Source organism: Globicephala melas, chromosome X (assembly GCF_963455315.2).
Source record: "Globicephala melas chromosome X, mGloMel1.2, whole genome shotgun sequence".
Taxonomy (NCBI): Eukaryota; Metazoa; Chordata; class Mammalia; order Artiodactyla; family Delphinidae; genus Globicephala; species Globicephala melas.
The window spans coordinates 15393263-15465351 of record NC_083335.1 but is presented as its reverse complement, the minus strand read 5'-3'; the positions used below and the strand labels follow the sequence as shown (position 1 = coordinate 15465351).

The 72089-nt window shown below is 41.8% G+C and overlaps 1 protein-coding gene and 1 pseudogene across 1 annotated transcript; one reads left to right on the top strand and one right to left on the bottom strand.

The window, feature by feature from the left end:
* Nucleotides 1–34661: 34661 nt before the first annotated feature.
* LOC115848391 (transcription factor A, mitochondrial pseudogene) lies at nt 34662–36623 on the bottom strand (annotated as a pseudogene).
* A 5661-nt stretch (nt 36624–42284) lies between these two features.
* MOSPD1 (motile sperm domain containing 1) lies at nt 42285–63893 on the top strand. Its single transcript, XM_030849088.2, has 6 exons — nt 42285–42424; nt 53603–53857; nt 53969–54044; nt 55523–55740; nt 60077–60238; nt 62327–63893. The coding sequence occupies exons 2-6, from the start codon at nt 53704–53706 to the stop codon at nt 62356–62358; spliced, it is 642 nt and encodes a 213-aa protein (XP_030704948.1). The 5' UTR covers nt 42285–42424; nt 53603–53703; the 3' UTR covers nt 62359–63893.
* Nucleotides 63894–72089: the final 8196 nt, after the last annotated feature.

The following is a 72089-nucleotide window of genomic DNA, read 5'->3' as shown; positions in this document are numbered from 1 at the left end:
CTGACCTGTGGAGAAAGAATTTTTCTGTTAGGAAGAGCCAGGTGGAAACCTGGAACTTATCCTCCTTTCCAATTTTGTAGCAGTAACACCCAACATGAATACAGCACTTGTTACATGCCAGATACTCTTCCAAGCACTTTACATACATTAACACATTATTCCTCAGAACAGCACTACAAGGTAGGTACTATCTTTTGTTTTGTTTTGTTTTTTACGTATTATTATTTTTTTATAATTTGTTTTTTTATTGAAGTATAGTTGATTTACAATATCGTGTTAGTGTCAAAGTAAGTACTATTATTGTACACATTTTACAGAAAAGGAAATCAAGGCATTGAAAGCTTAAGTAGCTTGCCCAAGGTCACCAGTTAATAACTGGTAAACTGGAACTTAAACCAGAAGCAGGCTCCAGAGTCCATGCTCTTAACCATTATATTGTCAAAAGAGTAAACCAAAACCAATATTGCAGGCATGGGGGACTCACAGAAATTAGGGCCACCATCAAGACTTTAAAATTCCATGGTAGTGAACCCTATCACATCCCTGTTTGATGTACCTGTTTGGCTAGTGAAGAATACAGAGGGCTCTTGAAATGGAAATGATATATGTGGATTGGCCTTGAACAGGTTCTGAAGGCGCAAGTAAGGTACATGAGCAGTGGCTCACACTTCCAGTGTGCCTATACCTGCCACACTGCCTTCCCTTTGCCAGTCCGCACTTACGGTTTCATGGGGACCATTATGGACTAAATTGTGCCCCTCCCAAATTCATGTGCTGAAGTCCTAACCCCCAGTATCACAGAATGTGACTGTATTTGGAGACAAGGCCTTTAAACAGGTAATTGAGGTTATACGAGGTCATTGAGGTGGGCCCTAATCCAACATGACTGGTGTTCTTATAAGAAGAGGAGATCGGGACACAAATAGGCCCAGAGGGAAGACCATGTGAAGACACATTGAGAAGATGGCAGAGGAGAGGCCTTCAGAAGAAACCAACTCTGCTGATACCCTGATCTCTGACTTCTAGCCTCCAGAACTGTAAGGAAATAAATTTCTGTTGTTAAGGCCACCCAGTCTGTGGTACTTTGTTATGACAGCCCTAGCAAACTAATATAGGGAACCTCTTTATATCCAGTTGTATTAGTCAGGGTTCTCCAGAGAAACAGAACCAATAGGATATATATAGATCTGTATAAGAGAAGACTTATTATAGGAATTTTCTCACACAGTTATGGAGGCTGAGAAGTTCCACAGTCTGCTGTCAGTTAGCTGGAGAACCAGGAAAGCCAGTGGCAGAATTCAGTCCAAATCCAAAGGCCTGAGAATCAGGGGCGCTGGTGTAAATCCTGGAGTCCAAAGGCTAGGAACCAGCAGCTTCATCGAATGTTTGAGGGCAGGAAAAGATGGATGTCCCAGCCCAAGAAGAGAGATAATTCTCCCTTTGCCTTTTTGTTCCTTTTGGGCCCTCAAGGGATTGGCTGAAGCCCACCCACATTGGTGAGGATGGATGTCTTTACTCAGTCAGGAATCTATTGAAGTACAGCTTTGACATAAGGGCATTAGCTGGAAGCATATTGCTGTGGCATCCCAGCCCCACACAGGAGTAGCCCAGAAAGACAGTGAAAAAGTAAAATCTTCCCTGAGAACATAATTTCAAGTGGTATATCTGGTTAGTCAGTTTGCTTGGAAAGAGAAATTGCCTATGGTATGGCTCTACACTGCCTGATGTTCAGGAACTTGGAAAGAAAAAAACTGTAGTACTGGTGACAAGAAGGCTTGGGAGAAGACATATATGGTCTAAGAATGGCCACAGAGTATGAATACATTTGTGTTCCATATAAATGCCCAACAGAGGGCATCAACTGTGATGAAGGCTCTCAATAATCATGTGAACAAGATGACTTACCTAAGAATGTCAGCCAGCCCCACTCTGAAGCTTGCTCAGGGGCCCATGTGCGAAGTGGCCATGGTTGCAGGGACAGAGGCTCTGCATAGGCTCAATTACATGGATGTCCCCTCACCAAGGCTGATGTAGCTATCAGAACTGTTGAATGTCCAACCCTGACCTGCCAATAGCAGAGGCCAATAACAAATTCCCAATACGCACCATTTCCTTGGGGTGGGAGGGGGCTCCAACAAGCCATCTGGTGGCAGGTTGATTGCATTGGACCCTTTCCATCATGGAAGGGATGGGAGTATGGACTTGCCTTTTCTTACTACAACACTGCAGCCAGAACCACTTTCATGGGCATACTCACAATTATGATAGCCCCCACACACTGCTAAGGAACTCATTTTACAGCAAAAGGCAAGAAAGGGCTAAACAGAATTCACACTGGTCATACCTTATCCTCCATCATCTAGAGTGGTGAATTGCCTATTCAGCATCCATTTGCAAGTATTTTCTTCATGTCCCCTTGATTTTGGCCTCTGCTGATTTAAAGGTCTGATTATTAGTCTACCGGAAGAAACAACAATGATTCCATCGAATAGATTGTTGAGACCACAACCTAGCCATTTGAGTTACATGCGTCACTGGTCCAACAGGCAAAATATGGGTTTGATTGGTGTGATTGATCCTGATAATCAAGGGGGTGTTTGGTTGCTCTTACACAATGCAGGCTGGGAGAATTAAGTCTGAGACTCTGGGGCTCCTCTTAACACTGCCATATTCAGTGGTCAAAGTTAATGAAAGATTACAGCAACATCACATAGGCAGGACCACTGAGGACTCAAACCTCTCAGTAATGAAGCTTTATCTCAGCCTGCCAAGCAAAGAGAACTTGATAGCTGGGAAACTGGTTGAGAGCAAGAGAAAATGGAATGAGTAATGGAAGAAAGAAGTTACAAATACCAACTATGGCTTTGTGACTAGTTTCAGAAACAAAGTGGAAGTAGCTGTTCATATTTTCTTTTTTCCTTATTTTTGGGTGTGTGTGTGTGTGCGTGTTGTGGGTATTACGTGATTATGGTGAACTTAAAGAGGAATGAACATGGGTCAACAATCCTAAATTTAGAGCTGGGTGTGGTAACTTGTAAGACTTTGGGCATCCTCTTTTGGGGAGAAGTTGAGTGTGATTTGTTTTGTACAAGGCGTATGGAAATGGAAAATCTTATTGTTGCTGTCGTTGTTATTTAGAACTTCAAGTGTGGAAAAAGATTGAATAGACACTCATCATTATTTAAATCTAATCTGTTACTGAAAATATGTTGGATACCGCAGTTTTGGATAGCAGAAGCCTATCTTTTATTAATTTAAGTGGGGAAAGTAATGTTTCTTAGCTCACCCAAACCAATTTTCCCAAATGTTACTAAAAGACTCTTTAAAAGTCTATATAATCCACCAAAGTTTTCTGCGTAATATGAAGCATTTATAACCCAACTATCTAGCTATTTACTATTTAAGGAACTCGCTAGTTTATATGTTTGTGTGCAGTATGTGATGGATAATGCCATAAAGTATAGGATATGAATTACACTCCATTCCACATTGCAGGAAACACATTCTGTAATATAAAGAGAATCAAGTCTTATGCTTGCATTTTATCTATTTTACTTTTTAAATTATTACACTATAATGTTACAGTAATCAAACAGTGTGGTATTGAAGAAGAGATAAATACACATATCAATGGAACAGAAGAGAGCCCAGAAATAGACCTACACACATACGGCTAACTGACTTTTACAAAGATGAAAAAGCAATTCAATGGAGAAAGGACAACCTTTCAACAAATATGTTGAAACAATTGAACATCAATAGGCAAAAAAAAGAAAAATTGAATCTTGACTTAAAAATAATACTTTATTAAAAAATTAATCCAAACTGGATGATAAGTCTAAATGTAAAACATAAAAGTATAAAAAATTTTAGAAGAAAGCACAGGAAAAAAATCTGTGTGACCTGGGATTAGGCAGAGTGATTAAGCATGACACAAAAGCACAATCCAAAAAAAAAAAGGATGAATTGGACTTTATCAAAATTTAAAATTTGTGTTCTTTAAAAGTCACTGTTAAGGAAATGAAAAGACAAGGTACTGTCAAGAATTTGATAGGATATGAGATTTTACCATACTTAGAAGATAAAAAGTTAACCTGTTGCAGTTTCGTGGATACTGGCAAAAGACTCCTGGGTTTGAGACAGATGGCCTTATTACTCCTGGAAAAAGTCATGCCCCCTAAGTCCCACGGAGGTGATGCCCATCAGAAAAATGTGCAAGGGCACTAGCGGCCCATGGTGGTCCTCTCTCCCAACATTCCACCCTGCAGCCCAACACATTCTTGGCCAAATTTGAATTTTTGCATGAGTATGCCACTCTAATCTGACCCAGAGAGTCTGGGATCAAATCTGTTGAATTTGTCTCATAAACTATTTTCAAAAGAACTCCAAGCTGCAGGATGAGACCACCTTGCAGCAGTGACCTCATCCACCCCTCCCAGAGTCCCGGTCTCATCCAACTCTGAATAAGTCCTAGCGGGGAACACTAGGTCTCCTTTTAGACAGTAAGAATAGAGTCTCAGTCCAGACGATTATCCATAACAGCCCACAAAAGGGAGTTTAGACATCGTGATGATCTTTGATATCATTGCCAATAATTATAAGGGGGAATAGATGGTCCATAAAGCAGTCTCTATTCCCAATGGAGAGGGTCCGTGGCTCATTTTCTCCCACATACAAACATATAAAACCCGAAGGGGAACAGTTCAGGATTTGTTGTCACCTTTATATTGGTTTGCTTACGCCACATGGGCAGTGTCACCAAGTATTTGCAGCCTCAATCTTCATACCTGGCATGACCCAAGGCCACTTGAATGTCAAGAGAAACATATGGATTGGAGCTAGATTGAAACAACATTGTACAGGATCATGTGTTTATACATGTTCACTTTCAGGCGCTGCCACTGATGGCATCAGGAATAACAAAATATTTCTAGACCTGTCATAACCACGTGAGTTTTTCTGAATTCATAGCACATGGAAGGGAATTACAAAATTCAGCAGCAGGTCAGACTGCCAGTGCAGCTGCTGCATGACTCAAGTGACAATGCTAGCTAGATCCAGGAGTCAAAGACAACATTAATTGCCCTCCCTCCATCCTTGTACCTCCCAACGTTTAAGGTGTTCTCTCCCAATGTGCTGGGGATTGGTAATTTCCCTCCTCTGCAACATGATCGGCGTGTCCCATCCCAATACTTATAATTTCACCTTTTCTCCAATCACCTCCTTGCTTGTTTCCAGACCTTTCATCCTGGTCATTGCACAGGAGGCAGTCAAGAGATCTCTTTCTGGGGATAGCTGCATTCAGTGACCAAACTGCCCCACTAAGGTGTGTGGACCAAGCGGAAGTAGAGTCAGAAGTCGTTCCAATGCTTAACAATAGCAGATACTAATGGATGGTAGGGTGTGTGGAATGTTCATCAAATACTTTGACTATTGGCCCATTACTTGGTAACATTTGAGAGAGAAAAAAAAAAGGCTGCACCATTTGTCATGCTGCAAATGGGCTGGAGAACTGAAAATATGACACAGGTAAGACTCACAAAGGCCGTATGGTGTGGTTGGAGTCAGCTGATCAGACTGAAACAGCAACACATCAACTTGAAAAGTATCAAAAGTGCTGAGACCATTGGTAGCACTGAGGCGGACAGTCAAAGGTCTGAGGTAGGCAATCTGTCAGGAGGGAGCAGGGTCAATGTCCCATGCCTTGGGGCCGCCATTGTTGCAAGACAGGCCACCTTTTGGCAAGAGTCACAAGTCTGGTACATAGTAGTGGTTTCTGCATCAGAAGCAGAGTCCTTTAGTTTGTGCCCAGTCCCCGATGCCAGATGTGTTGCCATGTCTGATGGCATTCCGGCAGTGTGGGCTTGATCAGCTGCTTGATTTTATTTAGTTGGTCTCTTCAAAGAACAGACTTTTACCGTGGGCGTCCCTGTGAGTGACCCAGGCAGTCCCATCAACACCCACAGTTTGTGTTTCCACAGTTTACGACCCCCAAAAGAGGGGGTAGTCTGCAGTCTTTCAACTGACAGATCCAATGGCCAGCCATTGGCAACAGCCCCAGAGTCAGTAAAAGTATAACAAGTTTCATCAAGGGAAGGGTTGACCAGATTTATGAGAACAGCCTTGAATTCTGCCCATTGAGCACAAGTGTGATAACACTGCAGTCAGGGCTGTTGATCTGGAGGAATTCTGAAGTCATCTATACCATAGAAACTTTGGACATCAGAGGATAAAGGTACTCACAGCAAATGCTGCACCCCTCCCCACCCCCACCCCCCGACACACACAGGTGGCAAACAGCAGGCGTTTGTCCCAGTAGCACCTTTCTACTTGTGTCAATGCCCTGAATGGAAGGACCTCCTTTGAGTCTTTTCTTTTTGGTTGCCCCACGCAGCATGTGGGATCTTAATTCCCCCACCAGGGATCAAACCCGCGCCCCCTGCAGTGGAAGCACGGAGTCTTAACCACTGGACCGCCAGGGAGATAGGTCCCTCCTCTGACTCTTTATGAGCATTTATTGTACAGTACAAGCATTTAACACATCAATTACCTTATACATTTTCTCATCAGTAGGTTGAATTGGCACAGTGGGCTCTAACTACAAGATCACTTGAACTGTCTTCCCTCATCTAGAGTTTTACTCAAGCTCTAACAGTTGAGTTTAGTTCTTTTTGTTCCCTCTGGGAACACAGACCAGGTTGTTTAGCATCTGCACGGGGCACTCCCAGGTGTGGGAGGAGGGAAGAGGGGCAGGGGACTGGAGGAGGCCAGTCTGAAGGGAATAGCTGGAGGCTTTTTCTCATTTGCTTCTAGTCCCAGGAGCTCCACCCTGGAGACCTCAAGGCCATTGGCCACCTGTGCGCCCAGTGCCCTCTCCAGCCAAAGGACTGGGTAGGATGGTGACTTGGACGCTTGTTGCCAAAGGTCATAAAAGTTTGAGTCCCTCCCCCTGCAAGTTCCCCTTTTTTGTTCTTTAAAGCAGCTGAAATCTGGGTAGAGGAGGAGGGAGGCGTCAGAGGGTGTGGAGGGAGAGAGCAGCTCTGCACCAGTGAACAAGGCTTTCCATTTCCTTTAATTTTGAGTGGCTGCCCACTTGGGCTCAACTATTGAACCTTTAATGTGTTTCATTGCCTAACGCTGTACATCCTCATTTCTGACACTGTGTATTTCAGCCTAGGAGACCCTTTGACTCAGCAGCCATATTCCCTTTAACTAGGGATCAGGGCTGTCCCATTGTCATGATAATGTTATTGTCATGATAACAACCCTTCCTCTGCCCTCCCAGAGGAGAGGGATCAAGAACTAAGGTACCAAACTAGTAGAAGAAGAGATTAGACTTGGGGTGGAGGGGTGCGGGGTGGGGGGCGGTTGAAGGAAGGTGGTTGAAACGTACAAACTTGCAGTTATAAGATAAATAAGTACTAGGGATGTAATGTACAACATGATAAATAGAATCGACACTGCTGTATGTTATATATGAAAGTTGTTAAGACAGTAAATGTTGAGTTCGCACTACAAGGAAAAATATATTTTTTCTATTTCTTTAATTCTTGTATCTATATGAGATGATGGATGTTCGCTAAACTTACTGTGGTAATCATTTCATGACCTATGTAAGTCAAATCATTATGCTGTACACTTTAAACTTATACAGTGCTGTATGTCGATTATATCGCAGTAAAACTGGGGGGAAAAAAGAACTAAGGTATCCAGCAGAGGAATTTTTGTGTCATAACTGAAAACGCCCTAGAGAATGGTGACTTCTGAAATGGATACTAAGTCACAAGAAAAGTAGGTGGTTGAGGGGAACATTGCCTAGAGGCTAATAACCTGCATGTATGGATACCTTTCCCTTGAGATGGTAGCTATGGGGCTCCGGGCGGGGTAGGCGGTGGGGGAGAAAGAACTAAGGTACCAGTCAGGTGGCTTGTTTCATTCCTGCCTCTCACCACTTAGTCTCTAACATCATTCATTAACTGGTAGGACAGTGAGGGATCCTTAACTCCTCACTTCCCCACTATTTGGGCGAAAGCATTCCCTACTGGATCCCAGGAAGTCTTCTCCTATTCTCTAGCCTGGCTTGCGTGGGCCCTTATCCTTTCTCTTCCGGAAATCCCTGTCTCTTTCAGCCTCCCCCTCTTATCTCCAAAGCTGTCAAGCACTGTGCAGGATCTGAGGTTTTACCCTACTTACAAACCAACAAGTTAGCCTGTTATTGTTTCATGGATGCTGGCAGAAGACACAAGGCTACAGAATCAGAGACAAGGCACATTATTATTCATGCAAAGGTAGTAGCCAGAGTGTTTGTGTGATGCTTGTACCAGCCCCGTACACCAAAGTCCTGCGGTGTGATGTAAAGGGCCCATCATGGGTGCCTGCACACACAGTAGACTGTGTAACTGGAGAAGATGCTGAGTTTGGTGGACTCACTGCTTTAATAACAAGCAGAAGCGAGCCTGCTCTTCATTGGGGTGAGACAGCACAACCCTCAGGGTGAGAGATGGCTAGGGTAAAGCGTCGTTAAGGCCTCACCCAGTAAAGAATGTGCTGGGACACACAGGGCCTGTGGTAAATTGCCTCTCACAACAGATACAGACCAGGAGAAAATATTACAAATCACATATCTGGCAAAGGACTCATCTAGAATATTTATAAAGAACTCTCAAAACAACAGTACAATAATGCAATTTAAACATGAGCAAAAGACTCAGATGCTTGACAAAAGGGAATATACAGATGGAAAATAAGCATGTGAAAAGATGTTCAACATCTTTCCATGAGATGTTCAACAATTTCCATGCAAATTTAGAGCACTATTAGACACCACTATGGAGAAGACGGTCATCTTCTCCTTGTAGCCTCACATGGCAGAGAGCAGAGAGGGAAAGCCAGTTCTCTCCTATCTTTTCTTATCATCCCATCAAGAGAGCTCCACTCACATGACTTAATTACCCCCCAAAGGCCCCACCTCTTAATACCATACACAGGGGATTAGGGTTTCAACATGTACATTTTGGGGGGACACACACAGAGAAAAGTCCATAGCAGTACCTATTAGAGTGGCTAAAATTAAAAATACTGACACTACCAAATGCTGGTGAGGGTGTAGAACAACCAGAACTCTCATATATTGCTGGTGGGAATGCAAAATGGTACAGCCACTCTGGAAAGCAGTTCGACAGTTTCTTATAGAGTTAACCATATACTTACCACATGACCCAGCAATCCCACTTCTAGGTATTTACCTAAGTGAATTGAAAACTTATGTTCCCACAAAAACTTGTACGTAACACATATAGCAGCTCAGTTCGTAATTGCCAGAAACAGGAAAAAACCCAAATATCATTCAACCAGTAAATGGATAAGCAAACATTGGCATATTCATACACTGAAATACTAGTTAGCAATAAAAAGAAATGAACTATTGACATACTTAACAAGTTGGATGAACCTCAAAGGTGTGCTGAGTGAAAGAAACTAGTCCCAAAGGTTGCATACTATATGATTCCATTTATATGACCTTCTTGAAAAGACAGAACTAGAGTTATGGAGAGATCAGTGGTTGCCAGAGTATAGTGGTGGGGGGAGGGTATCACTATAAAGGGATTGCGGAAGGGAGTTTGTTGTTTTTTTTTAAATTAATTAATTTATTTATTTATGGCTGTGTTGGGTCTTCGTTTCTGTGCGAGGGCTTTCTCTAGGTGTGGCAAGCGGGGGCCACTCTTCATCGCGGTGCGCGGGCCTCTCACTATCGCGGCCTCTCTTGTTGCAGAGCACAGGCTCCAGACGCGCAGGCTCAGTAATTGTGGCTCACGGGCCTAGTTGCTCCGCGGCATGTAGGATCTTCCCAGACTACGGCGCAAACCCGCGTCCCCTGCATTGGCAGGCAGACTCCCAACCACTGCACCACCGGGAAAGCCCCAGAAGGGAGTTTTTTGGGGAGTAATGGAACAACTGTGTAACAAGACTATTAAAATCCATAGAACTTTATGCCCTCCTCCCCTTCTAAAGCCCCTACCTTTCCTAGCTTCCCTTGCTGCTAAGGCGTAGACATACAACTTAGCTTCTGCCAATCTGATGCCATTGTGTTCAGCTTTGATTGCTAAGTTGTCCCTTGCCTCTCCACCAGAGTTGGTCCAAGAAGACCAGCCTAGAGTCTGTTCCACTACCTTTTCCACAGATCTTCTAACATACCTAATACACCTATAATAAATTGTTGCTAATTTAAACTGGTTGAGTGGATTCTGTTGTGTAAAAGCAAGAATGCTAATTAACGTATCTGTGTGTGACTGATGGTGCTATTCAATTCCAGACCAAGGTCTGCTTCTCGAACATACCATGTAACCATGATAATCAGTTACTAACCATGGCGAGCAACCATTTTCAGAGAGGAACAGTTGGATGTCCTTTTAACATGGCCAAAGGAGGAGCTGTGAGTCCTTACATGGCCAAGTATTCAATAATAATTCCTTGGCACTTGAAGTGGTAAAATACTGATTCTAAGTAGATTAGTCAACTGATTGCAAAAAAGGTCCCAACAATTCCTCCCATCACTAGATGTGCAGCCCTTTGCACTGGGACTTTGCCAGTCTTTCCATCAAGAGGCGGAGTCTGTTTCTCCACCCTCTTGAGTCTGGGCTGGCCTGTGACTTGCTCTGACCTACAGAATGTGGTGGAGGGGATACTGTGGGATTTCTGAGCCTAGTCAAGGAGGCTCTTGGAACCTCGAGGCCTCTGTATCTGAAGGTCTGGTAGCCTAAATCTCCTGGGGAGCTCTGAAATATATAGACTCCTGAGCCACACTGCAACCAGAGCTACTGAGCACGAAGTGAGGACAAGCATGTCCACCCCTACCCTTACCCCAAAAGTTAACCTGGAAAATATTGACTTGCTATCTGGATCTGACGCAAAGGACCAGTGGCCCTTGGCCCTGTGCTCTCCAGGGCCTCACGTTGCTGGCTGCGGGGCAGTGACTCAGAGTCTGCCCAGGAGGGAAGAGCAAAGTCCCTGAGTGCCATATCGGCATGTATTAGCAGTCCACAAGCCGTCCTCTGGACAGCAGGGTGCAGAGGTGGGTCTGGGCTCTCTCCAACACACATCTCACAGGCTGCCCACTGCCATTTTCTGAATTCTTGCTCCCTGTCAAAGCTGTCTTGCAGGTTCATTCTCACCAGAACTCTGTTTTGTATGTGTGAGTAGACAGAGCTGAGCGGAAAGAAAGAGTACACACGGTGAGCGGCCCGGGCCCTGCCCTCCCATCCCACAAGAGGCAGCCCCTCCCATCTTGGTACACAAGATTCCCTCTGCTCTATCCTGTGGGCTTGTGATCGGCGTCACATCCCACTGAAGCCTCATGGTCTACTGACAAAGGTTCTCTTCTTGACCATACTCTAGCCAGCCTCCTCTCAGGCTTCAACCTTGGTCATGGTTGGAGTTTCTGATAGCTCAAAGTCTCCTCCCAAGGATGACCTTAGTCCCCTTTAAAGTGTCTGTCTGAGAAAAGTCAAGGCTGCCAAAAGAATTTACTGTTTCTTCCAGGCAGCAACTGAGCATAGGGTCCGTGTCTCCCAGTCTCTGTGGGAGGGTAGGACCTAACGTTGACAGGCACCAGTTAATAAACCCAGATGGGTTTCACACAGACCGACTATCCTCCCCCAACTTCCCACGTTTTATAATTTTTTCTCTTCCCTGACTCTACTGAGCCTTCACTTACTCCCTTCCCTACGCCCTCATTTCCCTTTTAAAGCACCCAGTCACCTCCATACAAATCAAAGTTCATGCTGGACTATCTTCTCTGTTGCAATAGTATGTTACGGATTAAAATCTGTGCTAACCACTTTAGTGTCTGGCTTTGTTTATCTTTGACACTACCACCAACAACTACATGTACACAAATCTTCTAGATGGTACTGTGTCATTCAGATGGCATGTCCCAAAGGAAAAGGCGGAAAAATGACTGCACTTGCTGTATGAGTGGGGTGGGATTGTGGCCTCGTTTTCACTCCTCACCTCATACAACTATTTCCCTTGATGCCGCTTTGAAGCTGCTTTGCAGCAAATTAAAAAAATATATAGGTGTGAAAAAGCATGTCCTTCTCCACCAATGCTTCCAGACCCAATACCCGTCTAGGATGACAGAGCCTGTCTTAAACATGGTGAATGTTGAAGGCGCTGTCTAGAAGATGGAGTTAACACTACAGAGCTCACCTTGTCTCCTGGCTACTCAGGAAGTCAGAGAAAGAGCAGTGACAGGAAAGGTTGTGGGCGAGGGATTTTGGAGGCCAAAGGCTTTCTCATTTCAAGTTTTCCAAAATGAGACTGTGCACTGTCATTATAATTATAGGTTTTCAGGCTTGAAGCCTCCTCCCTGTGACTCTGTGTAAGGGTGGTGGGAAGGTCCAGGACTTCTGCTCAGGGACTTGGGATGATTGCTTCTGCCCTTATCATAAGCAATGGCTTACCTTGCTATACGCGCGCGCGCGTGTGTGTGTGTGTGTGTGTGTGTGAGAGAGAGAGCATGAGGGGGAGAGCATGTGCCCATACTAGGCCTGCTGCATTGGTATCTGCTTTTGTGGTGAGACAGGGAACAGACAGGCCTCCTCCTAGTGCAAGGCTTCCTCAGCTTTTCACAGTTGCCAGTCCAGAGAGAACGGCGGACGCGTAGAGTCTGCTCTTTACAAGATGTAGGACGTCGTCATATGGCAGCAAGGGAAGGCAAGGGTTTTATCATGCAGATGGCCTCTTCTTCCTCTGGGGGATAGAGCGAGCCTATGGGACAGATTACCTTATTGGTGCTTGACCAGAAAATTACAGACAGGTTGATTAAGATTATATTTCTGGGAGAGGTTAAAACTATGATTCGATCAGGTATTAAATGTAGGTTTGGTACCATGAGCTTTTTGCATGAGTGATGCCGTTTGGGGTCTGTGGTTTTCTTTTTATCATCAGCTATCCTTTACCCCCAATCCCCCACCCCACCCCAGTTCACAAAAGAAGAAACAGCAGCTGATGAGCATTTAGGGGGGGAAATGTTTAATTTCATCAGTAGCCAAAGAACACGCCCCTTACTAGCTATTACACACTGCCCTGTTTCTTTCCTCTCTGTAACACGTCATCCAACGCAGAACTGCTAGCTTATATCGTATAGCTTATATGCTAGCTTATATGGTATGGAATGGTATCTGTCTTACTCCCTCCTGGGCTCCTAATGTACGGAATATGACAATGAATCAACGCTCAATAAATATTTCTTTTACATTGGATTTTTGAAGAGGTACAATATAAAACAACTCTGAAGTAATATGTTGCCTGTCAAGTTGGCAAAGACTTCAAAAGATAGGAACGGTGTTGCAGATGACAAGTCCAAAGCAGCATTCTCTCACACTTCCAGAGAGAGCGGAGTTGTCTTTCTGGAAAACAACTTGGCAATACGTGTCCAAAACCTAAAAGGATTACATTGCCTTTGAGCCAGCAATTCCTCTTCTGGTCACTGAGCCCCTAAACTAAAGGGCTTATCAATGGTATTGAAGGGGAGCAGAGCTTGCCACCCCAAAATACGCCTCTTTGGCTTACTGAGCATTTGGGGCTGATTATTTCTGAGAAGGTGCACAGAGGAGAAGCTCTGAAAACCAAGTAGAAGTTATTCTTTTATAAGATACATTTACACTTCTAAGGGAAATCTCCATTTGTAAGGGTGTCTCCATCTCTGTACCAGGAAGGGGGTGTGGTGAGGGGGGCGGGGATGACCTTATCCCCAGGAACTCTTATCAATGGAGAAAGCAGATTTAAATCTGCATCACAACCTTACCCTTGTTTACTGTGCTTTTCCTGGTCACTTCCCATAACTACCCCCGACCCCCTAACATCTCCTTTTGTCTTTAGCTGGAGATGGTATTTAACGTGATAGCTTGGGCCGTTTGGGGGAGTTACTCAGTTTTCCTGGGTCTCTCCCCTCTATACAGGAGGTATCCATGTTGTTGAACGTGTTTTACTCCTGTGTATTTGTCTTTTATTATGGGGTTGGGCGGGGGAGGTCTCAGCTAAGAACCTAGACGGGTAGAGGGAAAATTATTGTTCCTCCCCTACTGTATGCACAGAAATTAAACCACAATGAAGTATACTATCCATGTGTTTTGCAATATTTAAACATTAGAAAATAATGCCATAGAAGAATAAATAACACCTTGGAAAGATCTTTACAAGATTTTGTTACAAAGTAGAAAAAAGATAGTATGTAGAGAAATACTACATTTAAAATTTATTTACATTTAGGTAGAGGGAAAAAATAATGCAAACAAAATGCCATGATGTTCTGAGGGATTATCTGATGTACAGGATATCAGATGATTTTTATTTTCTACTACTGGTTTATCTGTATTTTCCAAATGTTCCCCATTTTTGTAATGAGGCAATTAGAATTTACTAGAGCATCTTTGCCCCCTGCTGGTTTATTCAGTAATGGCCCTCAGTCTGAGGGAGGAATGTCGTCCACTCAGATAGAAGAGCAGATACTACTGCAGGCTTTAATCCAAAGGCAGAGCTTTCAATATTCCCAAGTCCTTTGCTAGGACAAATGGCTGTGTCCTAGGGGAGCAATCTTGCGGAACTCTGCTACCTTTGACCATATGAGGACAATATGCTCTCTGCTGCCGTAAGACAGAGAAACAGCAACAGCAGGAAGAGGAACATAGTTTCTGAGATCAGCAGAACCCTCGAGGTAGGGCCTCTGCCATCAGAGGGCTGAAGACGGGCAGGCGATTGGAGTTGGGGCGGCGGCCTTGGGGTTGGAGGAAAGAGGACCCACTGAAGTGGGAGTCCGGGGCCAAATGGATTTGGTGACTGTCTGCAGGGGATCAGTAAGAGGGTGGGCACGAAGAGTACACGGGGTGAGCGGGGGACGGTGGTGCAACCCCCAAGGGGACGAAAAGGAGCAGAATACAGGGAAGGTAAGGAGCTCCGGTCCAGGCCAGTGGCCGCTGAATCCAGCCAGGCAGCAAAGCCTCCTCCTAGACATGTCTTACCTCATCATGTTGTCAAGGGCCACCCACCCCCGCTCCAAGTTCTTAGGGGCCCATGGTTTCCTCTCTGAGGATCTCTGAGAGGCCCTAGAATTTTCCATAAATAGTGGTTTCCCAGTTGACCTCTCCTTATTCACTGAGTGTAGCAGAGAATGGGCAGCATTGGGCCTGTGCTGGGCCTGGGGTTGAGACCGGGGCTGCCCTTGCCTTAGGATGCTTGGATAGTTAGGGCTGTCAAGGGATAAATATAAGGGCGGAAGGGGAGAACCCACTGACATAGGACCACTTTCCCATGACTCAGGGTTTAATGTGGTTGTCTTCTGTAGACCAGGATTGACAATAGGAGATGCTGTGGTGGAACTGGGTGCCCCGGTATCAATGGAGATGATAGGATTTTGCGATGGCAGAAGCCAATGATGACATTTAACTGACCTAGGCAAGATTGAAGTAATTACGATAATAGGCTGTGTTATCGTCTGAATTGTGTCCCCCACCCTCAAATTCATATGTTGAAGCCTTAACCCTCAGTGTGATAGTATTTGGAGGTGGGGCCTTTGGGAGGTAATTAGGGTTAGATTAGGTCATCAGGGTAATGCCCTTATTAAAAGAGGAAGAGACAGGAGATTCCCCAGCTCCCTCAACCAGGACCAAGAAAAGGCCATGGGAGGATATAAGGAGGGGGACAGCCCTCACCAAGAACTTGGTCATGCCAGCACTCTGGCCTTGAGCCTCCAGAACCATGAGAAATAAATGTTTGTTGCTTAAGTCACCCAGTCTTTGAGTTTGTTACGGCATCCTGGACTGACTAAGACATATGTCAAAGACAGAAAGGTCACCAAAAGTGAGTATCCAGAAGCCAGACGTCCAGGTGAGGCAGTGTGTCAAAGTCAGTTAATCCCCAGGAGAGTAGAAGCAGACATAATTCTGGTCAATTTTGCTACCTAATAGTTGAAGCTCAACTTTTTAAAAATATTGGCATGAATTCCTGGGTGCTAGGTAGAGTACTAAAGGAATCTCAAGAAATCTGGGGAATCCCCATCTTTTGGAGGCTGGTACCAAAGAGGGACATATCCTTTTCTATCATCCATCTCTTGGTTCCCATCAATAGCAGAGTCCTGGACTGTACATACTTGAGTGTTGACCCCATTTGCGTTCCTTCTATTTTTACATGTTTTGGAATGAGGTCGTGTTCTAAGGTGACCCAACTAGCTAGAAATCAGCATCATTTAATAAAACCACCTTGTTAACTTAAAATGCAAGGAGCTGGAGAAAACAGAGCACTTCAGAGGATTTGGATTGGCCAATATTTTCATCAAAGAAAAAGAGATGATAAATAGCGGCTATACCATTTTTGCAAATTCATATCAACCTAACAAGGTTTCATTGCATTTCCTAACACCCACCTTTCAACACAGAAAACCCTCAGGCCTAGTGAATCCTGAGGAGGCAATCTTAGCATTGCTTTAGCAGCACCTGTGAAACTGGACTGGATTAGAGGATGGTGTTTCTCCTGGTTTAAAATCTTCATAAATGAATGCTGAATGTTTGCTGTTATTCATTACATGAATGCTCTTAAGAGAGGAATTTTAGTTTTGACATGAAGGCAATTCCTGTAGGTACCTTAGTAGGTCGCAACCCATGCAGCGAGTACTTAGCGAGAAGCTAGGGTGGAGATTTCTTTCCCTGCTAGGGCTACAGTAACCATCTGTTTGAAATGATTGTTTTCTATCATTAAAGAAGAGGTTTTGTCCTGTACATAAACTGAGTAGCATATGATTGCTTTTAGCTGACCAGCTTATACTGAGTTATGCCCTCATACTGAGGCAGAAGCTTACTGGGAAGCATCTATGTCAGATCTCAGGGCAAGGTCCAGTTTCCCGCAGTGGGACCACACCCACTGAGGGGCCGAGTAGTGGGGCTGGAGCCTTCCCACGAGGAGTAGGGCTAGGTCCGGAGGGATGGAGACAGCTGTGGATCCCTAGACGAGGAGGCAGCTTTGTGTTTGGGTGTGTGGTCAGAGTAGGTTGAAGGGTTCCAACGTGAAGTGACAAGAAGAATATCGATAGATTCTTAGAGGAAGAAATGAACCAGAACCTCTGAAGGGTCATTCTGAGGAACCAGGGCCCTGGTAGCTAAAGTGTGGAGGATGGAGGGAAGGTCACCAAGTGGGAAGAATACAGGGACCTAGCACTTATATTGGACACCCTGGAGTCTCCACTGGAATCTCACTACTACATGATGATGTCTCTCCTCCCTCCCTGACACACACGTAGAAGGAAGCCAGATGTAGAGCAAGGAACATAAGTTTTAGAGTCAAGCAGACCTGGGTTCAAATCATGTTTCTGTCATTTATTTACCTGCTGTGTGACCTCGGACACATCACTTGCTTCTCTAATCTTCAATTCCCTCATTTATAAAATAGGAATAATAAGAGTAGTTATCATATAGGGTGTTTTTAAGATTAATGGGGACAGTGAGGTGTCTCCACTCATTAGGGGTATATACCTAAAATGGTTTCATTTTATTTCTTTCATATTTCCCAGTAAATATCTCTCAACTGCACTGTGGTCCTGATGGAGGCATAAGACCACACTCCGCTGAGGTGTGAAACTCTTTTCCCCCATAAGATGGTAGTTTTTGGCAAGACCATGGGCCCCAATCTTATCTATCATTTTGGGACAATTCCTGGGTTTGCAGACAAATGCCATATATATCTTACTCCTCAAGGATCAGGAAATTGAGGCTTTGGCCCCTTTTCCACCTGGCAGTGCCCCAGGTCTCCATCTCTCCCGAAGTCCCTTCCTGTATGCCCCGGCAGCATGAGGCACAGTGCCAGCATGGGAGCTTTGCAGTTTTCAGAGGAAGGATAGACACCCGTCTCCATCTTAGTAAGATGGTGGGTGACTTCCATGACTCTTGTTTTTATGAGCGGACCTCTTAGACCTTCCCCTGTCTTGGCTTGGGGAAGGGAAATATTGCACAGTCCCTAACTAGACCTCTTCTATCAACTGGGCCCTGGGGCCTAAAGCTGGTTTTCCCACAGCCAGGTCTGGGGGCTGGTGGCTGACCCTATTCGTTGCTGTCCCTCTGAATTTAGAATGTGGGGTATTGAGTGTCTTTTGCTTTAAGTTTTAGGCCCTTAGCTATGATTCCAAGAGAACAGGCAAACTACAGAGACAGAAATCAGATTAGTGGTTGCCAGGAGCTCAGGGTAGGGGTTAGGGGATTGACTGTGAAGGGATTTGCAGAAACTTTGGGGGGTGATGGAAAGGTTCCACATCTTATTCTGGTGGTGACTGTGTGATAAAACCCATTGAACTGTGCACCTCAAAAGGGTGAATTTTACTGAATTTAAATTATACCTTAATAAAAGGGGGGAAAAAACAGGGAACAGGAAAAAAATCTCTTTGGGTAACTAAGAGTGTCATATCACAAGGTAAAGGGCCTGGCACACAGATTTCAATACCCCATAGCCACTGTTCCTGGCAAGGGCCAGAGCTCTGCGGGAGCTCCGTCACCACTGCTGCTAACCAAGCTACGAGTCCAGTCACCTCCCTGCTACCTCTCCTGGGCTGTCCTGTCACCTGTGGCTGCTACTTGGCACCAGTAATACCCACACTGGTGATATTCTTATTTCTGTGGGCCTTAGGCCTGCTTCAGCATTCCTGCTCTGGTTCTCTGAAGGGGTAGAGCTGGGGTGGAGGTGGAGAATCCTTCCAGATGGGACCGAGTTCCTGACCACCGAGAAAACCTGCCCAGGACCTCCCAGGAGACTGGCTGGACTGGTTCTTTGGGCTCTGCTCTCAGCACGGCCTTTCCTGATGGCCCTGCAGAGAGGGACCTCACCCTGAGCCAGACTCACTTATTCTCCTTCCCAGGAGCCCTGGTGTGAGCACAGAGGAGACAGTGAGAGAAAGCAAGAGAAAGAGGCTTGTGTCTTGCTGGCTCCCGACCCAGGAGAGAAGCTGATAAGGCCTTACTTATGGAGGATGCCTCCTTTTTTCCATCAGCAACTTTAAAATATTTTTATTCAAATATCTCAAGCTCTTGAGGCTTGACACTTTGGAAAAGGAGGCCTTGCCCCAGGCAGTCGAATAGCAGTTACGGAGTAAACGAGTGACCATCTGGGGTGGGCAGGGGGTGTCTGTGAAATCAGATGTCAACTGGGGTCACCCTGTCATTTGAGATTCCCATAGAATTAGCTTAGAACCCTGTCCGGCACCCATAGGAGCCACTGCGTGTGTCTGCGCATTCTGAGGAGAACCTGCTTTTTTCCTAATCACACACCTCTGGCTCCGAGTTCTTGCTTGGGCTGAATCAGCTTAGTAAACAGAGGTTCTCACCATCTCACCCTCACTGACACTGTTCCCCACACCGGAGACTGGAGACCGGGAATGTTGAACTGAATAGCCCAGCCCTGGCTGCAATTTGCATCACCTGGGGAGCTTTTAAAACTCCCAATGCTGGGACTTCCCTGGTGGCGCAGTGGTTAAGAATTCGCCTGCCAATGCAGGGGACATGGGTTTGAGCCCTGGTCTGGGAAGATCCCACACGCCACGGAGCAATTAAGCCCATGTGCCACAACTACTGAGCCTGCGCTCTAGAGCCCGCGAGCCACAACTACTGAAGCCCGTGCACCTAGAGCCCGTGCTCCGCAACAAGAGAAGCCACCGCAATGAGAAGCCCGCTCACTGCAGCGAAGAGTAGCCCCCGCTAGCCGTAACTAGAGAAAGCCTGCACGCAGCAATAGAGACCCAATGCAGCCAAAACTAACTAACTAAATAAATTTGTTTTAAAAAAAACCAAAACAAAGCTCCCAATGCCAAGGCCGCAACCCATGCTGATTACATCAGAATCTCTGGGGGTGTGGAACCCAGGCATCAGTATTTTTAAAGCCTGTGTTGTGCAGCCAAAGTTGAGAAACAGTGTTTTCGAAGTTCAGACAGACCTGGCCCTGCCACTTATGGGCTCATGGACCTTGAATAAATTACCTAAGCTTTATGAGTCTCAAGTTTCTTCATCTCTAAAAGAGTTTGTATGAAGAGGCCATGAGTTAATCCTGATAAAGCCTGGTGCCTTGTAGAGACTAAGCACCTAATAAATGGAAGCTGTTAGTATATTTTTTATAAGACAGTCTACTGCTGTTATTAATGGTGGATAAGAGCAATTTAACACCCTTAAAACCGCTAGCTTGGGAAACCGGTGCTCTGAATGGAGGAATAAGAGAAGATAAATTCTAGCCACAAATATTCATTGTGATTCTAACTCATGCTAAGCTTCGAGGGGACCCAGTGATGGTTTGATCTACGCTTTCCAGGGACTCACAAATCTAGTTGTGGGGAGAATAGATGTGTAGACAAAGAAGGAGGAAGTGAACTTTAACTTACGTTAGACAATGAATAGATTCAAACTCCGTGCTGGAATGGCCAGGAGAGTTTTCACTGAGAAGGATGTGGCTTTGAAATATGGGTAGGATGAGGGAGAGTGTGTCAGGGAGAGGAAATGGCTGAGTAGAGATTCAGTGGCTGGAATAAAGATGGGTGGACTGGTCTGAGTGAAGCAGAGGGTTTGTTACGGAAAGCCCTGGGGGATAAATGTAGAAAAGCAGGTTTGGGAAGAACATGAATCCCAGATGAAAGGATGTGGACTTGATCCTATAGGTTCTTAAGGAGTGTGTGTGTGTGTGTGTGTGTGTGTGTGTGTGTGTGGTGTGATGGAATCCTCTGAGCATTCAACGAAAAGCTACGTGTATGGTGGGGGAGATCAAGGATGGTAATGAATCACATCCCTCCCTTATGGGATCTGAACCAACAGAGAAACATACAAGTGAATCAGAATCAAAGTAGGAGCTCTGTTAATAATAAAGCCGTGTTGGAGAACATAGCATGGCCTTAAGGCAAAAATGGACTTCTTACTCCTTCCTCTAAAATTAGATGAATTTAGCCATCTAGTCACAAGCAGAAGAAGCCCTGACCTGGTTGCAGAAGCAGGAAGCAGAGAGAATATTTGCCACTTGTACAGAGAAATGTAGCAAGAGGTCAGGTCATTTATTTGCAGTACCTTGACATATTAATCTCTGACCAGAATTGGAACCAATGGAAATCAGGCCATCATAAAATGGCAAATTTATAATTTCAGAAATTTTATTGACTCTCTCGGGGTACATGGACCCCAGAATAAAGATCCCTGATATAGGCAATGATAAGTCACAGGTGTTTTTGTTTTTGGTAAGGAAATGTAGTAGCAGATTTATTCATCATAGCCCCAAATTGGAAGCAACCAAAATGTCCTTCAACTTTTAAATGGTTGAACAAACTATGGTACATCCATACCATGGAATACTACTCAGCAGTAAGAAGGAATGAAAAATTGATACACAGCAACCTGAATGAATCTCCAGAGAACGATGCTGAGTGAGAAAAGCCAGTCTCAGAAGGTAACACACTGTATGATTCCATTTATATAATATTTCTGAAACGACAAAATTATAGAGTTGGAGAATAGAACTGTGGTTGCCAAGGCTTAGGGATGTCGGAGCAGGGAGCGAAATGGCTTTGGCTATAAAAGGGTAGCACAAGGGATCTCTGTGATGGAACTGTTCTATATCTTGACTGTGGTGGTGGTCACATGAATCTACACATGTGACAGCATTGCGTATAACTGTATACACACACACATACATACACGAGTGCATGTAAAACTGGTGAAATCTTAATAAGGTTCGTGGATTGTATCAATGTTAATTTCCTGGTTGTGACAGTATTCTATAGTTAAGATGTGACCGTTGGAGGAACTGGTGAAGGGTGTGTGGGATCCTCTGTTTTATTTCTTACCGCATGTGAATCTACAATTAACTCAAAGTGAAAAGTTTTTTTAAAAAAATCAAGTTTCACAGAACATTGAGTGTAGTATGATTCTGTCTGTATTCATGCCGTCAAAAGGATACATTCATATATATGTACTTATATAGGCATAAAAAAATTTTGAGAAGGCCACACAGGACAGTTAATAGTCGTAGTTTTGTGGGCCTGTGGTTAATAAGGAGACCTACTTTTCACTGTACATCCTTTTATATGCTAAATTATTTTAACAATGTGCATATTTTCTTTTTAATTTTAAAGGAAAATTAGTTGAAGCAAATAAATTGTTGTAGTCACTGGAATCAGATATGCCACGTTATCATTGGAGTACTGGCATCTGATTCGTCTTCCTTTGCTGCACTCTGCACAGGAATGAACACTTGCATATACATAAAATGTTTCCGGAAAAAACTGTTCCCAGTGGCCACCATTAAGGAATGGCGTGGTAAGGAAAATAATGTGGCCTCAAAGTTGTCCATGTCCTGGGCTTCCCTGGTGGTGCAGTGGTTGAGAGTCCGGCTGCCGATGCAGGGGACACGGGTTCGTGCCCCGGTCCAGGAGGATCCCACGTGCCGTGGAGCGGCTAGGCCCGTGAGCCGTGGCCGCTGAGCCTGCGCGTCCGGAGCCTGTTCTCCGCAACGGGAGAGGCCGCAACAGTGAGAGGCCCGCGTACTGCAAAAAAAAAAAAGTTGTCCGTGTCATAATCCCCAGAACCTATGGATATGCTTTGGCACATGGCAAAGGAGAATTAAGGTTGTAGATGGAATTACGGTTGCTTATCAGCTGACTTTAAGATGGGGAGATTATCCTGGATTATTCAGTCATGCCCAATGTAATCACAGGAGTCCTTATAAGTGAAAGAGGGAGGCAGGAGAGTAAGGGGTCAAGGTCAGAAGGAGACTTGAAGATGCTACACTGCTAGCTTTCAAGATGGAGGAAAAGACATGAACCAAGGAATGCAAGTGGCCTGGAGCAGCAGAAAAGGCAAGTGAACAGATTCTCCCCTGGGGCCTCCAGAAGGAATGCAGCCCTGGTCTCCTTGATTTTAGCCCAGTGAGATCCATTTTGGACTTCTGACCTACAAAACTGTAAGATGATAAATCTGTGTTGTTTGAAGCCACTAAATTTGTGGTAATTTGTGAGACCAGCAATAAGAGACTAATATAAATGGCTATGAAGGTAAGAGAATACGCTGAAATATTTTCACTTTTCAATTGACACCCTTCTTTAAGAGAAAAAGAAACAAATTCATCAAGTTTAAGAGCTAAGTGGTGACCCTAGATAAATGGTTTTCATCAAAACTCTGGAGCCCAGAGGGAGAGAGGGGCTCTGAGTGGATGGGGCTCTAGGCCCACTCAACCCTGTCAGAGCTGAAGCTTTTTCACTTGTATCTGTTATTTATATTGGGCTTTGGTGGCTGTATTAGTCAGGATTCTTCAGGGCAACAGAGAGAAGGAGAGGGAGAGGGAGAGAGAGAAAGTGGATTTGAAAAACTCTCTTCTCGTCTTGCGTCTTTCTTGACTATCACACAGAACCCTCATAACACTCTGATCACTCTAATACCAGATGTGTGGGGGTTCTTCCCTGCCAAGCCATTCTCTGTGACACCGGCTGGGCGACCTACACTTTAACTCAATTCCCACACTATCTACCTGGAGAGAGCGTCAGATCCCACAAGTTAAGGGCTCAGTCCCACAAGACTGCCCACAGAAAGTGATATGATTTTTGAAACTTTAGGCATTCCCACAATTGAACAGTCTTTCACTAATAGCAAAAACAACAGCTACCTTACAAAATAACTTTTAAAAAAGAACCTATCCAAAGAGTTTTAGAGAAACATAAGCAATTTAGTCCAATTGCTGGCAGGGTGACAGGGAAGCCATTTTGGTCTTGACCAGGATTTAAATGCCTGTTCTCAAATAAATGTGCCCATTCCAAATGCCATTCGAGGGCTTTTAGACACAAGTTTCCATAGGGCTATGATGACCAATAAGAAATCACATCTCAGTGCCTTTCACATTTGATGAGTGATGTCTGTAGCCTCACTGAAGTGAGGTCAACCTCTGGATCTGATGCTTGAGAGCTATTAAGACTTTGGACAAGTGACCTCTTTGAACTGTAAGATATTCAAGAAGTTGTAGCTATTTTTATTATTATTACTATTATTATAAATTCCCACTTTAAATGGGGATAATTAAGTACCTACTTCATAGGCTTGTTATGGCAATTAAATGAAATAACGCACTTAGCACTTTGGCATATAGCAATTGCTCAGCAAATGGTAGTAGCTATTAATAGCAGTAGTAGTGTGACATCTAATGTGAAGGTGACATTGTAAAGTCAAGTCGAAATCCCATTAAAATTATTCTCGAAAAGTCCTACTAATATCCTGAAGTACACTCTCCGTGCCTTTGCGTACATCCTGTCCAGCTGATTTCCTTCTGTCTCACGCTCATCCTGTTGCATCTACTCACTGAGTGGAACAGCAAGTGACTCGCTCTTTGTCTTTCTTTTATTTTCCTGTATTGGGTGGGGAGGGAGGAGCAGCACGCACACTCAGTTGAACTGGCACGAATTAAATGTGGTAGATGGGACATCACTGGTTTATTAGTCCTAGGAAGCTGGCTCTTTTCAGTGTTATCTCCTGTGAGCCCTACGCTTTGCTACTTTCTTGTTCTCTGAGCCGAAAAACATTAAAAGTTTTAAAAAGGCTGACCACGAGACTCCTTTCTATAGGAACTACAGAATTTTAGAGTTGCAAAGGATCTTGAAGGTGTTGACCAATGCATTGGGTGGCGGAACGTGCCACCAGATGTGACTGTGCTACTTACAAGCCGGGTGAGCCACTTAACCCCTCTGCCCTTCCATAAGCTCACAAGTGAAATGATGGCCTGTGCTGCCCGCCTCCCAAGGTTGTGAACAAGACTCCACAAGATAGTATTTATCCCAATAAAGATATTAATAATAGCTAGCACTTACTGAAGGCTAAGTTATCTCATTTAATTCTTACAATATCCTTGAATGAGGTAGTGCCCAATTAACTGGGCATTACCCACCCCACCCCCCCGGGTAGTGCCCAGGATAATTAATTATCCCCCATTAACTCATGGAGAGCCTGAGACACCAGAAGGTGTGTCAAAACACTTTGAAAACTCTGAAGCGCTCTGCAAGCATAGGGGATGATGGAGATGAGGATGTCGAGGGATAGAAGTACAAATGTGACCTTGGCAAGTCACGTCTCCAAACGGGGCTGAGTTTTCTTATCTGTAAAATGAGCAGGTTGAACTCTTTCAAGGTACATCCAAAACTTTAAGAGTCTAAATACAAAAGCTTGGAGCAAGGTCCATTGTCTACACACTAAAAGTAAATTATTTCAAGAACAAATTCTAATAAATTCGCTTGTCATGCTCTCTATAGCAGCTCCATTCAGTTCACATGTTGAAGCCTGCATGACATTTCACCCACTGCCAAATCGCCCCTTTCTTTTATGTTTATTTGACAAGCATGAATGCTTTGAAATGTTCTGAATATTTTCTCCTTAGAGCACAATTAAAGGACCAAGGAACATTCCCAGTAAAGCCTGCTTAGCACCGGATTATAATTTAATAATACATTCGTGGCTCCTTTGGTGTGCCTTACTGAAATAGCTGATGTGCATTTTTCTGTAAGGCCAACAGAATGCATTTACTTTCCCATGTTTTCATTAGAAATATAACATTATAGTTTTTCAGAGACAGAGAGAGAGAGAGAGAGGGAAGGAAGGAAGGAAAGAAGGACGGAAGGAAGGATGGGAGGGTGGGAGAGAGAGACAGAGAGAGAGAGAGAGAGAGAGAGGGAGAGGGAAAACCTCTGCTCTAACCCAATCCCAATATTTTTCATTCCCAGATGCTTCCTTCAGTCCTTGTTCACCTGCTTCCAGATGTTTCCACAGTTCATCGTTCATTCCACAGGTATTTATTATGCCATAGCATGTAGCAGGCACTCACTGTCCTAGGGACTGAGTTTACAGCAAAGACGAAGTCCCAGGCCTTGCTGCAAGCCTTGTGTACATGCACTTTGCACTTTTATTCCCCCTCACCTTTTTTTTTTGACTTAACATTATATCTTAAACATTTTTCCATGTGTCTGCCCTGAAAGAATGAGGACAGAGAGAATAAAATCGGCTCTGTAGGTCAGAGGGAATTTAAGCTCATAAAAGATTTGTGCAGTGCTTCTGGGGAAGAGATTTGAAGATGATTTGAGGAGATTTGAAAGCACTCTCTAGATGATACTCGTACATTATGTCATTTACTTCCATCTTTACGACAACTCTATGGGGTCAGAAATATTATTATCTTACTCCCATTTTACGTATGAGGAAATTGAGGCTCAGCGAGGTTCTTACTGGCTCCAGATCACATAGCTTATAAATTGCAAAGCTGGAGTTGGAGTCCCAGTCTGCATCACCCCGAACATCTCCCTTCACTTTTGGGATGGAATGGGGCCTTCCAGTTCTTCCTTAAGGAACTTTGCTTTGCTTCTGTTTTCTTCTTTTTGAGGAAAATCATTCTGCACCACCTGTCGCTCAATTTCGTAACTACTTCCAGGTTTGCAAGAAGATAGAAGTAGAGAGAAAGGAGGTAACATGCAACTTAGAGGAACTGAAAGAAAACAGGAGCTCTTCCTTTCTTTTTCTCTTTTCTTGCCTCAAGTCCTGCCACTGCATCACTTTTGTTTGGAGAAACAACTGAGAAAACAGTATAAACAGTCTACTAGCAATGGCATAAAACACAAATGACTAAGATATAGTAGCTAGACCGAATACTCAAGGGATGCCAAAGACCCACAGCTTTACTGCATACGTGTAACAAGTGGTTAAAGGGAGGCCAGGGTCACCTTGAACCTTTTAGATGTCTCCAAGGTAATAACAGCAACAAAACCAAAATTCCAATAACAGGAATCCCTGGACAGTCATGCAGCTCTTTACCGTCTTCAACTCCCTGTACAGCAGTTTCTCAAATATGAGCAATGTGTGAACACCTTCTGTTGGAAAAGAAATTCCTTCAGACCTTCAGTGTCGATCTTTTATTGTAATATTACTTAAATAGATGGTAACATAAAAGAAGACATAAGCTCCTTATGCTTATACTTAAACAACAGTAAACCAGATTGATTCTGCATATTAAACGCAAACAAAACTACAAAATCAAATTCAACTTTGAACATTAATTTCAAAAATTCAAATCACAAACATTAATTTAATATGATGGTTGATGTTGTTTTGCTGAAACTAAATCACTTTCCCCAATGTGAATACTGGTATGAGCATTATTAAAACACTTCCTCTGAAGTAGCTATGATATTATCCACCTTCATTTGGAACAAATACATCATTTATGCATTAGGTCTACCTCTGTTCTTTTCTCTTGGATCCAAAACAATTAAAAGAGTACTCTTTGTACTATTATGATTGTAAATAGAAATGCAAATTCTGATGCTGAAATTGCATGACAGGATTTGGTTATAAGGTGGTCATCCACTTAATACAATTCTGGGAGACATCTTAGGACCACACTTGGAAACACTAGAGATTAAGAGCATAAGCTTTGGAGTCCAACAGATCTGAGTTTGTATCCTGGCTCTGGCTTTGCCAGTTTCTAGTTGGGCAAGTTATTTAACCTCAGGTTTCCTCCTCTATAAAATGGGGATGATAATAATAGTACTTCAATGTTGCCAGCAGAAGCAGGCACCATGACTCACTTTCTAGACATGCGTGATGTTTAAGCCTGAAACTGTAGAGAAACTTCAGAGCTCTTCTGTAACTTATTTCAAAACTCCTCTGTAACTTGAGAACAACACAGAGTTGGGCAAGTTGAAAAAAAAAACATTTCTCTGGCCTCCCACCCTATCCTCCCGATACCAGCATGTGCCGTCCCAGGTTCACGTTTTAGAGTGGAAATGGAAAATATGATTGAGCCTAAAAAGGGGAACAACTGGCAATGCCAGTTAGACATTTGAGAATGAGTTGAACCCGTGCCACAAGACAGCTGTTTTTATCTGAAGCCCACCAATAAGGACTTGCTTTTTTGCTTCCTGGCCTGGCATGAATCCTTTGATTCCTGAGGCCCCCAAGGTTGAAAATAGCCTAGCCACCTGCCAATGGTTGGTATATTTTTAGGACCAGCAGGATTGGAAACAAGGCTCTGTATGCCTGGAACTTGAGCCAGGCTTCTGGGTGGGTCTCTTACCTCCATTGGGTTGCTAGGTCCTGAGTTGCTGAATCAGATCCAGAAGCCAGTCATCGAACAAGAGAGAGAGTTCTGAGACGAGCATATTGCAATAGTAAAAGGGGGAAGAATACAGGAATAACGGGGCAAGTAGAAGGTCTTAGCTAGTGGATATTTGGATAAAGGATACAGGAAAATTGTGTAAATGCTAGGATCCCATAATAAGCAGAAATCACAGCACTAGACCCTTTCTTTATTAAAAGAAATGTAGATCAATTTAAAATTGATCTTATGGTCTCTTACCAATCTCTCAAACAAAAAGCCTAATACACTTGAAATTGTCACAAAATCGTGTATGCGTCAAATTATAACAGACGAATCCAAAGATTTTGTTCTCTCCACCCTCCTTATCCCCATCCCACTCAAGAGAAAAATCAGTTCTTGTTCTTCTTGCCTCTCTGTGGGTCTCACTCTCCTGAGTGATTTATCAAAATCATTCTTCCAAACTAACACAACATTCCTCCTAAGCAAATACACACTTACAGAGAAAGAGGAAATGAATGGATGAGAGAGCAGAACAGAAGGACCTAACTTAATCCGGGAGATGGAAAACATTTCCCTAAGAAAAAAATAGGAATAAAGCTGACTGTATACAAATGCTCATAGCAGCTTTATTTGTAATAGCTGCAAACTATAAACATCACAAATGGCCATCAGCTGCTGAATGGCTAAGCAAACTGTGGTATATACATACAACGGAATGCTACTCAGTAATAAAAGGGAATGAACCTTTGATACACATAACAATGCAGATGAATATCAAGATAATTATGCCGAGTCAAAAAAGCCGGACCAAAATTAAAAGGACATACTAAATGATTCCATTTATATAAAACTCTAAACATGCAAACTCTAGACATTAAATGTGTACAGCTTTTTTTTTTTTTTTTTTTTGCGGTACGCAGGCCTCTCACTGTTGTGGCCTCTCCCGTTGCGGAGCACAGGCTCCGGATGCGCAGGCTCAGCGGCCATGGCTCATGGGCCCAGCCGCTCCGCGGCATGTGGGATCTTCCCGGACCGGGGCACGAACCCGCGTCCCCTGCATCGGCAGGCGGACCCTCAACCACTGCGCCACCAGGGAAGCCCTATGTGTACAGCTTTTCGTGTGTCAATCATACCTCAATAAAGTGCCAAAAATGCAAACGAATCTGTAGTGACTAAAAGCAGATCAGTGGTTGACTGAAGAGCAGGCTAAGGCGGGGAGGCAGGGGTTAAACAAGGGCCATGAGAAAACTTTGGGGGGCGTGATATATCTATATATCTATGTATCTGTATATCTCTATATTATCTTGACTGGTGATGATTTCATGGGTGTACACATATGTCAAAACTTATCAAATCGTACATTTTAAATATGTGTAGTTTGTTGTATATCCATTCTACTTCAGTTAATCTATATGAAAACTATTTTTTAAAACTTAATTTGAGAACTGAAGAATGAATAGTGTGAAATTGTAGTGTTGACATGGGGGCTGGGGAAGAGAGAACTCCAGGTAGAGAGAACAGTGCGCAGTTTCTGAGGGGGAAGGGTATGGCATGTTTGAGGAGTTCAGAAAAGTCCTGTTTGGAAGGAGTTGAGAGATCCAAGGGGAAAGGGGCAGGAGACGAGGTCAGAGAGGGCAGCAGAGGCCAGATCATGCTGGGCCTCACATTCATCTGTTCTTTCAGCAAATATTTGCTGTGTGCCAGGAGCTGTTCTAGGTGACTGGGATTATTTCAGTTCACTAGCGCTGTGATAGCAAAGCACCACCGACTCGGGGTGGGGGGCTTAAACAACAGAAATTTAATTTCTTACAGTTCTGGGGGCTGGAAGTTGGAAGTCAAGGCATCAGCAGGGTTAATTTCTTCTGAGGCCTCACTCCTTGGCTTGTAGATGGCCCTCTTCTCCCTGTGTCTTCACATCACCTTCCCTCTGTATGTGTCTGTGTCCTAATTTCCTGCTCTTTGAGGGCACCAGTCATATTGGATTAGGGTCCACCCACCTGACTTCATTTTACCTTAATTAGCTCTTTAAAGGTCCTCCCTCCAAATACAGCCACGATCTGTGGTACTGGGGGTTAGGATTTCAACATATGGATTTTAGGGAGGACACAGTTCAGCCCATAACAGATATAGCTGTGCACAAAACAAAGATGCACGGTCTCGTGGAGGGGGTCTCATTCTAGAGGGGGGAAACTGAGAATAAACAATAGTCATAATAAAGTATATCGACTGTAAGAGGTGGTAAGTGCTATCGGAAAAAGAAGTGGGGCAGGATAAGGGGATTGGGAATATGAACTGTGTGACAGAAGGTGGGAGTCGGGATGAAAGGAAAGCGGGAGAGCTAAAAGTTTTGTTCTTTAGCCTGGGGGCAGTGAAAAGCTCTTGAAGCGTTTTTAACAGAAGTGTGACATGGTATTTGCTTTTGAAAAAGATCACTCTGTTTATGGAAAATAAAATAAAGGGTGGGGGAGGCAGGTAGGAGGATTTGGCAATAGTCCGGATACAAGGTCATACTGGCCTGAACTAAAGTGGTGAGTAGGGGGCTGAGATCATGTGGCTAGACTGAAGGTATGCTAAGGAAATTGAATCAATAGCATTTGGTGATTGAATGTAGAAGGTGAGGAAAATGGACAAAACAAGGATGACTCCTAGGCAAGATGGATGATGGATAAGGAAGACTAAAAGAGGACCTGGTTTGGGAGGGAAGACCACGAGTTTGATTTTGGATGCAGTGAGAGACATGCCCTGTGTGATTCCCAAGTGGAGTTATCCAGTGGTCAGTGAGATATGTGGGCCTGGAGGTTAGAGGAAGTGCATGGGCTGGAGGTACAGATCTGGGAACCAGCAACATATAAATGGTAGAAGCAAGGGGTGTAGATGAGATCAACAATGGCTGCAAGACTATGTTGTTTCTCTGGTCTGCTTGCTCTCCCACTTTCTGCAATGACAATTTCATGCTTTCTCCACCCTTTTCAAAACTTCTATGACTCCTACTCAACCAACACACAAACATACACCACCACCACCACTATCACCACCATCATTATCAACGGAGACCTAGATCCCATTCTCTCCTCCTGAACCCCGCCCATTATTCCCCCCTCCAGTTTCTTCTGTCACTCCTTCTTTATTTTCTCCATCCCATCATCTCTTATACATCTCTTATGCTCAGTTTTATTTTGGGGGGTTTGCTTCAAATACTAGGAACTTGTTTGGGTGTGTATAACCAGATTAAACTAGAATTGGCTTCTTAAACATGGAGTTTGGGTGTTTTAAATGTTGTATTTCACTTATTTAGTAAAGTTACTGATTCCAAATATATATCTAGACTCTGATTTTACTCCAAATGTTAACATTAAAAATGCATTTTGTATAGTTATGTTGAGAACCTCAACGTTTATATAATCACTCCATTTTACAGATAAGAAAACTGAAACTAAAAGAGACAAACTTGCCCAGGGTCACATACAGCTGGTAAGTGTCAAAGATGAGGTGTTTTTTTCCATTTGTAGTAATATCATTTTAATTCAGAAATTTAAATATACACATTCATAGCCAACTATTTAAAAAAGCATATGCCCTGTAAAAATAAAGTGGCATTACCAAAAAAGGGGTTCGCCAAAAGCAATAGCAAAATTACATGATTACAGTAGGCTGAATTTGCACATAATATCCCTTAAACATCAGAAAGTAAAATAATTACACACCAACCCCTGTCATCAAATTATTTCAAAAAGGGCTTCCCTGGTGGCGCAGTGGTTGAGAGTCCGCCTGCCGATGCAGGGGACACGGGTTCGTGCCCCGGTCTGGGAAGATCCCACATGCCGCGGAGCGGCTGGGCCCGTGAGCCATGGCCACTGAGCCTGCACTCCACAACGGCAGAGGCCACAGCAGTGAGAGGCCCGCGTACCGCAAAAAAAAAAAAAAAAAAAATTTCAAAAAATCTAATATTGGTATTCTAATGAACAAAAGTATAAACATCTCTTTATGACCAACTGCTCAGACAGCATAAACACTGCTTTCATTTCCTCAGCATCCTTTCCCTTGGCACTATTCTTTAGCTCTTACAGCAATTACTTTGTTGGGTCAGTTTAAGAAAAGTCTAAAAAGTAAGGCTTTATATGACTGGCCACTGGTTATTGATGTAAGCTCTTATTCTTTATAACAATAGAATATTTGTGTATATTGTTAAACTGGATGGCATTTGATATATGGCATGCCAGTCTTCAACAGGTACTGAAGTTTATTAAGAAAGGTGTGAAATCAGATTATCTTAATATTTAAAGTATTAACAATGACATACTTTTAGAAACAAAGAAAAACAAATAAAATGATATTATCATAAAATGGTTTTGCTCTAGCTCCTTTCACTGTTTCATACTTTTGCTCCCTATATTAAGATGTAAATATTTAAGAACTTACCAGACACTGAACTTCCCAGTGTGTTCGGGAAGATAAGATTTGAATGTGTTTGGTACAAAATGATATAGGTACTTAAATGCTAAAAGAGCTCAGAAAGTAATTGCAAAGATGTGTTTTATACTACACTTGTCCTGCAGGTGTTTACATAACTCATTTCTCTACCTCACCCATTCTATCCTATTCATTACAAACACTGACTCCTATGTGCTCACTGGGCTCATCTGAAGCACAGAACACAGTAAATTATTTGAGTGATTATTTTCTCCATTCTCCTGAGGATGATACAAAATCAGTACCATTCTAGATGCCATAGGGAATTAGGGCTTAATTCTCTCCTGGAAACCTAATTGAGAAAAGCTTGTGATAGACACTAGCACACGTCCTTTTCTTCCCTAACCCTTCCTCCCCAAAATACTCTAGCCTCATGGTGCCTATTTACCTAATGGTAGACTTTGTCCTGTATTCCTATCCACAGAGGAAAGTTGTTTGAATAAACTCAACTTCATATATTTAAATCTTAGGCTTCCTCTTAAGCTATATTTTTCTCTACAGTCCCTACCTTTGCCAAGTTTGGTATGTAACAAGTCATTTTTTTCGTGACTTTTTATTTATTTTCTACCCACAAACTACAAAAATCTTCATTTGTTTCTGGAGATGTAGAATACACAGTTTTTTGGCATAATATTTTGTATAATATAAAGTAAATATAAAGTTTGAGTTATCCTATTCCTGTGAACTGATGATGACAGTTGAATATTTTGCTCAAAAAGCTGGTGTGGATTTTGAAAACTTTGCTTGACTCTCCTAAGAGGATAAACAGCTGCTAAAAGATGGTAAGGTTTATATGCTAACTGGCAAATTCTTAAGGTTTATTTTACTGAGCCATAGCAAATAAGATCGTCTCATTCCACGGTATAGGGGTCAGTCTTTGCAGGCTATGCCTCTCTGTAGCAACTAGTCAACTCTGTCACTGTTGCACAAAAGCAGCCATAAACAATGAGTATGGCTGTGTTCCAATAAAACTTTACTTATGGACACTGAATTTCATATTAATTTTCATGTGTCTTGAAATATTCTTTTTTTTAACCATTTAAAATTGTAAACACAATTCTTAGCTCGCAAGGCCATGAAAAGCAGGCAGTGGGCTGGATTTGGCCAACAGGCCAGAGCTGGCTGTCCCTTATATAGGCTTTTATATGTTATGCAAAATGTTTAAAAACTACAGGTTCCAAGTCTAGAGACTTAGGAGACTTATGTTTTTTAGATCTCTCAGTTTAAAACTTATACCAAATAAGTTCTCCACTTTCTAGATAAATATACTCACATAAGAGAAAAAATAATTCAGAATACAAATTCCTACTTTAAAAAACAAACCAAAAAACAACCCCAGAAACCTGTAAAATGAATGTTTCACCTTAAAACATAATTAGGAAACACTTAAATTTTTATTCTATGCAATATAAAACAATATGCATAGATTTGGTACATAATTTTTTAGTTTTTAATTTAGGAAAAAAGATAATGGGGAAAAGGTTTATAAATCTCTCTATCCCTTTTATAAAAGTTTCAGCTGACACCAGAAGTCCCTTGCATGTACAACCATCAACTCTGACTACAATATGAATTATACCCAGGATTTGGAATTTACCAACATGAGTTCTGGATGCTCTTTTAAAAATGCACAATTATATCATAGAACACTATGGCTTCTACAAACTTTGAGACACTTTTGAATAGGAAACTCCTGGCTCCATAATATAAGGAAACAAGAATATTCTTTCCATAGTCATAGAGTATAAAAAACTTCACAGTCTGATTTACCTCTATCAAAGGTAAAATGATTCACTGCTACATTTCATGGATTATTTTGACGCTCAGTAGTTCCTAAACACAAAATAAATTCCGCATGAACTCTTATCAGTTTGGGTTTTCCAAAGCAAGACACCAATACAAAATGTATTGAATTGGCTGGCAGAAGTCCATGGGCTACAGAAAAGGAATTAAATATAAACGTTTACCAACTTTATCTATTCTAATTTTACAACAGCTTTGGGTATTGAGACCTAATTGGTTTCTTGTGTCTACCCATTACAAACGTAACTCAGTCTTCTATTTTAATACTTCTCAGGGTCATTTTTTGCTGGGTATTTCATTGAGCATCGTATAAGATCATCTCTTCCAACTTCAACAACTTGTTCTTAAGATTTCATTTCGTTACAATAACGAACTTTTTCATCTTTAGCAAGCTGGGTATATACTTGCTTTTGAGAACTAGAGAGATTTTTCCAGTTTTCAGCTTTACTTGTGATGTACCATCCTTAGCTTCCTGAAAGCGTTCAGCTATAAAAATGTTATAAGTTGAGCGAGGTCTTTTCGGTTTTCCAAGCGTTGTTCACTCTCTCTTTTTTATTAACGTTTTCTTTTTTAAACGTTTCTGCATGATTTCTTTTTCCAAAGATACCATTTGACTTGGAGGTAGTTGTTCTTGAATTCTGTTTATCTCTTCTTTGTATGCCTGCCATTCTGCCCTGTAAACATCTTTGTATATCTTTTCCTCTGAATCAGGATGTTCCCTCCGTAGCTCGGCAATTTTTAAAATTAGTTCTGAATTTTTCGCATCTGGGTTCTGAGCTTTAAATATGGGTAGCTGTTCTTTAGAAAATCGAATGTATGAAGTCATAGGCTTCTTTAGATAACCACTCATGTTGGCTGAAAAGCAACTTGATACATTCACAAAACTGAAGAGAGAGCGCAGTGGACGGCCGCAGCCCTCGCAGAGGTCCGCTCCTGGCTTTCCCAGAGCACTCAGCACGCCCCACTGGCGCAATAGAACAACCCCAGCAATGACGACTTGAACCCTCGAGCAACCCTCCCGAATTTGCTGTCACGCCCGCCACTCAAAGATGAGGTTTTAACCCGGATCGGAATGCTTTTTATCCATGCTCTTAAGCCACTGCGCTGCAGTACGGTACACCTGTCTTCTGCAGTGGACGTTTGGAAAATACTTAAAACTGGATTATAGGGTTGGTCACTTTGAAGTACAAAATCACATGGGCTGTTGTGAAGTATAATTATATACAAGCTACATCTTAAGTATGTGTTACTGCAGGATCTCCCTGCCACGGCTTATCCATCCCAGTCATTGAAATCATCCGCACTTCTATGATGACATGTTCTCAGATGTGCTGTGGTGTGCGCGCTTACCTTAACATTGTTTTCAGTGTTAGTTCAGTCTGCCTTCCAAGTTTGCCCATGAAGTGAGTAGATAAGTAGGTGAGTGTGACAAGTTATACATCTTGGATGCTTAATGAAATTTTAGTGCCGCCCTTTGGCATGTTCCCTCAACAGGGTGGCCCAAAAGTTTTAGTGCAGTTTTAAGCTTTAAATATAAATACATTTTCATTGAGTGCCCACCAGATTACTAGGTAGAGAATCCCAGATCACTCTACCATTTATGAGACAAGTCGAGGAGCTAAGCATTAAGGGTTGGGTCACGGGGAGTACAGGCTTTGGGATGGAACAGAGTGAAAGGGTGTAGACAAGAAAGCAGTCAGCTCCCCAGGACATGATGTAGGAGCTCCCTGACAACCTTGAGCATTTTCAGTCAAGTTATCAAATTTAGAAAATGCTGAGTATCTGGATTTCTTGTAGGAAATGGCAAAGCCTCTCTGGGTTGGACACAGGACAGCCAAAATGGCAGGCACAAGTGTCCGAGAACATGGAGGCATTGAAGTATGAGGATGTAAAAGCATGGAAATCCTCTGAAGAGTGCAGAGACATGGGCTGGAATTGGGGATGCCCCAAGCCAGTATCTGGGCTACACCATCATTAGTATGGACTCCCCTTGAATTTGTATAACTAAGTTGACCAGTCTCAGTGGCTCATGGCTTTTCTTTCTTTATCGGGTCTCAGATTCTTCATAGTAATAACTAACATGTACTGAGTGCCTTCCTTCTACGTTCTAGGCTCTTTACAAACATGCATTATTTCCTCTATCCAGGCTATCATCTGAAAGAAGGCTTCATAGCTGATGCATCTGACCTCAGAGAAGTTAAGCAACTTACCCCAGTTTCCATAGCTCATGACTCCATGCTTCTTCTCGTAAAGCACTCAGCATCACATGTCTCATTCCACAGCTGCCTTCTATTTTCAAAAGGAATTCCTGACTTGTACCTCTTTCCCCTTAATACTATGCCTAAGACCATCTCCTTATCTTGGTCAATTTTTTCTGGCATAGTGAATAGAGAGTCTTGTGCAACTGTTGTAACCCAATAGATGCAAAGAGTACAGGTAGCCTGGTTGCCACAACAGAAGGTACAAACCATCCTTAGCTCTGCCCACAGGCTCACTAAGTCATAGGTTTCTCTTGGTGTCACTGAGACCATCTCAAGCTCCTGGAGCATGGAAAATGCTCCTACTATTTAAAGAATAAAACAAAATCATTCGTACGTAGTATTGACATCTAGTAGGTAATTCAATAAATGGTCTTGACTAATCAGTAATTTAGTAACTTTTATTTTTATAATGTGGGTTGTGTGGGGTGGAGGGGAGGAGAAATACAGAACAGTTTTTCTGTGGTTGATTCTATAAGTTTGGGTGGGGAATCAGGGCAGGAGAAAAATCTATTTCCTGGACCTTGAACAAAGATTTCTGGCCAGGCCTGCCACACTCATTTTAGTCCAGCCACCTTATTGTACAAATGGGTGAGTTTTGAGGCCCAGGCTGAAGAAAGGATTGGCCTGAGTTCATACAGCTAGTTAGTGGGACAATGAAGTCAGTCCCTACTTTTGCAAAAAGTACTCTAGGCAGTTAAAATTCTCTTTCTACCCTGCTACCAAATGCCTGCAATTGTGATTTTTATTGCTTAATTTTTTCCAAAATGAGCTATGGCAAGAACAGGAGAGGAGCTCTGGGCAAAGGTTTCCAAAATGGAATAGCAATGCAATATAGCTGAACATGGCTGAACAATCTAGGGTGAACGGTATGGCCTTTAATGCCTTTGTGTGCCTGGATTTGCCACGTGTCTGGATGGTCAGCAGATGAGAATGCAGCCGAAACCTTGCTGGTATTCAATCCTGTTTTAGCCACACCTTCCAGTCCCAGCGCTTGCCTCAAGGTATTGGGAGAACTAGGCCATATTCCCCACTCTTTTCAAAAGGCCCTTCTCGAACTCAGCTCAGGTCAAAAGGAGCACACGTACATCAAGGCTATGAGCAATAGGCTCTCCCTGAATCCTAGTCTCAAGACTACCAGTGCCAGTGCCTAGCAGCCTGCATCTCTCCTGAAGTAGCTAACGTAGGCGCTACCAAAAGGGAGACCATTTGGTCTTCAACAAACATTTGCTGACCCATGACCCTGTGCACGTCTCCAGGCTAGGACATGAGGATACCGAGTTGAACTGTGGCTCCCCTCGGTGAGCTCCCAGTCAAGCAGGTGAAGCAGACGTTAAACAATTTCATAGGTCGGCACAACAGAAGCACCGACAATACATCAGGCACAGTGCCACACCCCAGGGGGTGCGAAGGTGTTTAAGACCCAGTCCAGCTCTCACCACCGGAGAGACAAACAGGAAAACAGTGACAATACCGTGTTTAACTGCTGGGAAAGAGGTCTGCTTGGGAAGATGGGGGAACTCTGAAGAGAGCAGTCTAAAGGGAGTTTTGGTCACAGAGCACTAAGAAAGTCCTGGAAAATCACCAACTGGATGGAGACAGTAACGGCTCCTGTTTTTGGCTTCCACTGGGAAATCAGCTTAGCTGCCAGCCACAGAGCCTCAAGCCAGTTTCTGGGCTCCTGGAGCAAGGACAAGGAAACCCAGGGGAAGGTTTTGCTTTACTAGTTGTGGGCACAGTTGTGACGCAAACTGAAGTTTTTCTGCCCTTCTGGAGCCTCCTCTCAGGATCTGTTCCAGTTTTGATTTCTCCTTATCTGAGAGGCCTTTCCCAGAAAGAATCCTAAATGAATTCATTCTGATCTGTGAATAACTGGTAAGAGCAGTGTCTCCCAGGTTTCTCTGAGGATTACAATCACCTGGTATCATTCCTAATTATACTGTTGATCTTGTTTTTCTCCTGGTGTGATATTGTGATTTATAATAAGAAATATATATTTGGTTTTCCTCCCTGTTTCTGGCACAGAGCTCCTAAAACTCTTGAAATATCCAAAGTGATGAGAGCAATAAAGGTGTCTGGATATTCATAACAAACCCCTTTCAACCATATCTGAGTTTATGTTAATGCAGTGACTACTGGAAAACCCCTAAGGATGGGGACCTCCAGAGGGGAGAGGGGCGGGAGGTTGAATCAGTCACCAGTGGCCAATAATTTAGTCAGTCATGCCTATGTAATGAAGCCTCTGTAAAAACCCAAAAGGACAGGGTTTGGAGGGCCCTCAGGTTGGTGAACCAGAATGCTTCCGTGTGCCACCATGCCGGGCCCCAAACTCCACAAGGACAGAAGCTCTTTTGTTCAAGACCTCGCCCTATGTATCTCCTCATCTGGCCATTGGTTCATATTCTTTAATATCCTTTGTAATAAATCAGTAATCTAGTGAGGAAACTGGTGTCCTGAGTTCTGTGAGCTGCTCTAGCAAATTGATTGAACCCAAAGGAGGGGGTCACGGGGACCCCTGATTTACAGCCAATTGGTCAGAAGTACAGGTGATAACCTGGACTTGTGATTGATATCTGAAGTGGAGGGCAGTCTTGTGGGACTGAGCCCTTAACCTGTGGGATATGACACTATCTCCAGTTAGATAGTGTCAGAGTGGAGTTGAATTGTGGGTAGACAGTGCCAGAGTGGAGTTGAATTATAGGACACCCAGCCTGTGTCAGACAGTTGGTCAGTGGTGTAGAAAAGCCCACACTTTAGAATTGTTGGAGCAGAATCTTACCTGGAAATTTTTATTCAATAAGTCTGGGTAGGTTCTGGAAATCTGTTTTTTTTTTTTAGATACAAATAATATATGAAAGCAGGGACTATTTACTCTCTGAAAATGGGCAACTCTCCTTAAAATTCTCTGCTCGTTTTCTACACCTTCATGAAGTTGCAGGCTTTGTAAAATGAACAGGCTAATGCAGCTGGGCTCACAAATCAGACATACATGTGCTGAAGCCCCAGCGAGGTCTGAACTAGAAGAAAAGATACTTCCTGAAGCGCATAGCAAAGGGGATTAGAAAATTGTCCAAGCTCTGAATATCAGAATAGTTCTGAATTCGTGGCTTTCTTTTGTGGACATCATGGAAATCTGTTTCTAACAAGGGCTCTGTGAACAAAGAAGAACAAAGAGCGTTGCTCACCACCCAGTTCTACAAGGGTTAAGTTGTAACCCACTGCATTTGCTGATGGACAGTGTACTCTGAGTGGAATTCAGGATGAAAAACAGGAGGAGGCACTCTGTGCTTTGGACAAGCAGGCCCCATGGGTACTTAGATGCATATCTCAGGAAGAATTTCAATGACCCCAGATTCTTGCATCTTCTAATACATAGGAACGCACAGTTAAAATCATTGACTTGAGGTATCTGTTCTTTGTGAATAGCAATAATCTTTTACCAAGAATGTATGCTTGACTGTGCATATTTCCTAGCTGAAAGTGGATAAACTGGCTTCTCCCCTACCTCTTTGGAGCAGTTTCCTCAGAGCTAGCTGAATGGCTGCCTCCTGGGCTATAGTCCTCAGCAAGACCCCAAATAAAACTTAAACTCACAACTCTTATATTGTGTGTCTTTCTTTAAGTTAACAGTTACAGGTAATTCTTCAGGCAAATTTGGGAAACCATGATTTAAAGCATTATCCCCAGGGATTCACAATAAAGGCTTTGATTTCTAATGTGGAATCTCAAACACACACACCTAAGTGGTAGAGTGTAAAGGTTTTAAAAACGTAATAATAAAACAGACCTTACACTGGAAAAGCATCCTACAGTTACATTTTCACATATACTATAAATATTACTACATCAGAACCTCCTAACAGCCCAGTAAACTGGGTAGGACAAGGATTCTTGTCCCCATTTTATGGATGAGGAAACTGCGCCAGAGTGTATCTTGTAATGTAATTGGAGAGCAAACAATATGCATTAAATGGTGCGGGAACAACACAAAGCAAGACGCCTACTTTTGTAAAAGGATACCTTATAACACAGTTTACAAGGTCTGAAGGGATGTGGATGGAGCCCAAGGGCAGCCTGAAGCAAATAGAAGTCTGAAGCTTCCCAAAAGCAGGAGATACAACTGCATTTGGAAACTCAGTTATTTTCTATGGCACCGTGAAATCTTTCTACACTGGATTGTCATGTGAACTATACCAGCAATATCTTCCACAACCACATATCGTACCACAAACCAGTCTGACTTGCAAGGGAAGTACAAGCTTTGGTCCTTTTGCAATGCTCTGCTGACTAACCACTTTGTGTTTCATGTGGCTGGGTCAAGACGGAGATGTCCTAGTGAAGGGAAGGTGGTGATTATATGAGGTTTTGCCTAGCATTCTTTCTGGGCCTACTTAGGGCTTCAGATGCAGTGAAGTTGAAGGATTTCATTCATTTCATCCAATTGTATGTCTCTTCTGAATCAGGCATTCTGCTGCCAGCTATGGGTGGGTTTTGAGAAATTCTTAGCCTAGGCAGGAGAGAAAGGAAGACATATACATGACTAGTGATTACCTAAGTCAGGAAGAATTGCAAAGCAGAAAAAGTAACATTCTGTGATGGTGGTGCAGGAGTTAATGGTTCTCATGGACGATCCTGGAGGGTTTACCGGAGGTAGTGACATTTCTACTGGGCCTTGAAAGACAGAAGGGCATTATAAACTGTGGGAATCTGTGAGCAAAGGCATCCGAAGCCTGAGCCCATGGGAGATCTACTGGCAGCCCATTGCTCAGGTGGGACAACTGGGGGAAATTCTTTGGGCCTTATACTTGTGGGGAGGGGACCTGGAGTGGCTGTACCTTACTCTCCTTAATGGACATGATTAAAATTTAATTCTGAAAATTCTCTTTAATGATACTCAAGGGGCCTATGAGCATTACTGACAGTGTGGCCTCCTCTCAAGGGGGAGTATTTTGGGCAGCCAGCGCTGGTTGAATTGTCCCAGGCCCCACTGTCTTCCATGGATGGCCAGTTGATGGGCTCAGGTGTTGGGTTATCAGAAAAGGGTTGCAGAGGACCTCATATAAAATGCTAAGGGGTTGTAGATACTGCTGAGACAGTGAAAGGTTTTAAGCAGAAGAGTAACTTGTCACGTATACATCTTAAATCTCTCTGATTGCTGTCTGGGAGATGGTTTAGACAAAGACAAGAGTGGAAGGAGAGAGTCCAATCGGGAGGCTACTGCAAGAGTCCAAGCAAAAAATCATGGGGCCTAAACAGAGCCTGTAGCACTGAGGATGGCGTGGAGAAAGAGGGGGTTAATAAGACATCTCAGAGGCAGAATCAACTAGCCACTGTCCTCATTCTGCGTGTGTGTGTGTGTGTGTGTGTGTGTGTGTGTGTGTGTGTGTGTGTGTGTAGGGGAATAGGACGAGGGAGGAGTCAAGGGTCACTGCCTAACAAATGCAATGAGAGATGGCCTTCTGTAAGAGTCCCCTTTCTCTTCAAGGGGCGGCAGGAAGGGAGAGGAGGGGCAGGTCAGAGACAGCAGGGAGAAATCCAGAGGCCAGGTGGCAGTAAGGAAGCCCCGCCCCCGGATCCGGCCCCGCCTCCGACTCCACCTCTTCTCCCTCTTCCCACCCACCCCGCAACCGCAGCTCATCCTCCAGGGCGGAGAGAGGTGGCATTTGAGTCCTCCGGTATCCCAGCAGGCAGTGCAGCTTAGAGATGCTGACAAAGGACTGGAGGGAGCAGTCGCAGCTGCTTTCCGAGGAACCAGTGTTGCCGAGGTGAGAGTCCCCCACCGTCCCGTCACCCACTTCCTCCGACTTCGGGAAGACGTGGAAGTTGCGTTGCCAAGAGACCCCGCGGAAAGAATGAGCTGTACCTAAACCCCGAGCTTGGCTCTGTGACTGACAGCCGGGCTCCGTGGCGCCGGGACGCGGGTGGGAGGTGGGGGGAAGGCAGATGGAGTCCTTTCTGCCCCATCTCTGACTGTCAGTTGCCCCGCCGCCCGCGGATCTCCGCCCCCGGATGGGGCTGGCGCGTGTGTGTTTCGCTTTTGCCCGGGCGGAGGCAGCTGGCTCTGGATCCTCCCGGTGCCTGCCCGACAGAGTTCGGTTGCCCCGGGGATGCGACTCCAGGGACAACTCTTTGGCGGATGTTTCGAGGAGGGCTGGGGGAGGGAGGTCGACATCCCTGTTCGGGATGACACTGTCCTCGTCCTTCCTCCAGTCCAGCCGGTCCCCGCGGCGAGCAATTGGAAGGAAATCGGCGGGGCTGGAGCGAGGCGTCCCGGGATGGCTGGAGGGCAATGAAAGCGGGGTGGAAAGGCTGGGAGTGAGAGCAAACGCCTTCTTGAAATGATTGGCGGGGGATGTAAGGGGTACGTGGCCTGTGTCTTCCCCCTTCCTGGACCTCCGCACGGATCCTGATGGTTGCACCAGCTGCTGGGCTGTAAACAGGCTCACATGACCGGTTTCACATGGAGCCGGCCGGTGTGGGGACGAGGGCTGGAAAGGCTGGGCCCCAGCCTGGTGGAGCTGAAGTCCTAGGATGGATCGTTTGATACTCCCTCCTCAGCCTTCCAGCCCTTCGTCAGTGCTCTGTGGTGTCCCCTCTGGGTAAAGTAACTGACATCTGTCCTCTCCGGATTGAAGTAGCATTTCTGCCCCAGTAGACTCAAAAAGACCTCACTTAGGGGAGCGAGAGGGAAAATGTTAAGTGAAAAAGGTCCCGGATTTTTTTTTTACCTTTGAGGGAACTAAGAGAAGGACGGAAACCTGAAACATTGGGTCCTTTGGATCTTGCCTAAAAAGCAGTCCTGTACTTTTGGAATGCATTGTGTTCTTAATGTGAATTCCAGACAAAAAGGGGAAAATCTACTTCTTCAGGCAGGGCGCACATGGGATTTAATATATTCTTGATGGTGAAAATCTTGTCCACTTGTTTCCTCTAAGTGCTGGGAAGTCTCTGCCGAGAAAATATCATATACAGGATATTAAATAGGGAGTGGACACCAACTTTTAGATTACACGTATATTTGGTTATAAAGCAGTGGGAAGTTTGGAAAACAGGAAACGGGGCCAAATGTGCCTTTCAAGTTGTTCACGTCTACATATCCAAACAGGATTCGAGATTAAACTAGATTCTGAAGCATTTCTAGAACTCTCAAAATAAGAGGTTTACTCAAATACCAGGATATTTGAAAATTTGGAATTCCCTTTATTTGGATTTCCTTTATTTATAGAATATAATTAAATGTAATGGACAATATTCAGTACCGAGTTACCATGTTATAGGCAAAGATAGAAAATAGAACAACTAGTTTATAACATAATGCATGTTTCTCCCCTTAAATTGTTCATGCACATTTTCTTCCTAAATTTTTTATTTTCAATTTTTTTTCTCATGGACCTTTTACATATAAGTCCAATTTCTGAAAAGCAGAAAACAAGAAACTGCAAGAAAAGCTTCCCAGTCCTCTAATAGCCCAATGAAGTAATTTGTTATTCTTTTTCTGATTTTAAAAAGTTTAAGACGGAAAATAATTTAAAATCTTGTCTGAAACTTAGATTATTAGTGTTCTGAATCTTGTTTTGCCACCTTGTAGCATTCTGGAGAATCTTGCCCTACAATAAATAGATTAAGTGATTTACTCTTTGAGGCCCTCCATTTCCTCATGTGTAATATGAAAGTTTTGTTTTAATCTCCAGAGCCCCTAATAGCTCTCAGATTCCATAAAGTGGTGCAGTTTTTGATTGGGCACTATTCTTGGATAAAATAAGCTGGTCAAATAAGGCAAGATGTTGGTATCAACTAAAAGGAACATGCAGCAAGTAACAAGAAGTACCCAGAATCCTAATAGAAATAGGAACTGCATTCTGCAAAATTCTTATTAGGTAAATTAACCGTATAGGTTGACCTGTACCTGTCTCTCCTCTATCAGGGAATTGAAGATTGCCTCCGCTAAACATTATAAATAACAGTTCCATCTGACTTTCTTGATCTTCAGGGCATAGTACAAAGTCTGATTCTTTCACTCATTCCACCTTCTTCCTGAATTAAGTGGGCTATGTGATCAATGATGAAATTTGAATAAAAAGACAGCTCTAGCCGGGTCTCACCTTGACAGTACCTTGATTAGATCACCAGAACCAGTATCTGGTTTTCAGCTTTTCAGGGTTCAAAATTACATTTTGCCAGCACATCTAGAAACTATTAGTCAGTCTCAGGGATTGATCCATACTAACCAAACTCACAAGAGATTTCTATGTAATATGAATACCAGTTTATTAATAAAGGGAGACGTAGAACTGCCAAGCAGACCAGAGATTCATGTACAAGCCAGGGCACCCTTTGGTCTTGACACTGTGGCAACACATAGAAATTGCTCTTAACCTCCCCTTTTTTCTAGGGTCTGTGTGGACCACTTCTTAAAACACTTAGTAGCTGATACAGTTGACAAAATTATAGCTTGCTTTTATATAAAAACCATTTTGGTTATACATTTGTGTGGATATACCCTAGTCACCTGATTGAACTTGAGACACCTGAAAAACATCTCTGAAATCTGTTTCCTCTCCATTCCTCCTGCCTTAGTGTAGGCCCTCATCTCTCCATGCCACATTCATTCAATATTTATTTATTTTTTACTGTAACTACTTTGGGGTCAGGCCCTTTGCTTGACTAGTCAATGGCAACCAGTTTCCTACGTCAGATCATATCCAGTCAATTCCCTGCTTCAAATCCTTCCGAGGTTTCCCTTGGCCTGCAGCAGTGCTTCTCAAAGCATAGAGTGCATCAGAATCATTTGCAGGGCTTATTAAAACACAGATGGCTGGGCCCCAACCACAGAATTTCTGATTCAGTAGGTCTGGGGGGAACCCAAGAATCTGCATTTCTAGCAAGTTTCCAGGTGAAGCTGCTGCTGCTAGTCTGGTACGACATTTTGAGAAACACTCTCAAACTTGGCTTACAAGATTTTCACCATCTGCCTCCAGCTTACCTTTCCAGCCTTCTCTCTTGCCGCTCCCCTATACGTGCTATTTTTTAACCATAAGCAATGCCAAAGCTCATTTTAAGAGTCCCTTTCATGCCTCCACACATACTCTTCCTTGGAATTCACCCCCGTCTCCCTCCACTCCTACTGCAAACCCCTATTTAAGGCAGACTGTCACTTTCTTTATGCTCCCAGAGCGTTTTGTATCTATCAGCATTTTAACATTTGTCACATCTTATCCTAATTACTATGTATATCCGTTTTTCCTGCTAGACTCATTTTGGAGGGCTGAGACCATGATTTCATCTTTTCTCCATATTCTTTAGCACAGTGCCTGGTATATAATAAGTGCTCAGTAAATGTTTGTTGAAATAATTTGTGATTCTATAACTTCTGAGAGTGCTCTATGTAGCAACATATGTATTTCATATAATGAGTTAATATAGATTTTGAGAATTGCACATACATCATGAAATAACTGAAGACATTGGGATAGTATAAAACAAGGGTTGGAAAGAACTAGTTTGAAAGAAATGTTTTAAAAAAGGCATTATTGGAGTGCATCCTTATTTCTTTTATTTCTTTATTTCTTTATTTATTGGTCACGCTGCGTGGCATGCGGGATCTTAGTTCCCCAACCAGGTATTAAACCCATGTCCCCTGCTGTAGAAGCTCAGAGCCCTAACCACTGGACTGCCAGGGATGCCCCATCCTTATTTCTTTTAAACCTTAAAAGGTACACTGCTTAAGTTTTACATCTTAAATATGTAATAGCCTAGCACTACATATCATTTGTAGCAGTCAATCTCATTAGTAAGATATCAAATTATACAAAAACCCCTCGAAATTGTATAAAAACAAAATTGCCTAATATTGAGCAGTGAACCATTTAAAAATATAGCGTGAACATTAGAACATCGCTTGTGAAAGAGCCGATTTTAGGAACAGACCAGCCATTAAAAAGCCTAATAGACGATACTGGAAACTCAGAGATGAGGAGAGCTGACTTTATGAAATGGGAAGGAAAGAGAGGTTTTAATACCAGTGAGAGTAAAGCAAAAGAACATATTGCTCTTCACTGTTTACTATCCAGTTGGCCATTGGCAAGGACTGCACCAAGTATGGAGGAAAGAGATAGCCCCTGTGCCCAGATAAAAGGGAGCTGGGCCTGAAGGTGGAGCTGGGAGCCCTAATCAGTAAACACAAGAGCCAGGCACAGGTAGTAAGTAGCTGGTGCACTGTAGCCAAGCAGATGGGTCCCTAGTGTCAGCGAGAGGCTGTACTTCAAATCATCCTTAACTGTTTCAAACTTTGAACTACTTCGGTACAAGAATCCCCAAGGATCACTTATTTCATTTTTCTTGCAGGCTCCTCTCCCCCAGATAAGGGCGGGGCGGGGGTGGGGGGCAAATGACTATATGGTTTGCAAGGGGTTTCTATGCTCTTTAAGTCCAGGTTTTGAATCTTTGGGGATAAAAGGTCTCGAAACTCCCCTGTTTATCTCAGAGCCTTATCTTTCCCTTCCTCTGGTCCATCCAAAGTGACGAAGACAGAGAAAATAATCACACTTGGGGTATTGGTCTCTCTGGACTGATGGTGGAAAGTGTGGGTGAGGATTTCAGTGTGTTGAGGCTTTTTTTTTTTGGTGGGAGAGTAGTTTGCAGACTGGTCACAAGGTGGTGTGCACACATAAGGTTTTCGCTCAGATTTCATTCATGTTTGCATTTCCGTGCTTTGGGATCAGAGGAAAAGGATGAGGCAGTCTCCTGTACCACCAGCTCGCAGCGGTTCTGTCTCCCTGTAAAGTCAGGGGTATGTCAGAGCCTCAGATTTCTAAACCCTGCTGGCCCAGTTGGGCACGGGGAGGCAGTGGAGATGAAGAGAGGGAAATGGGAGGGAGGGAGGAGGGGAGAGGCAGCTGGGAGTGTCGATGCTCTCCGTTCTCTTACTGCAGCCCATGGCAAGCAGCCACCATAGAGTTACTGTTCCTCTAATTGGGATGGGTTGCCTGTCTTTTGTGGATGAAGCGTGTTCAGCTATGGGGAAGGGGAATGTTTCTTGATGCAGGAGATATTTATTAGTGGATACCTGTAGGTTAACTGCTAAGTTCAGTATCTTCCAAGTACCTAACGCTGAGCTTGAGTCTTTGGATGCAAAAAAACAAAACAAACAAAACAAAACAAACAAAAACCCCACAGAAAAACAATACGGCATTATGACTGAAATCTGGGGAGTCACAATTAGTCCACACAAAACAAATGTCAATGTATTCACTCTATCCAGTAAGTACATTAAAAAATAATGTAATAAAATTAGTGAAATGCTTGTAGATCAGAGCAGTAGCAGAAGGCCATAAAGAGGGGACATTTGTACTAGGCTTTGAAGAATATGTAAAATTTTGGTGTCCAGAGAGGAAGAATAAAATAAACCTTGGTTATTATCGCCCTAATGAATAGTTACTGACAGCCATAGCTCTGCTTTCACAATCAGGAAAAGAAAGTGTGCGCAACTTAGTAAGTGAAATTGTCTCTCAGTTTTTTTTCTTGATAAAACTGAAAAGGAAACACATGCATCAAGACTTGAATTTTGGGTCATCCTTTGAGAACTCTTCTCTTCTGGAAAAGCGGGAATTTCCTAGAGATGAGGGCATGTGTTGCCATCAGCATTAGGGAAGCAGGGTTTTTGAACTGAGACGCAGAGGAGATGATTATTGTATAGGGAAGTGCGACTCTGGAGACCAGAGTTCTGCCACCAATATCCTGTGCAACCTTGGGTAAGACCCTTAACCATCCTGGGCCTGTTTTCCTTGTTGGTAAAATAAGAAGGGTTAGGAGCTGACATCCTTTGACTCTGTGTGTGCTTGACTTTTGGAAAGCAACCTTATTAACTGATTCACAGTGAGGTTTTACCAGCTTAGTGTATAATCTCTCCCCAGAATTTTTGCACTCTATCATTTTGCAATATTGACTAGAGCAAAGAGAAAGTGTTAGTCTCCGGAAAACCATCAATTAAAGGCAGGTATCATGCTCCATCATGTTTGTTGGCAGAGTCTGTAATATTGCACTGGTGACCTAGTGCTAATTTCTCCCTAATCTCCTCTGGTTGGAGTTTGGGAGGCAATTTATATCGTAGCCAAGATAAGTGAGAAATGGGAACACAAATTCAAAAAGAGATAGTAAACTGCTCAAAAATGATTCAGCACTTTTAAGATGGTGACTAGGGGACAGACAGCCTATTCACAATTCATGGGAAAATATCCAACTCATAAAGAGAAAGCTTCAAAATTCAAAAATAAGAATTTCTACTAAGCCATCATTTAAAGCTAGTAAAATTTCTACTCTGACCTATGCCAACTAACTTCCTGAGGTTAGAAGCAAGAGTTTAGCACTTGTTCTGTGTGTTTAATTTTGACTCCCCAGCTAGATTTATAAACCATCTCATACTCCTTTGTAAGAAAGTGTTACATTTTCCTAAGTTTTCAAGTCATCTTAAATAAATCTTGGTTCTTCTCATTGTAATGAGTTTCTGTTGCATATAAAATTATTTTAAATAATTAAAAATAATTCTATTTAACACATAGTTTAAGGTTTTCAATGTTATTAAAAGATCATAAATGGAAAATGCAATCAACAGATTTTTCACACATTGTTTCTAAATTCCTTCTTATGTTTCAAAACTGGCACCTTTTTGGAACTTCCCTGGCGGTCCAGTGGTTAACACTCTGTGCTTCCACTGCAGGGGGCATGGGTTCGACCCCTGGTCAGGGAACTAAGATCCTGCATGCCATGTGGCACAGCCAAAAAAATAAAATAAAAATAAAAGTTAAAAAAAACCCTGAGACCCTTTTCAAATTAGCCTCTAGTAGAGTTGTTGTTTGAGTCAACTTTTTTTTTTTTTTTTTAGTTTTGAATTAGGTCTTCATGGGGTTCAGAACTCAAAAGATTTAAAAGGGTATCAGGAGAAAACTCCCCTCTCACCCCTGTCCCCAGCCATTCAGTTTGTCTTTCCAGGGGCAGCCCTGGCTGTCCTTCCAAAGATATTTTACCCATACCCAAGAAAATAGGTTTACATAGTCTTTTATCTTCCTTTTCTACACAAATGGTAGCATACCCTACTCTCTGCATCGCACCTTGCTTTTCTCACTTAATACTGCATTTGAAGATCAGTCTATATCCACACCACACAAAGAGCTTCCTCTTTCTTCTTGACAGAGAGCTGGTATCCCAACGAATGGCTATATCATACTTTACTTAATGAATCCCCTATTAATGGCCAGTTGGGCCGTTTCCAATCTTTTGCTATTGACAACAACTAGCTCTTACTGCATGCCACGCTTCATTCTATGTGCCTCACGTAAATTATTTTGTTAATCCTCAGTGCTGCAAAAAAAAAAAAAAAAAAGCCCTGTCACATATATGATTTCACACAAGGGGAATATTTATGCCTGAGAAATTCCTAGAAGTAGAATGTCTAGATCTGAGGGTTAGGTGCATTCAATTTTGGCAGGTATAGTGGTTGTACCAACTTATATTTATATCCCCGCCAGCAATGTAAGAACATGCCTGATTGCTCCCACCATGTACTATCAAATTTTTGATTTTTGCCAATCTGACAGGTAAAAACATGTATTTCAAGTATAGCTTTAGTTTGTATTTCTCTTGTGAGTGAGCTTACACATCCTTTTGTAAGTTTAAAAACGATTTGTATGTCCTTTTCTATAAAATATTATAGTGTTTGCTCATTTTTATATTGAGTTGTCTTTTTTTAATGATTTGGAGGTCCTCTATATATAGTAGGGCAGTTAGACATTGCCTATGATATGATTGAACATGTTTTTTTGGCTTTACTTATAAAACTTTTTGCCATGCAGAACTTTAAAAGTTTTTATATAGTTGAATTTACTAATAGTTTTTGGTTCCTGGTTGTTAGAAAGCCTAAGATTATTAAAAAGATTTTCCATGATTTCTAGTGCTTTTATGCTTTTGTTTTTTTTATACATTTAAAGCTTTGATCCATTTGGAATTTACCATAATAAAATTCTGGAATTTTATAAGGAGTGAGGGATAAACTCAATTGTGTTTCTAGATGGATACCTGGTTTTATCAACATTTATTGACTGAACTATCTTCCATGAATTAGAGATACCACCTTTTTAAAAAAAATCTTTTTAAAATTTATATTTGGCTGCGTTGGGTCTTCGTTGCTGCGCACGAGCTTTCTCTAGTTGTGGCGAGCGGGGGCTACTCGTCGGTGCAGTGCGTGGGCTTCTCATTGCAGTGGCTTCTCTCGTTGCGGAGCACGGGCTCTAGGTGCGCGGGCTTCAGTAGTTGCGGCACGTGGGCTCAGTAGTTGTGGCTCACGGGGTCTAGAGCGCAGGCTCAGTAGTTGTGGAGCACGGGCTTAGCTGCTCCGCGGCGTGTGGGATCTTCCCGGACCAGGGATCAAACCCGTGTCCCCTGTATTGGCAGGCGGATTTTTAACCACTGTGCCACCAGGGAAGCCTGAGATGTCACCTTTTATCATAAGCTAAATTCTCACTCTAACTGAGTTTTAGAATAAGATGTTGAATATTATTTAGTGATGCCAAATTTGGATGTTCTATTCCTGGCAGCCAAGCTTACTAAGAAAGTAATTGTAGAGCTTATCATTTTCTATTGAAAAAAATAACATGCCAAACTTCTGAGAGGACATTATCCAAATAGAAATATGTATGGCTCTTAGGAAAGAGAAGAAATTCATGGCAAATAAAAACTCAGAATTAAAATGGTTTAACCATATGCTTTTTAGAATAACCTTAGTTTTATTTTATTGAAATGGCCAGTTAGTTTGGTATAGTGGAAAGAATACTGGACTAGGAGAGGCCTGTTGGCATTTTTTTATCTACCTTGGTCTCTTCCTAATTTAGTAATGACAACAAATACTTAGAACAGCGCCTTGCCTATAACAAATGCTAAAGGCTTTACATAGATCAGTTCATTCAGTATATGTAATTAATAAAGAATTTGTAATCTGTTGTGAATTAAACAAATATAAAATATTATTACTAATAAATATGTCTATAGGTGCTTTCAGCTTAGTCATAAAAACCTAAAAAACAAAAAACAACCTAACACTGTTATGGGCTACATGCATGCTATAAAGTATACAAAGAGAAAGTGGAACCTGGGGCAGCCTGTGGATGATGAGCTTACCAAGGTTCTCCCTTACCTTCACATTCCTGTGTCTTCCCTTATGCTGATCCCCAGGTCTCAATGCCCTCCCTCCCTACTTCCCCCAACACAGAAGCTCGTATCCTTCTTTTCTTTAAGGGCCACCCCAAATGTTGTCTCCTGGCCTCTCTTCCAGGTAGAATTATTCATGCAGTCTTCTAATTCCCTAGCGCTTTATATACAACGGTATGCATTATAATAAAGGTAGCTTAAATATTTATTTTGTCTCCTCAATTATACTTGAGTTTCTGGAGGGCAGAGTTTCTGGAGGGCAGAGTTTCTGGAGGGCAGGGCCTGTGCATTATTCATTTTTGTATCTCTGTGCAGCTCTTGACATAGTTCCTGGCCTATAATGTTCAGCTGAGAGAAAAGAATAAAAATTTGCATACATGATTATACAGTATCCTATTTGATAAAAGTGGGCAAGGCCTCAATCAGAATCTGAGCCCTGATAGCTGGTAAAAACCAAACGATGGGGCTTCCCTGGTGGCGCAGTGATTGAGAGTCCACCTGCCGAGGCAGGGGACACGGGTTCATGCCCCGGTCCGGGAAGATCCCACATGCCGCGGAGCGGCTGGGCCCATGAGCCATGGCCGCTGAGCCTGCGCGTCCGGAGCCTGTGCTCTGCAACGGGGAAGGCCACAGCAGTGAGAGGCCCGCGAACCGCAAAGAAAACAAAACAAACAAACAAAAAAAACCCAAACAATGGTCCAGCAGAAACTAACACAACATTGCAAAGCAGTCATAACACAATAATAATAATAAAAAACAACCAAACTATGTAATCATTCGTTATATTTCTCTCTGAGTGTATGAGAACCTGAGTGCAAAGTATTAAATGGATTTTGGCCTACTGTATTTTATAGGTGTGATCTACAGGGTGAAAATCAGACATTTTCTGTGACTGTATGTTTTAGCTTTCTCATTTTATTTTAAAAAGCCACATTTAGGGCGCTAGCTAAATAAGAATGTTGTTGATCAAAATTAGATTAGGAGACAAATACAGAAACATTACTTATCACACAGGCTACAACTCTCTGGAACATATTCAACAACCCCAGAAGGAATCCAAAAAGGTCTCTGAAGTTGGAAGAAAATAGCTCTCATGAAGTCTGTGTACTTGATGTAGGAGGGGAGGCACCGTGCCACTTGCATGCCGAGGCCTGCTTACTGACTTTGAATTTTCATGGAAAACTCCAAGGACTGCTTAGCAAGTTTGGATATGCGTCTTCTTTTCAAGACATTTTTCCTTGTCTTGGGTTTTGGTAGAAAAAACGATTAAGAGAACTCTTCCACCCATGCTGCCAGAAGGCACTAACTAAAGCATTGTTGAAATAAATGTTTAAAAAGTGAGTCTCGTGTTTTTCCTTTGTAAATCATGGAAGCTTACTTTGTTTTATTTATTTTTTTCATCTTTAAGAATTCTGATTGGCTCACATAAAATCAGTTGTGACAAAACGTTTTTTTTTAATCTGAGGTTTTAAATGAGTGACATCCTTTTGATCTCACCTTTTTGAGGGTGATTAATTTTAAGTAGGAAGCCTTCTTTATCATAGGTTGATATCCTGAATGTGAAAGGAGCAAGTGTAAGTTTCTTTGCATAGTTTGGTAGAAGCTGTATAAGTAAGCCAAGCGGAAGAGTCAAAAGGCATGTTTAAATGATTTGGGGACTGTTATAATGCATGCTAACCATGCTAGTCAGAGCTGGCTCATGATTACAGGTATCACTCAGTTTGCTTTTTCTCTTCTCTTTCCAGATTGCCAAAATGCTTTGGAGTTTTTAACTGATTTTAAGAAAAGCCCCAAATAGATTTGAGACTGTAAAAACTGAAGCCGCAGCAAGGGGGATTCAGTGCCAATGCATCAACAAAAAAGGCAGCCAGAGTTAGTGGAAGGAAATCTTCCTGTCTTTGTGTTTCCCACAGAGCTGCTATTTTATGCAGATGACCAGTCAACACATAAGCAAGTGTTGACGCTGTATAATCCCTATGAGTTTGCCTTAAAGTTCAAAGGTGAGTCTCCTAGGTGTATTTTCTGGATTTTAACTACTCCCTACTAATTTTTGACTTGTAGAAACTAATTTTTTAAAAAACACTAATGGCCATTGTGACTTTTTCTTTCAGTTTTGTGTACTACTCCAAATAAGTATGTTGTCGCTGACGCTGCAGGTGCAGTAAAGCCTCAGTGTTGTGTGGATATGTAAGTCACAACCACTTCCTGGTAACATGTTTTCAGTGTGTTAATATTTATGTGTTTAACTTGGAAAAGATCTTTTCTTGAAGCTGCTCCCGCATAGGCCTTCATTATATTTTGAATTTTTGCTGAGAGTTTGTCCCGCAACATACTTTTTAAGAAGTTTCTAAGAAAGTCTAAACAGGTTGGCCAAATAATAATTCATTATGTTGGAGCTGATGTGTGTGTTAATATTTCCACGAACACTTCCTCATTGTGCTTTTATTCATAGCAGGGAGATTTATGGAGGCAAAGTTCTAACTTATTCCTTTAAATTTCTCTAGCTATAAGAGGGAATTTAGCCCTCTTTGGAACATCTTGCTGTTATAGTGTCATTTGTGGAACTAATAATACTATGCTCTCAGAACAATGGTCATATAAATTCATCTGAAATGATTCAGCTAATAAAACTGAAAGTTAGTCTATACAAACAGGAAGCGAGTGTATAACTACTCATCTGTAAGAGGTTATCTGAGCTCTTCCAGATAACTTCATCTTAGAGTGTCAGATAAATGATTGTTTGTTCAAGCTGTTCATATTTAATTTTCACTTTAGAACTAGTGGTGACCAGATGGATCCAATGACCAGCCCTTAATTTAAGCTACCAAGTAAACTGTATTTGTTTAAATCTTCCGTTGAGAATGAGAAGCAGAAGTCTTTTCTCTTGCATACATTTTCATCATCTCAGAGCCATAAAATGATGTATCTTTGAGGACGTGTTTTTGCACATTTCTTTTGATTTTCGTTCAGTACGTAATAAGCACGGACTATTGCAAAGAAATATAGTCTCTTGCCTAATCAATGTTTTATCTTTGACTCAGTTGTTCTGTGTTCTCTATTAAGAATGAAGTAAAATAAATGGCACTGCAGATAACTTGCATAGAATTTATAGTACTTTATATACTCTTTTCAGAGAAATACAGAAATGCATTGTAAGCCTTCTGTTGCATTGGTCTTACTGTGTTACCTACTTATTCAATTGCTTATTTTTGCCTTTGTGCATGGACTTCAATTTTAAGTGTAGGGAGAGGTTCGTTATTTTGTTACTTGAACAATAAATAAGTGGCAATAGGAATTTATGAGACTTTTGTGGGGAAGAAACAATTTCACATATCCTGTTTACTGAATATTGCTGTACACAGATAGCCAGGAAAAGAATGTCATTGCTAAAAGGAATTTTCTTTACCTATCATTCTTTTCTTTACCTATCATTCTTTTACTTTTCTTTACTTATTATTCTGAAGATGACTCTTATTCATCAAATATTTCAGAATTACCCATTTCTTTTTGGGTTGTACTGTGATTTTTTTTAAAGTATCACTAGCAAATTTCTGTATTTGAGTATTTGGTTATAGTCAGTTAATATGTATGAAATTTCTTGCTGAATTCTGCTTGACAGGCCCCCAGAAACCTAAACAGCATTTGTTCTTTTTTAATGTTTCCAGTGTGATTCGTCATAGAGATGTTCGATCCTGTCACTATGGTGTAATAGACAAATTCCGTCTCCAAGTTTCCGAGCAAAGCCAGAGGAAGGCTTTAGGAAGGAAAGAGGTCGTGGCTACTCTTCTCCCGTCGGCAAAAGAACAACAAAAGGAAGAAGAGGAAAAAAGAATAAAGGAACATTTAACTGAAAGTTTATTTTTTGAGCAGTCGTTTCAACCAGGTAGTCTGGATTGTTTTTAAAGCCCTTTTGAGGTCTTACACATTTCTTACTTTAAGAGAATCAGGGAGCAAAGAATAATTACTAGAACAATAACCTGCCGCTCTAAACCTAGTCGACTACTTCGAAAGTGAATGAAGAGATCAGGTACCCAGAATCGAACAAGAGGCCTAGAGCTGGCCTTTCAGCGGAGAGAAGAGCTCCCGCTAGATGAGGTTATAAGGAGAGGGCAGTCGTTGCCAGAGCCTTTTCAATCTATAAAACCTGAGACTGCAGGCCCTGTGCTTTATAATGCTAGCACAATTTGGCAATTCTATACTTTTGTTTCTGTGACTTTCCTATATCCTTTCTCATTTAATTAATTCGAAGAAGGAGAGAGATTGTGTTTGGCAATAGGCCAAGTTTGGTGCACTGTTCATATTATTTTGAAAAAAAAATCTCATTAAAGTTGAAGTTAATTAAACTAAGTAGATTATAATATCCCCTGTGGGCTATTAATTGAATCCCTCTCCATTCCTCATTTCCTTCCAGCTTAGATATTGAGGAGTGTTATGATATATTCTTTCAACATCGACACGATCCTCATAGTCAACTCTTGGACGTCATTCCGCCTCCCTCTGAACTTCTCATTATCTCCCTCCAACCCTATTATAAGGGGAGGAAGATAAAATTTTCCATAGAAAAGCATGGAAACTTTTTGGCCGTGATATATGAATGTGATAACAGCTGTCCTTGAAATTGCAACATTATATATGAGGGATTAAAAACCATCTAGTTGTCATTACATTAATTCATAGATCCCTATCAGTTTGTTCATCTTAGAACGTTTATCTCGACAAGACAGGGAGTAATGCCCCTTTGATTTACTGGAGCCAAGTGTCTTCTCATTCCGTGCAAGGAGTGCCCAGATTCTCTGGTGATACCAAGACTAGGAACTAGGTAGTAACTAGTAGATTGTTTTCTTCTCAGCAACTATTATTAACCGACAGGACCAGTTTTTCATGTTTCGAAGCTGAAAGAGAATCTCTGTCAAATGTCACTTTGATGTCCAATCAATACTGTGAAGTTGACTTATAAATAGATATGAAATGCAAGATTCCTCTTTTAAAATGCCTCCTGTAGAACAAGAAAGGCCATTTGAGCATTTGGTTTTGGGTGTTAATTTTATAATTTAAAGTAAAGTGGTCGTTACAGATCATTTTGGTATTTAACAGACTGATTTAATGCCGAAGAATAATAAGGGTTAAAAGTTTACTGTTTCATATATATATATATATATATATATATTCTTTTATTTTTAAATTGTTAGAATTCAAGCGAAAATCATCCTAAAATACAAATGTGTATTAATTGAGCATTTTATTATTTTATTTTTATAACGAACCTTTGTATCTGAAGTACATTAGAGAATTCTTCTAATGGTAAAATTGGAGTAGGTAGATGAATAGAATAGGTGATATTGGCATAGCACATGGTGGTCTCTGTTTTGGGGAAAAAAAAAAACCACCACACACCTCTCTAAGCCATCCTAGTCAGGAAGCTCAAGGAAAGCAGACACCTTATTTGTCTTGTTCATCAAGTTCATCACTTGTTCAGCACAGTGCCTGGCATACAGTAGTTACACAGGAAATATGTGCGCGGGCCTCACTAGGAAGGCTGGACTTCTCAGCTGGTAGGGGCAGCTGGGTTGGTTTTCTTTGTCTTACAAGGTTTCCACGGCTGCTGCTGTCTAGAGCAAGGGCGGCAGCACACAGTAGAGCTCCCCGCTCCCCGCAGGTACCACAAGATTGTGAGGGTCTCTCTGTGAGTTTAGCTGGAAAAATCGTTGGCGGCTGTATCGTGAAAGATTTAGATTTTAAAATGTGGTGAAAGGCAGTACAAATGAGAAATTTCTTCTCAAGTTATGTATTATATAAAGAGACATATAGTAGTAACAAATTTAAAAAAGTAACCAGCACCTATAATCCCACACACTTGACAGATCTGCTTACATGTGTTCCATGTTACTTTCTAGACCTCGTCTATGTGCATAAATACAATTATATATATATTCTTTTTTTAACAGAAAAAATATATATGTATATATTCTTTTTTTTCATTTAACAGAAATTGAAGAGAAACCCACAAAGCATACTTTCAGAAAATACCAAAGCCCAGGTCATTAAAAAGTTATTTTAAAAAGATTCAGCTGAATCTTAGAGGGTTCGTCTTAATTACATTATTAATGAACTGCTGTGTCTATGCCAGGTTTGAGCCAGTGCTCTCTGGCTTAAGAAAACTACGTTCTTTATTATGGTTTATAATAATAAAGAATTGAAAATGACCTAAAAGTCATTTAGGGGATTGATTAAATTACGAATATTCATAAGATGGAATGTCAGGCAGACATTTACAAGGATTTGATAGAATGGTAGATAGTTATATATGGACATAGAAAGAGGTTCAAATATATATTCCAAGTGAGAGAAAAAAAGTTATAGAACAGTATGTATAGTATGGTCTCATTTAAGTAAAAAAATCATTTTACATGTTTATATGGGCATTTATAAAATCTGAAAGGATCTATACCAAGCTGTTAACAGTGTTATCTCTAGGAGGATGGGATTACAGAGGAACCTTTATGTTTTCTATATCTCTAAAATTTTTACAACCCTGTAGTATCAGAAAAACTTTCCACTTTGAAAAATGTCAAGCATTTATGTGAATGTTTTTGGAATTTCTCTAAATAGTAAAAATTCCTTGAAATAATCTTTACTGTGGGTTTGCATTGAACAGTGTAGTCGTGATAAATATTTTCCTTGAAAACTTACCTTTGCAACAAATATAAATATAAAGTACTACATTCGTTAGCAAAAGATAGACTTGTTTTTAGGCATTTATGCTATTGTTTCATCTCAAGCAATAATCACTATAAAATTTGAATTTGTTTTCACCTATCTGTCTTTGGTGAGGCTCAATTAAACTTCACACAACAGCTATGGTATTAATAATTTAGAAAAGCTGCATCTAATAATAAAATGAACAGCATTATTTCATTAATAAAACACAAAGATTGTGTTGCTGTTGGCTATTCCTTTTAATGAAAGGAAGGGTAGTGGGAAAAGCCGTAAGACAGAAAATGCTGGTGGGTTTCTTAAAAATATGGGTATGAATATTGTACACATACAACCAGAACTGTAGAATAGCAGGCCAATAATAAATATTTTTAAATTTTATTTTATTGCGGTAAGAATACAACAAGATATCTGCTCTTTTAACAAATGTTTGTGTACAATATAATATTGGTAACTATAGGCACAATGCCGTACAGCTGATCTCTAGAACTTATTCATCTTGTATAATTGAGATTTTTATGCCCATTGATTAGCAACCCAGCCCTTGGCAACCACCATTCTGCTCTCTGATTCTATGACTTTGACTATTTTAGATTCCTCATATAAACGGAATCATGCAGTATTTGTCCTTCTGTGATGGATTTATTTCATTTAGAATAATATTTGCCTGACATTGTTTCTGCTGCTTTCTTACTTCTATGCTATAAATGGGGGTAGAGTGGAGGGCAAGAATTTTCATAGGCAGCTTTAATAACATTAAAGTAGAACGTTTTGCCGCCTTAACACCTTCAAAAATGATAGCAGGATGCTGCAGGTATTAGGACCAAACCTGTCTCGAGACCTACCAAAGATACTCCCAGAAGGTAGTGGAGCTCTACTGCAGTGGGCTCCAAAATGGAGTACACACAAGCAGTGCATTGGGGGTATGGGAAGAAAATGCCAGAACTTCAATTTCTATCTATTTTTAGCCCATTCTCTGCACAGATAATACATGCTTGAACACTTTCTACGAATTCCGGTGGGGTAGTGGGGAAAGGATGATGACCACTGTTCTCTTCAGTAGGAACTCACTACCTCACATTCCATCCTGTAATGGGCTTCCAGATAAGTCCAACAGATCAGGCCCCACGAAATGGGAATGATGGGGAAAGAATCAGAGAAGTTAGGCAAAACCAGAATCCTGGTGAGTGGTGGCCAGTCCGTGTGAATGAACTTTTGTCTTAAGTTGTTTTTAGAAGCAAGCTCAGGGGGCTTCCCTGGTGGCGCAGAGGTTGAGAGTTCGCCTGCCAATGCAGGGGACACGGGTTCGTGCCCGGATCTGGGAAGATCCCACATGCCGCGGAGCGGCTGGGCCCGTGAGCCATGGCCGCTGAGCCTGCGCGTCCGGAGCCTGTGCTCCACAACGGGCGAGGCCACAACAGTGAGAGGCCCGTGTACCGCAAAAAAAAAAAAAAAAAATAAATAAATAAATAGAAGCGAGCTTAGGGGTTTTTATCTTTTTACAGAAAACAGAACTGTCTCCTCAGGACCTAGTTTACTAACTGTCTTCCTGGGAGTGGTGTGTATTGCAGCTCTGATGCTTCCCACGCTGGGTGATGTGGAATCGCTGGTGCCTCTCTACCTCCACTTAAGTGTCAATCAAAAATTAGTGGCTGCTTATATCTTAGGTAAGTGTTTTAAAGGTGCATTGGGGCATATGTGTTGGCAATTTATTTTCTTGAAAAGAATAATACATTGTTCTTTTATTTATTCCATTCTTTCTTCAAAAAATCTCTTCTGGACTAAACTGTGTCCTAAATACCTGCAAAATACATTTGTAAAAACATGAGAATTATGGAAACACTCACATTAAACTTCAGTAAGCCAAGGATTCCTAACCTGAATCAAGGCCCAGAATCTCTAAATGGCTTGCCTGAGGTGTACTGATTACAGTTGATTCTCTTTTTAAAAAAGTTATTTAAAATTTTAATACAGTTTTTAAAGGTTACTTTCCATTTACAGTTATTACAAAATATTGGCTCTATTCCCTGTGTTGTACGATACATCCTTGAGCCTATCTTACACCCAATAGTTTGTACTTCCCATTGCCCCACCCCTATTCTGTCCCTCCCTGTGTAGGCAGTTTTTATGGCCTGGAGGTGGTAGTGGCGGTCTTTATGTGTGTGTAGGATGATGGTGGTGGCTTGATTTTTTTTTTTTAAGAAAAACAGATTGCTTCAAAAGCACGTTGAGATAAAGTGCATTTTAAGATTTAATTGTTGGCTCACATTTAGTTCTTTTCAGCTTGTTTATCTAGTACCTAATATTGTATTTTTCAGTTATTTTCCTTTTGCTGATTTACAGTGGTATAAAACATGTATAAAATGTAAAATGCATACATTCCATGATACAGCATTTTTACTTCTAGGAATTGATCCTAGGGAAACATACAAAGCGCATACAGTGATAAAGATGAACAGGGAAGCCTTGTTTAATGTTGTGACCCTTTCTCTTTAAACCAGTTCCCTTGTTTCCTGTTGAATCATTCTTTCAGTCATCCTGGCTTGAAACCTTATAGTTAATTAGTTCAAATGAACAAACATTCATTCAGTACCTACCATGTGTCAAGGATTAGGGTTCTGGTGATGAATGACTCTCCTCATCGTCTCCTCTCACCTCTTCTGAGGTGCCAACTCTTTTCAGTATTCTCTCTCAGAATTCCTTGGTGTGCTCCCTTTTATAAAATTTCCAAATTGTCTTCTAAGTTGTCTCCGACTTCTGTCTGTGTCCCTCCTATTCCTATTCCTGCCCTTTACCCCCATTATCTCCCCCCCACAAATCATCCATCACATTACTGTCAGGTTGATTTCCATCCTGTGTTGATTTCACCACCACCACTCCCTACTCAACAACCTTCAGTGATTCCCCATAATCCGTAGAATGAAGTATAACTCCATAGTTCGGCATTGAAGACTCCACACTCTGAGTCCTCTCTGAGTTACTCTTGTCTAGCTGCTTCCCTATGTAACTTCTTGATTAGAGTGCGTTAGATTATTTATTGATCCCCACAAAGCTCATCTGTAGCCCCGGTCCTACCTCCATGCCCTTGCTCTTGCCATTCGCTCACCTGAAGTGCCTGCCCATCATACTGTTCTATATCTTTCCTGTCCATCTTTTAGGCTTACTTTAGCTTGACCTTTTGGGGCATCTTCTCTGACTGCTCCAGTCCTATGTGATTATTTTCCTTCTCTGTACTTTATCACTCACTTTTTAAAAACCACTCATTTAGGACTGAGGATATTCTTATATTATTAAATTTTTTTATGGTTTTATGTATGGAGTCTCTTCAAAAGGAACAGGCTAAGCAGAAATACTATGCTTCTGTCTCTTTGTGGCCCTAGGGCTCTGGGATACAAACAGGCTTGCATTGTTTTTGTTGATGAAATTAGCAGGCTTTACTGACACTTTAAAATGCCATGTCTGCTATTATTATAGTTGTCGTGACTGGATAAAACGAGAGATATATTTGATGGTTAAAAAATTAGCTACGGCCAGACATTAGTGATGGCATTAAATCTATCCAATGACTGCCTATTGCTGTAAATTGGATTTCTTCTGTATAGTATCAGCTAAATTCAAGTTGATTTTGAGTTCTTGGTAGAGTGCCTGCCTATGTGCTGTGTTTTATTTGCTCATTGAGGTGTAAACAATTATTTATTGAATGGAAGATTTTGTAAAATGCATGTCCTTAACTGTTCTCCAATTTTTTCTTTCAGGTCTTATCACGATGGCTATACTTAGAACATGAGCAAGGAATTCACTTGACTTCTGAAGTAGATTTATCTTGAAAATATGAATGTGGACTGCCTTTTATCTTTATTTCACCCCATTAACATGCTACAAACTATTGATTGATTTACAATCATTGCAAATGTATAATATATATTTTAAATTACTCTATAATTTTATTCCAAGGACTCCAGCACATTATGTTACAGACAGCAAGGAAGCTTCTGAGTGACACTTAGGAAATTTTTTGAAGAAATTCTTTTTATATCTAAGCCGACCGTGCAAAAGACTTTAATTAAGACATTTGTTATTTTCTCATCTTTTTTCTAATTCACTTTGATTGTTGAGGTCATGTATCCTTCAAAGTTAAAGGCCTAAAAGAGCAAACTGACCAGCCTGAAAATGAAATTACATTTATTTCCTAGCTACGAACATCAATGTTACTATATAAATTATGCCTTGTCCTCTATCATTATATACAGGCGCCATGGTGTTTCTAAAAATAAGAGTTTTACAGTTAATGTGTAGAAGGTAAAAAAATGAAAAAGCATAAAGTACTGAGGGATCATGTTTATCTTAGGGTCTCACAGAAGACAGGACATATTTAATTCATCTGGTGAACTACAGGATAGGTTGTGGTCCAGCCACCAAGAAGCAGGGTGACCATTCTGTTTGGTCTAAGAATTCTGAAGGAAGGTAGGCATAATGCTTTATGTTAATAGGAGGAAAAATCACTTTATCTTTTCTCCCCAGCCCTTTGCCTGACTGTAAGCTACTGGCCCAGGTGGGGACTACCAATGCCAGGTGTTTTATGTGGAGATGATTTTTCACCTTTAAACTCTAAGCCAAGTACAAAAACTCCTGAATATCTGTGTCTATTTTTTATCAGTCACTGAGACATTTTTTAAGTTTGTATTTATTATTAAAACAACTTTACCAAAAAAAGTCCCCAAAGCACAACTATGTACATTTCTTTATAGCCTCTTCTGATCTCTAACATATATATGCAGTTTTAACTGTTATTGTTATAGTATCTGATCTTTTGACTTAGGATTTTTATCTGAGAGCACAATGCATTGAGTCTCTTGAAAATCATCTTCCAGATCTTTTTACAGAATGAACTTATGCACTGCTACTGTAGTATTCTTAAGGAATATATGTAAACACGAGATGTATGCCTGAGGTTGGGTTTTGCAGGAAACAGTACTTTGCTTCTAAAGTAAAAGCTTTTACGTATACTCTTTCATAGAAAATCCTCCTTGTTTAACCATTTGGGGAGCATAAATCATTAAATGAATCATGTCTGTATGTTGTGTAATGACTAAAAAGCACATAAATGTAATCTATTTTGAACTTTGTAAAAAAATCCCTTGTGTTTGAAGGTTATCCTTCTTTCTCTGTCTATCTCAAGTCGCGTGTGTGTGTGTGCACGCGTGTGTGTGTGCGTGCGCACGTGTGTGTGCGTGTGTGCGTGTGCAGGTGCACGCACATGTGTGTGTGCATGTGATAACACATTGTAAAGAACAGAAATTACTTTAAAAAAATAAAAGAAAATGGAGACCTAAGTTTCACAACGATTGACACATTTTGTTTCGGTATATCTCTGAGGAACTCAAAGTCTCCTATTTCCCAAAGCTGTCTCCTATTCCTGTGAGTTAAATAAGCAAAAATAAGAAGTGAAATATGTGAGCTAAAATGTCTTAAGTTTTTAAATTTACCAAAGGAGTTAATTTGTTTTTACAGTTTTTGAATAGGTAACAGTTACGTGCTTCAAAAATCAAAAACTGTAAAAAGGTATACAGTGAAAAATCTCTCCTCACCATCCCTGTTCACCCCGTTCCCTGTCCACACAGCTCCTTACAAGTGACCACTTTTTTTTTTTTTTTTTTTTTTTGCGGTACGCGGGCCTCTCACTGCTGTGGCCTCTCCCGTTGCGGAGCACAGGCTCCGGACGCGCAGGCTCAGCAGCCATGGCTCACGGGCGCAGCCGCTCCGCGGCATGTGGGATCTTCCCGGACCGGGGCACGAACCCGTGTCCCCTGTATCGGCAGGCGGACTCTCAACCACTGCGCCACCAGGGAAGCCCACAAGTGACCACTTCTATGAGTTTATATATACTTCGTTTGTTTCTCCAAATATATATTCTTATTTTAATGCTTTTATATATAAATGGTAACATGTTCTACATACTGTACTGCACCTAGCTTTTTTCTACTTAACGCTATATCCAGGAAGAACTTTCTATATCAGTAAAGAGTATCCTCCTTCTTATTACAGCTGCATAATATTTTGCATGGCTTATAGCATAATTCATTTTACCAGTTCCTGACTAGTTCTACCAGTAACGCATGAGAGTGCATTCCACAGTCTCATTAGCTATGTGTTTTGCCTATCTGATAGCTGAGAAATGGTATATCCGTGTAGTTTTAATTTTTATTAACTTAAAAGTGAGGTTGACCATCTTTTCATAGAGCTTATTCACATCTTTGGTCCCACACCCCCTGCTTTCTGGTGGGTGGGTGGTTTTTTTCCTTATTGGCTGTAGGAACTCTTTGTGATATGAGTTGCAAATATTTCCTTTCAGTTTATCATTTTTCTTTGACTTTGCTTATGGTGTCTTTACCATGCAAAACTTATTCTGGAGTCGTTGAATTTATGAATCTTTTATGACTTCTGGATTTTGAATCATAGTTAGAAAACCTCCCTCCAAGGTAACAAATCATAGATACGCACATGCATACAAACACCAGTTAGAAGATATAGAGAATAGTCTATTTACAATAGCAAAAAAATTTAAAAAACCTAGGTTTAAACTTAAAGTCCCGAAACTTTTATAAGGGAAACTAAAACACTCCTGGGAAACACAAAACTAGACCTGAACAAATGGAAAGACATCTGGGATGTTCTTGGATGTGTAGTCTTAACATCATAAAGATTTCCTATCTTTCTAAGTTACATAAATTTAACATGATCCCAAAAAGAATACCACAAAGTTTTGGTATTTTTGTTTTTCACCTAGACAGGTTGACTCTAGAGTTCATATGAAGAAATAGCATAGCCAGGAAAACTCAAAGAGTAAAGGGAGAAATTTTTCCAGAAATTAAAACTTTTATATAACTCCAATAATGTGCCACTGGCCTGTGAACAAACCAATGGAAAAGAATTGGAGTACAGAAATAGACCCAAATATATCCAGGAATTTAGATAAAGGCGTCATCTGCAAACAGTGGAGAAAAAAATATACTGGTCAATAAATGGCATGAAAACTGGATGGCCATCTAGAAAAAAAAATTGAAGTTGGATTGATGCATTCCACCGGGATAACTCCAAATGGATCAAAAATTTAAATGTAAAAAGATGAAACCATCAAGGTGCTAGACAACAGAATGGGAGAATTAATTCCTTTAAATCTTGGAAGGGGTTAATTCTTGATGACTCAGTAACAGTATTTCATATGAAAGACTAAATTCATAACCAACGTCTCCCCTGGGCAGTAGTTATACTCCCCTCCTCAGCGTGTAACTTCCCAGTTTTGTAAAAGGACCGACCCCAAATGAGTTTTCAAAGTAGATCCCCAGAATCATAAAACGGTTGGATTTTTCCCTTTTAGAGATTACTCGATTCAACTCACTTAAGTTCTCCCCTTTAATTCAAACCTGCCGCATTTTGACACGATATAATCAACAAGAACTGGGTGACCGGCAAGTGATCATACGCTGTGTGTCTGCACTGTGTGGATTTACAGTCCGCATCTGAGTGTGTGGCGGCACCTCAAATAGCCTTTGATCCAATTCAGTGCTGAAGTGCCTGGCACACCCCACAAATTCTGTAGGAGCTGGAGAGGCCTGAACTGGTCTTAGACGGTGGGATTCATACACAAAGAGTAGCGGGGTTCACAAGAAAAGGCAAGGATAAATGTGCCACGAGGTGAGGTGAGTTGTTTTGAAACGATTTCCAGGGAGATATTCGAGACTGTGATTGTGTGTGCCGTTATTTCCTGTCTACCGTGAAGAAAACTTTTTTTCTGCCATGATTAAAGGGGCTGAACACAGGCTAGTGAGGAAAGAACCAAGCTTGCCAAGGGGCCACCGGCATTACAGAATTTAATCAGGGACATGGTAAAGAAGTTGTCATCGTGAAAGTGAATATGATTCATCTTGAAGGCAGCTAGCAGACAGGAAACGCACAGCAAGAGGCATGGCAATAGTTGTAATTATCTGTCACTGTAGGTGTTTCTGCCGCCTCGAAATCGTTAGGCCTGCACAGTTCTGCCACCCGAATTCACTTCAGGAGGAGTTATACAAAGTCAGCGTGTAAAGCTTCAGGTTTCCAGTAGGGATTCTGGAAACGAGTGTCTCCTCGACGTTTTCATTCACCGAACTATTAAGTAGAAAGACTAAATAGCCACTGCTGAGGAGACACCTACCGGGTTTCAACATGAACATGGAAACGGAACTCTGAGGTTTCAAAACTTTGCTATTATAAAAGAGATTGAAGATTTCAAGTAGCACCTAAAGCCCTGACACTTTGAGAGAACAGGCCTAAAAGGAACAGTTTAAAATAGACCTAAAGGAAATTGCAGGTAGGGGAGTGCTTGGGACCGCGTAGCTGCTCTAGGAGATTCAAATGGAGGGAGTCTCACTGTGTTATCCCAGCAGCAGAATGTCAAGTTAGTGATTATTTTATTAGGAAAATATTTGCTACACCTGTAATCTTGAAGTGATTAAACAACATACCAGAGCAGAACATTACTCTCCAGGATTAAATACCAAACAAAATAACAAAGAGTTGACCCAGCTACGGGCCACTGGGATGAGACCTTGTCCACTTACCACATCAAAGACCCTTGAAGTAAGCCATAGGCAGAAAAAAAGAAGAATCAGTTAGGATACTGGACTAAACTCAAGCTGGCTGTTTCCTTTATTTTGTTCATTTAGTTTCTAATTTGCCCCTGTCACTTAGTTAATCTAAATATGTACAAAAAATTAAAGTGGCACCCACCCTGAGCTATGTCAGCTCAGTACCTAATAAAAATGGGGCCCAGTTCAAGGAAGATGATGATGGGGAATGTCCAGCTCACTAAATGCATTTTCCAATTAGCTGGGAGATTGCTTTGTGAATCACTGACTTAATGAACACACAAGCTGGGCCGTTCAGGATGGGGGAAAGCCCTCATTCAATAAAGTGAAAAGAATAAATGAAATGATTTCACGAGGATATAGACAAATTTTAGTCCACCAAGGTAGAGAAAAACAATGCAAAACCTCTCTTGACAAAATGAAGTGTGAACTGTGATAACGTTAAGGGGAAAAAATGTGCTAAACCCTGGGGTGGATGGGTAAATTACTTTTGCACAATCACAAGTCATGGCGGACGAGGTTAGGAATGGATTTATTTGGGGAAATTGAAACAAAAGCTCCCTCTCTCCCCTAATGAACATGTTTTTGGAGCTAATCACCGTACTAGGTTACCTGTGTCTTCTACTCTTTGCAGGCTGTTTGTTTATGGGCTTTTCTTAATAGACTTTATTATTTAGAGCAGTTTTGGGTTCACAGCAAAATTGAGCAAAAAGTACGGAGACTTCTCATATACCCCTGTCCTAACCCCCAACACGTGCATAGCCTCCTGCACCATCCACATCCCACAGAGGTGCATTTGTTATAATGGAGGCACCCACACTGACACATCATTATCAAGCAAAGTCCATAGCTTACAATAGGATTCACTCTTGTCGTATGTTCTATGGGTTTGGACAAATGCATAATGCCATGTATCAACCACTTTAGTATCACATAGATAGTATCATATAGAATAGTATCACTGCCCTAAAAATCCTTTTTAACTTAAAAACCTTGTTATGGATAATGATAAACATGTACAGAAGCAGAGAGACTAGTATAATGAACCCCTCCCATTTACCCATCGCCTGCTTTCAGAAATTACCAACCATGGCCAATCCCAATGAGGTATTTTGCAAAGGCTATGAGAATGGAGCTATAGGCGGACTGGTATTACTTTTGTGGAAAAAGGATTTCTTCTCAGTTAAGTGAGTGATTGAATTATTTTGGAGTGACCATGTATTAAGCACTAACTGTGCTAGGTACTTTGCAAATGTTATCTAGACCCTTGCTACTCCAAGTGTGGTCGGTGGACCAGCAACATGGGCATCACCTGGAGCTTACTGGCAGTGAAGACTCTCCAGTCCCATCTCAGACCTACTGAATCAGGGTCAGCAGTTCAGCAAGATCCCCCAGGTGATCTGTATGTGACTTGAAAGTTAAGAAGCACCGACTCCCTGGTCCAGGGTAGACACTTAAAATAGCATCCTAACAACCCTGCAACAACTCCTCAAGGCAGATACTATCATGCCCATTTTATAGATGAGATAACTAAAGCTCAGAGATATTATTTGGCCTTTTCAAGGTCTCCACAGCTAAACTTAGATTTGTCCGGCTTCAGAGTTTATGATTTTACCGCTTAGAGCATGCTGCCTCCCAGCTAGGGGCTCACTTTTGGGTTAACTCAGTGGAAAAAGAAAAGGAGATGGTAGTATGTGTTTGCACAACAGAGGACCAACCAGTCATCCTGGCAGATGATGACGACAGTGACGACGACAGCGATGATGACAGCAACAACAATAGAAAACCAAACAGTTTGCTATTATGCACGCAATCACTTGCTCCACTGAAAGACTTTTTCACTTTTCAACCAGTTATTATGGAATCGTGTAGGCAGCTAAATATTTCAGAGCGGTCAGAGGTCAGGAAAAAAAACTGGAGCAATTATCAAAGTTAGTCCCCCTTGACAGTATCTGTTGACCCAAATATGAACCAAACTGCAAACCATATGCTTTCCCAGAACAGAGAGAAGATGTGCTATAGACTCACATAACTGGTAAATGCATTTTTAAAAATCCATCAGGCCAGTTTGACATCATATAGGCAGGAAAGGCAGGTTTCACTTTCCAACCAGCTGGGCAGTTTTAGCCTATAGCTCTGCTTATACTGAGAAGGGAGCCTGAAATGGCTGAGCACTGTTGGGCAATGCAATAGGACCCTTTGTGTTCTGGGTAGCATTTTGAAAGGAATATTACAGGAAAAGGTAGAGAAAAAGCATAATTCTGGGAGCACACCCCAACTTTAGCAGAAACTCATTAGATCTTAGGAACTTCTCCCTCTAATCCTAGGAGGAGATTAGGCTGTTTCCTACTCTTTCTGCTGCACTAATGACTCAGGGGATCAGCATGGCTGCTTGCTTTTGCAATGAGCTGATCTGATGATTAATTAGCCTCTAGCAGAAATCTGATGAAGTTCTCAGTTCAAAGCCCCAGGGATCTAGTTCAGGGCAATCTGTCCTCAACAAAAAAAGACTAGGTGAAGAGGCACACAAACTGGCCTGGTGAGAGGGGGCCGCAGGGCTTATGATTGACTTTCTACTTTACAACCAAATGACCTGGACACAGCCTGCTGTGGTAAAACAGTATTCCTACTGAAAAACAGTAAACCCACTGGCTCAACAAAGCTAATTGTCTACGTGCATGAAATCAAATTCCTAGTGTATCTTCTCTGCCTTGTAAATACCTATTTGGATCACTTTATCCCACATTCTTTTTTTTTTAATCCCACATTCTAATAGATTTCATAACATTTTATGGCCAACCTTGCCCTCATGCTAAAAAATATAATGAACCATACTAAGAATTGAGTCAAAAGAGGCCCAAATAAAGCCACCTAAGGTAAAATGGATGTCTTATGAAAGTTATCTTAAGAATGTCTTTCTACACATTGAAGGAGATTTTAAATAGTATTTTAATACTGTATTTGAATATTTTGATCACTATATTTTCCCTCTGAAAATCTCACAGAGACATTTCTAAGATCTACTTATCTAAATGACCACCTTTGTAAGGTTAGGAGGGCAGTTATTATTGATCCCTCTTGTGCAGATGAGGAAACAGAGGCTCTGACAGTTGAAGTTAATTGCCCTCCAGCAAGGAAGGGGCACAGCCTAGATCAGCATCCTGATGGTGAGCCGGCCCTCTCTTCTTTCCACTTACCACAGGTTGAAGAAAAAATAGCACAAGAGTAGCCACAAAACTATCCCCTAAAAAAACTAAGGCAGCTGAGCACATGCCAGGATTATTAAATTAGTTGGAAATACCTTTTCACTTTGGAAATTACAAGTTACACCCATGGGTCATTTGGTGAGGGGGAAGACACTGAGACACGAGTACTGAAGGCCTTTGGGTTGTAAGCTGTGTTGTGGACCCAGAGGAATGGCACTTGGGGTGGGGCACAAAGCTAGCTGCATTCTGTCCTTCCTTTCCTCACTGCTCATACTCTCCCCACCTAAGGGGAAGTCAGGAATATTCTGGAAGGCAGGGGCCCTTACTCAGAAAGTAGGGAGCTGGGGCACTCTTGTTCCAACTTCAAGAAGAGGGCATTCAGTAGACTGCAGTGTCTCCTGGGCCAAAGTCAGATGCCTTCCCCACCTCTACTTCTGGGGCTGGCTGTGGAGGGAACCATTAGTTTGAATTTATTCTAAAGGGCACGTCCTAATGGGTCTGAGTCTGGATCTGTATATGTGCTGCTATCCAGCTGAGGAGAGCACAGAACTCTTTGTGACGTGAAGAGTGAGTTAAGTTCGTGAAAAGATTTCAAAATAGTCCAGGGGAGAGGAGGTGGGGGAACCCCCATAGCTTCACTTCTGCTAGCCCCTTCCAGTTTTACCATGACTTTGAGTCATTATTTTCTTACAAAGGGCTATAGGGTGCCCTGTAAAGCTCTCTTCCCCACAAGGGAGTCCTGGGGAGTTGGGCTCCAGTTCGGATTATCTAACAGAATGACCCTTGTAGATACCATGTAGATAACACACAATCAGCCCAAGAAATAAATTCCACACATGAACCACATACATTTGAAAGGCCCCAACTGCTGGGAGCCAGACTAATCTGTAGTTAAGGAAGGGATTTCTGGAATTTTCTGTGAGCCTCCCAGGCTTCCCGCATCTCATCCCTCTCATTACGTAAAAGGAATGGAAAAAGGAGATGTTTGTTTGGGCCAGGACAGTGTGTGATGGGAAAAATCAGCAGGTGAGAGGGCATTTTGTAATACTTAATCTAAAGGTAAGAGTTTTGCTAACTACTGAATAAATTTACGGAAGGAAACAATGTCCTTGGTATAAATATTTATATCAAATAACTCAACACTCCTAAAATCCTGGAGAACGTTCTGGTTTGCATGTCATAGGGGCTGGCTGGACACTTGGAGGAGATGTCGTAGACAGAATTTGGGCATGGGATGGGAAACTGGGCTGGAGAAGTTACTCCTTCAGGCCTGAAATTCTGTGAAAACTAGAGGTGCCAATCCATTTTCTTATGGAAACTGTACTTTTTAAAGTACAAAATCATAGAGATGGAGAACAAATGAATGGTTACCAGAGGTTAGGGATGGTGGAGGGGGACGGGGTAGGTGTGACACACCAGGGACATCTTTGTGGTGACAGAATACTTTTGTGTCTTGATTGGGGTGGTGGTTCCACAAATCTATACATGTAATAAAATGGTGTAGAACTATACACACACATTGTACCTATGTCAACTTCATGGCCTTTATATGGTACTATAATTATGTGCAGTGTAATCATTGGGGGAGACGGAGTGAAGGGGAACTTCCTATGAGTCTACAATTATTTCAAAATAAAAAGTTAAGAAACATCAAGCACAATCCTGCATTTCTTTTAAGTGCCCTA

Bases quoted from the DNA above. Each gene is read 5' to 3' on its own strand.
- MOSPD1 (XM_030849088.2), top strand. From the start codon at position 53,704: ATGCATCAACAAAAAAGGCAGCCAGAGTTAGTGGAAGGAAATCTTCCT. The intron at 54,045-55,522 runs GTAAGTCACAAC...TAATGTTTCCAG, and splicing joins CCTCAGTGTTGTGTGGATAT to TGTGATTCGTCATAGAGATG. The intron at 55,741-60,076 runs GTAGTCTGGATT...ATCTTTTTACAG, and splicing joins TGAGCAGTCGTTTCAACCAG to AAAACAGAACTGTCTCCTCA.